The 72,089-nt window shown below is 34.5% G+C and overlaps 2 protein-coding genes and 1 long non-coding RNA gene across 23 annotated transcripts in view; all 3 read right to left on the bottom strand.

Moving 5' to 3' along the window:
* baz2bb (bromodomain adjacent to zinc finger domain, 2Bb) overlaps nt 1-9,539 on the bottom strand; it is a 129,454-nt gene extending 119,915 nt beyond the window's left edge. For all 19 annotated transcript variants that reach the window (XM_087268425.1, XM_087268429.1, XM_087268438.1 and 16 more), the window contains exon 1: nt 9,384-9,539. The gene's annotated coding sequence lies outside the window, so the exon portion shown is untranslated. The remainder of the gene's footprint in view (nt 1-9,383) is intronic.
* Nucleotides 9,540-33,030: 23,491 nt separating this feature from the next.
* On the bottom strand, nt 33,031-37,312 carry LOC147842456 (uncharacterized). Its single transcript, XR_015500129.1, has 3 exons — nt 36,512-37,312; nt 34,705-36,458; nt 33,031-34,616 (listed from the first exon to the last, which is right to left on the bottom strand). It is a non-coding gene; the product is annotated as an uncharacterized LOC147842456 (long non-coding RNA).
* Nucleotides 37,313-37,799: 487 nt separating this feature from the next.
* Nucleotides 37,800-60,901, bottom strand: cd302 (CD302 molecule). Of its 3 annotated transcripts, XM_087268625.1 has the most exons (7): nt 60,793-60,901; nt 54,373-54,498; nt 53,966-54,076; nt 48,035-48,217; nt 44,089-44,112; nt 40,994-41,212; nt 40,130-40,655 (listed from the first exon to the last, which is right to left on the bottom strand). In XM_087268625.1, exons 1-6 carry the CDS (start codon nt 60,899-60,901, stop codon nt 41,010-41,012), a joined length of 756 nt encoding a protein of 251 aa, XP_087124751.1. In that variant the 3' UTR covers nt 40,130-40,655; nt 40,994-41,009. The 3 variants fall into 3 exon arrangements, 2 of the variants coding, with proteins under 2 accessions (XP_087124750.1, XP_087124751.1); XM_087268624.1 differs by having other exon boundaries at nt 37,800-41,212; XR_015500022.1 differs by lacking the exons at nt 40,130-40,655; nt 40,994-41,212; nt 44,089-44,112 and adding an exon at nt 46,050-47,526 and having other exon boundaries at nt 47,605-48,217.
* Between the last annotated feature and the right edge of the window lie 11,188 nt (nt 60,902-72,089).

Here is a 72,089-nt window from a genome sequence, read left to right as displayed (position 1 = left end):
GTATGCATGTATGGTTGTGTGTGTGTGTGTGTGTGTGTGTGTGTGTGTGTGTGTGTGTGTGTGTGTGTGTGTGTATATATATACACCCCGCCCCCGTTGCAAATCCATTTACAAAAAATACACACTCAGGCCCCGTTTACACTAACAGGTCTTAGTTTTTAAATGGCATTTTAGAACGAAAACAATCCACATCCAATTTGGCGTTTCACCTAGCATTTTTAATCAGCCCTCCTTCCTTCCACAATACCGCTGAAAACGCACATCACGTGACCACAAACACACACACACACGCACGCACGCATGGGCGCGCATGCACACACGCACAGGCACTGTCATGCGCTCAAGACAGTGGTTCCAGGCAGTCAGCAGGTCAGTAGACTGGTTCAATCTTTCACTTTTACGCTTGTACTTCATTTTAGTGTAAACCTCAGATAGATACTGTTGGTTGTGCACCTTTTATACCAACCAAGTTTGTCGGCACCACTTTAATGACACGGATCACTCCACCTATTCACGAGTTCCGTGGAAAAAGTGATTGACAGGTGGCAATTATGAGTGTAACTTATCTCTATTCATTTATGATTTGGTCATGGGTAAAACAAGGACCATGCAGGTCCGGTAGTTAAAACGATAGGCAACAAATAATTAATTAATTATGAATTTTAATCATAATTATTTATTATTAATAATTATTCATAATTAATTCACCGCCGCCTATGATGTGACGATGTTATCGTCTATCATGATGTTTCATATTAGACATCGTACCCTATTATAAAATATATATTTAAAATATTTATGTTATATTATTCTGCGTGTGTGTGTGTGTATAAATGTAAATATATAAATAAATAAATAAATAAGAAAATAAATAAATATATATATATATATATATATATATATATATATATATTTATATATATATATGGGCGAGGCAGTGGCGCAGTTCTCCCTGCTTTCGCGTGGGTTTCCTCTGGGTGCTCCGGTTTCCCCCACAGTCCAAAGACATTCGGTACAGGTGAATTGGGTAGGCTAACCCAATCCGCTGCATAAAAACTTGCTGGATAAGTTGTCGGTTCATTCCGCTGTGGTGACCCCATATTAATAAAGGGACTAAGCTGACAAGAAAATGAATGAATGATTGAATATATATATATTTACACACAAACACACACACACAGTTGAAGTCAGAATTATTAGCCCCCCTTTGAATTTTTTTCTTATTTAAATATTTCCCAAATGATGTTTAACAAAGCAAAGAAATGTTCACAGTATGTCTGATAATATTTTTTACGTTCAAGACTCATTTTTGAACATGACATTTTTGAATATGAGTTCACTGACCAAAAAATGGCCTCCACAGTAACCAGATCTCAATCCAATAGAGCACCTTTGGGATGTGGTGGAACGGGAGACTCGCATCATGGATGTGCTGCCGACAAATCAGCAGCAACTGCGTGATGCTATCTTGTCAATATGGAGCAAAATCTCAGAGGAATATTATCAGGATCTTGTTGAATCTGTGCCATGGAGGATTAAGGCAGTTCTGAGGGCTAAAGGGGGTCCAACTCGGTACTAGTAAGGTGTACCTAATAAAGTGGCCTGTGAGTGTATGCCAATCTGATTACACAAAGTAGGACATGTTCCTGGATTATCTATGTTGATCCTGGAACACCATTTCAATCAGTCAATCAAAATTATGGGATTGGTTTACAGTATACTGTATGTTAAGTTTAGGCTTACGGTTAGGTTTATGCACCTACATGATTGTTATCCCACTATAACTCCCCTCTGATCTTGGCAATAATTTACAGTTATGCTTGAGTTTAGGAGCAAGGAATATAGGTATGAATTACATTTCTTTTCTCATATGTAGTTGTCAATATTTATTTAGTAAGTAAGGCAATTCCTTGTCAACATTTGACTGGACTAAACTGTTTTGAAGTTAAAAGACAATGCAAGTAAAATGTCATCCACCTCCTAAACCCAGATTATTCAAATGAATTTTTATGTTTGCAGCTGCTGAAAATAAAAGTGTAAACCTTGCCTGAAGTTAATTTGACTATATTATACATTTATATATACACAGTACACAACAACCAACTCCAGGGTTTCTTTCTCATGGTCGATTCTGACTGAGAAACGCCTCCAATCTGGTTTCAGCCAAGGGAATGAGAATCCTCACCACCAAAGGCTTTGTCTGTGAATCCGTGTTTCCCTTTCAAGTGACAAAATAAAGGTACGACCACAAAACAAGTCCTGACAGCTGTAGATTCTTCCTGCAGCCGAGATGCAACAAGTACATCACGGGCCGCTTTTGTGTTCAACTGCTGCGCTACAAAAAGCAACAATAGACATTTGTTTGCTCTACAAAAACCGGAGTTTTGAGAGAATGTATTAGTATAATCCATGTCTCCGAGAAGGGGGAGGGAAAAAAAGGAGGGTCTTCCATGTCATTTTTTTCTCCCTCAATTCATTTTCACTAATGGCTTCCAAGCATCTCCACACAATCAGGCAGCTGCTGCGTGGTCGATGCATCAGCGAGGACGAGAAGAGATGCACATTCCCAGTAGAGATCCGAAAAAACAGCAGACACTCAGCAATACAGCTGCTCCCCTGCATTAGCTCAAAGAAACAGCACACGGGCCTTTAAAGCACTTACCAATAATAACAACTAAGCTGAGCACTGCTCTGATGCAGAGTGCGGAGTAACTAACTACAAGAAGCACCACCACTAACTTAAACATATTTCATTCATTCAGTCATTCATAAATTCAGTCATTCATTCATTCAATCATTCATTGATTCACTCAATTCGCTCACTCATCCATTAATTTAATTCATTCATTACTTCATTAACACACATTCATTCATTCACTCACTCATTCAATAATTTGCTCACTCACTAAAATATTGATTCACTTATTATTAATTCACTCAATCAATTGCTTGCTCACTCGCTAATTCATTAATTCACTCATTCAATAATTCGCTCACTCACAAATTCATTAATTCAATAATTCCCTCATTCAATAGTTCTCTCACTCACTAATTCACTCATTTAATAATTCTACAATTCACTCATTCAATAATTCTACAATTCACTCATTCAATAGTTCCCTCACTCGCTAATTCACTCATTCAATAATTCTATAATTCACTCATTCAATAGTTCCCTCACTCACTAATTCACTCATTCAATAATTCTATAATTCTCTCATTCAATAGTTCCCTCACTCGCTAATTCACTCATTCAATAATTCTATAATTCACTCATTCAATAGTTCCCTCACTCACTAATTCACTCATTCAATAATTTTATAATTTACTCATTCAATAGTTCCCTCACTCACTAATTCACTCATTCAATAATTTTATAATTCACTCATTCAATAGTTCGCTCACTAACTAATTCACTCATTCAATAATTCTCTCACTCAGTAATTCAATAATTCACTAATTCATTAATTCACTCATTCAATAATTTGCTCACTCACTGATTCATTAATTCACTCATTCAATAATTTGCTCACTCACAAATTAATTTATTTACTCATTCAATAATTTGCTCACTTACTAATTCATTAATTCACTCTCAATTCACTCGTTCAATAATTCGCTAACTCACTAATTCATTAATTCACTCATTTATTAATTCACTTACTCTGGTTCATTAATTTACACTTGCTCATTAACTCACTCTCTCATTAATTTACTCAATTACTAGTTCACTCAATAATTCATTAATATACTCACTCGTTTATTCACTCATTCATTATTTCACTCACTCAATTCACTCACTCATCAATTCATTAATTTAATCATTAATTCACTCTCATTAATTCACTCACTCATTAATTTACTCATTAATTCACTGACTTATTAATTCACTCATTTACTAATTCGTTAATTAACTTACTCAATTCACTCTCTCATTAATTCACTCAATCACTAGTTAACTAAATAATTCTTTAATATACTCACTCCTTTATTCACTCATTCAATAATTCACTCACTCAATTCCCTCACTCACTCACTCATTAATTCACTCACTCAATTCCCTCACTCACTCACTCACTCATTAATTCACTCACTCATTAATTTACTCATTAATTCACTTACTCAATTCACTCATTAATTTACTCAATTAACTCACTCATTATTCATTAATTTACTCATTAATTCACTCCCTCACTAATTCATTAATTCACTCATTTATTAATTCACTTACTCTGATTCATTAATTTACTCTTGCTCATTAACTCACTCTCTCATTAATTCACTCAATCACTAGTTTACTCAATAATTCATTAATATACTCACTCTTTTATTCACTCATTCATTATTTCACTCACTCATTAATTCATTAATCCACTCTCATTAATTCACTTACTCATTAATTTACTCATTAATTCACTGACTTATTAATTCACTCATTTACTAATTCGTTAATTCACTTACTCAATTCACTAACTCATTAATTCACTCTCTCATTAATTCACTCAATCACTAGTTAACTAAATAATTCTTTAATACACTCACTCCTTTATATTCACTCATTCAATAATTCACTCACTCAATTCCCTCACTCACTCACTCATTAATTCACTCACTCATTAATTTACTCACTCATTAATTTACTCATTAATTCACTTACTCAATTCACTCATTAATTTACTCAATTAACTCACTCATTATTCATTAATTTACTCATTAATTCACTCCCTCACTAATTCATTAATTCACTCATTTATTAATTCACTTACTCTGATTCATTAATTTACTCTTGCTCATTAACTCACTCTCTCATTAATTCACTCAATCACTAGTTTACTCAATAATTCATTAATATACTCACTCTTTTATTCACTCATTCATTATTTCACTCACTCATTAATTCATTAATTCACTCTCATTAATTCACTCACTCATTAATTAACTCATTAATTTACTGACTTATTAATTCACTCATTTACTAATTCGTTAATTCACTTACTCAATTCACTAACTCATTAATTCACTCTCTCATTAATTCACTCAATCACTAGTTAACTAAATAATTCTTTAATACACTCACTCCTTTATATTCACTCATTCAATAATTCACTCACTCAATTCCCTCACTCACTCACTCATTAATTCACTCACTCATTAATTTACTCATTAATTCACTTACTCAATTCACTCATTAATTTACTCAATTAACTCACTCATTATTCATTAATTTACTCATTAATTCACTCCCTCACTAATTCATTAATTCACTCATTTATTAATTCACTTACTCAATTCACTCTCTCATTAATTCACTCAATCACTAGTTCACTTACTCACTAATTCATTAATCTACTCACTCATTTATTCCCTCATTCGTTAATTCACCCAATCACTCAACTCACTCATTAATTCACTCACTCATTAATCCACTTACTCATTCTTCGTTTATTTATAAACTCTCTGCTTACAAATATTTAGCTTCAATATAAATTGCCCATGTCTTGGAGTAATTCATTGTGATGCGATTTACCTCTTTACTTCTGTGTGCGATATGATTGGACAGGAATCACAGGAATATTTTTTTCCTGGTCTATGGAGATTAGAAAAATCAAAGTACTGCAGGTACTGCAGGTGAGTGAGTGTGATGGCAGGTTGAAGCAAAGCAGTGGAGTAAATGTACCAATACTGCACTAAAAATGTACTCAAGGGAAAGTAAAAGTACAAATGTTTAAAACTACTTAGTAAAGTACAATTCCTGAGAAAAACTATTTAACTACAGTCATTTGAGTATTTGTAATTTGCTACTTTACACCACTCAATTTAATACCTGAAAGTGTAAATTAGGCTATTTTTCAAATATATTTAATAATTAATTATTACAAAGCAGGGACTACGCTGAAGGACAGGGAAAGTGAAAGTGATGAACTCTTTTTAGCTCTCTTTTTCCTTGGGCTCTCGTCTTCCTTCTTTTATGTCCTCAGCTGATCACATGCCTGAAGTAGTTTATACAAACAGCAAACGTCATATTTTTGTTCTTCCTCAACACCACAAAACCTCCAGTATGATATGACTATTTTGAGAATTCACACACTCAAATAATATATAGCACTGCCCAATTGTGGATTCATTCTGGAGAATCAGTTTGCTCAGAACCAATTCAAAAATGAATCGATTCCTAATGCATTTTAGATTATTTGAGCTCTTCTGTGTTGAAACTGGTCTTACACAGCAGTGTGTTCGGTGTCGAGACTACATTCACAGCTGGTATATTGAGAGCTCAAATGCGGAGAGATTTAAGCTCATTTCACGGATCTCTTGTGGCTTACAGCACAATGTCATGCTGTTAGGAAGACGCTCGCATCTCTGGCGTCTTGCATTGAAAAAGGGAAAGAGGTAAAAAATGGAGCAGACAAATAGAGAAGGAGAGAATTACATTGGATATATCAGACAAACTCAATCTGAAAATCTAGAAGAAAAATAAAAATGCTGAGGAAAAATGACCACATTTTGGTAACCATAAAAGGTAATTCCTATTATTGTCAATGGCTCATTTAAAATAGTTTATCGTTTAATTTTAAGCCAGTGACAACTGTCTCACTCACAAAATTGAATCTAAATTATATTCAAAATTATAAGACTTAATGTCACTTAACGCAAGTAAACATGACTATAAAGATAATTTCAAGAGTTTAAATAGAGAGCAGTTACATATCAAAAGTCAAATAAATCTAGGTAATATGAACAAGATAATAAGGTAACTTTTCCAAAAACTTATCCAAAAAGATTTTTAAAAGTAAATACTTCAATTTACTTTACTACACATACAAGCGGAGATATTAGCAATGTTATTTTACTGGTAGACGTGCAAAAAATAAGTACTTAATGCTTTAAATTCCTTAATTTATTTTGACAACTAATAGGTGCAAACATGTTCCTCTCAACTAATCAGCAACAGAAACATTTAATCGTGTATGAGAACAGTAACCTTCTGATCCACAAACCATAACATCACAGACAAAAAATATATATTTTTAGAAGGCCCACATGGAATCTGCGCCCGCATCAATTTACCCCATAATTGTTTATTTACTTCTGTAAATGTGTGTAAATTCATATTTATTCAGTTTTTGAATTAATGTCAGTAATATTATTGACCAATATGAAAATATTAATATGATTTATTTACAATACAGTTTGTAGAGTAATATTTTCTGTCTTTTAGTAGAGATATTACATGAGAGACTTGCTTTGTTTACCAAATAAAGTGAATGTAATTACATTAAACATTAAATACAAGTTTAAAAGGTAGTACTTTTTATTTCATATATTAAGGTTGTAGTTACGATACTCCCAAAAAATGTTTCGCATAAATCTTAAGATTTTTTTACAAAATTCTCACAATTTTGTGCAGAAATAGCCAAAAAATGTCCGCAGATTCTGTCTGGCCCTAATTTTTTGTCTTGTTTTTAAGCATCAAAACTATGCATTTTAATAGACACATCAGTAACCCTTTTGACATCAGAAAACAGCCCATTTCCTTTACAGAATCAACGACTTTGTCTAACAACAATAAATAAAAAGGACACATAAATGAGCAGTCGTATATTGTGGGCAAGACTCATGAATTCTGTAACATCATATAACAGGAACAACATCAATATTTCAACCATATTTTCTCATTTCCACAGTTATAACTGGTGACATATTGTACAAATTAAACATGACTGAGTTAATTTGATTAATAAATCAGACTGAATATCCAAAACACACATTAACTCCAGTACAAAACACCTTTTAAAGGTGGTAAAGTTGGTTTTATAGTCACACATTCGCATTTTCTCCTTTATAATATAATTTCAGAATTCGTTTGTTTGCAAATTCTGAAAAGTGATTCATATTAGCAGCCTAAATATTGCTAATGTTGTTTTAAAGTCATACTTGCATGTGATTTGAGACCATATAATCAAAGTACCATGGTAAACACTATCCGGAGCATGTTACAAGTTGTTTCACAACAAAGGTGCGAATGTAAAACCAACATACCTCAATACAAACATGAATTTACAGTGCATGACTTCCTCTCCACTGCTGTTAACTTCAAAAAGGTAAAGTTGGTTTTATATTCCGATATATAGACATTCTCCTTAATAATATAATTTCATAAAAGTATTCTTGGCAAATTCTAAATAGAGAAAACATATAGGCAGCAAATGACTATCAAACTACAACATTGTTCACGGGGAATTAGATAGTGTTAATGTTGTTCAGAAGTCATACTTGCATGCTAATATTCAAAGTAACATGGTAAACAATACAGAGACTGCTAAATGAACGAATGTGCGAATATAAAACCAACTTACTGAGGTAAAGTTGGTTTTATATTCGCACGATTGTTCATTTTTGAACAGTGACAATTTGTGAATGTTCCTATATTATACTTTGAATATTCTGTCTGAAATTGCGTGTATGACTTTAAAACAACATTAGCACTATTAAATTGACTGAACACTGTTGTACTTTGATAGTCATTGGCTGCTAATATGATTTATTGTGGCAAAGTTGGTATTATATTCACAAATTCGTTTAGTGACAACTTGTGACATATATTGTTTACCTTGGTACTTTGATTATTCAGACTGAAAATCCGTGTAAATATGGCTTCAACACTATCTTCAAAACAACATTAGCACCACTGAACGTGTTGTACTTTGATAGCCATTGGCTGTTAGTATGATTTCACTCTTTAGGATTGGCAAATAATTCTTTTCTGAAATACTATTATTGAGATGTAAGTCTGAATGTGCGAAAATAAAACCAACTTTGCCTCAATAACCAACTTTACCTCTGTTAACTTCAGCTGACACCAACAACGATTAAATAATGATCCAAATTTATCTTAACCGTTAACGTTACTATTTTTAAAGGGGTTATTTATAAATGAAGATATATTTATAGCTAAAATCGTACAACAGGAACACATAAAATGAACTAGCGAAAACAAATCGATAAACAGCGAACATGTACCCTACCAAAAACACAAGTTTGCTTTAAATTTCAACATAAAAACTGATACAAAACACAAAAGCCTCACTGACATATAAACTGCTCATTAACCTGGTGATGCTAGTGTACACAAAGAGTACTTGACGTCCCTGTCATACGACTTTACGCGCGATTATTAAACAGAAAAGCCACTTTTAAGAATAAAATCACTACCCTTTTTAAATGTAAGATCTCCAACAACAACTTTTACGTCAGAAAACGATTAAAACCGCATCTTTCTGTGAGTTTGAAACTGTTATTCTCAACCTGCCTCAAATAGCAAACACAGACGAGCACGCGCGCGTGAAGGACTGAAGGTCAGATTAATGAAATAACTCACTCACCTTTTGTTTTCACTTCTGATAAATCCTCCTGCGACCCTCACAGGTAATTTCCGAGCGGTTTCTTACGTATCCTGGAGAGGAATGAAGCGGTGCTGTGTGTTTGACTTCTGCTCTGAGAGAGAGTGTGTGTGTGAGTGTGTGAGAATCTTCAACGGCGGAGTGAAGCTTTACGTTCGGCTGCACTTGAAGAAAACGGCGTGACGTCACAAAAGCATTTGCTCAAAACATCAGCGCATCCTCCGTGTCTTTTTTGTGTCATTATGAATAAATTTAAGGCCCTGCAGGTACAAAAAGACTACTAGTACTGATAAATAATCTATCTATCTATTTATCTATCTATCTATCTATCTATCTATCTATCTATCTATCTATCTATCTATCTATCTATCTATCTATCTATCTATCTATCTATCTGTTCATCTGTCCGTCCATCCATCTATCTATCCATCCATCCATCCATCCATCCATCCATCCATCCATCCATCTATCTATCTATCTATCTACCTATCTATCTATCTATCTGTTCATCCGTCCGTCCGTCCATCCATCCATCCATCCATCCATCCATCCATCTATCTATCTATCTATCTATCTATCTATCTATCTATCTATCTATCTATCTATCTATCTATCTATCTATCTATCTATCTATCTATCTATCTATCTATCTATATTTATCCATCCATCCATCGATGGATGGATGGATGGATGGATGGATGGATGGATGGATGGATGGATGGATGGATGGATGGATGGATGGATGGATAGATGGATAGATAGATAGATAGATAGATAGATAGATAGATAGATAGATAGATAGATAGATAGATAGATAGATAGATAGATAGATAGATAGATAGATAGATAGATAGATAGATAGAGCTCATCAGCATAAATGAGTTCATTCATCCACTTCTGAAAATGAATATCTTTATTGATTTCTCAGGGAATAATCTAATAATTTATACATTTAAACAAAGCTTTATTAAACAGTTATATTAATTAAAAATTTAAAGTAGATTTTGGTCACCCAAAGTCTTTAGTAATAGAAAGATTATTCTAAATTTTATAATTTTTATTTAGATTTTTCCTGTTTATTAAAATGGTATTATTTATTTATGTATTTATCAACATATTAAATTGGGTGTACGCATTTTTGGACTATGATCTTAAGTGTTTTTTTGTTAGATTAGTTCCAGTTTTAGTATCTAATGCATATGTGCAAATAAAGCGTCCTATATAAAATATTAATTTTAAAGAGAGATCCACAAGGGGGTTACTCATTTATACTCTTTTTTTTTTTTGTATTACATGCTTTGTAAAATTCTTGTATATGCAAGTCAGGAACAATTTATTTAAATATGCTCTAATTGCATGGTACCACTTTACAATAAGGTTCATTACTTAATGCATTTACTAACATGAGCTTATCATGACCAACACTTGTACAGCATTTATTAATCATAAATGAACATTTACTAATGCATTATTAACATTTAAACTCATGCTTATTACCAATAGTTAATGCACCATGAGTTAACATGAACTCACAATGAACAACTGTATTTTCATTAACTAATGTTAACTAAGATGAATAAATACTGTAGTAGATGTATTGTTCATTGTTTGTTCATGTTAGTAAATGCATTAAGTAACATTAACTAATAAACCTTATTGTAAAGTGTGACCAAGTTACATTATATATTTCTTGTCACAAGTGCAATCTGAGCTGCATCCAATGCTTTTTAATGCGCTCATCTAACCCCACCATTAACCCCACCCATCACAGTGATGTCACTCACTCCATTGAGTGCATTGTGTCTGACATTGCATCGCTGCGTGATGCAATCTCAGCTTGCATCATAAAGGCTGCATCCAGATACTATTGAGGCCAAAAGAAGTTCTACAGATTCTGTCATCTACTTTTGAACACTATAATAAAATATATTATATAAGTGGAAAACTTTTAGACCATTGTAATCCAATAACCTACCCTAAATATCCTAAAACAAATCCCTTATATTCCATTAACAGAAAGGTTTTGTTAATTTGCAATGTCCCTGTTAGAGGCAGCATGATGGCTCAGTGGTTAACACTGTCACCTCACAGCAAGAAGGTCCCTGGTTCGAACCTCAGCTCGGTCAGTTGGCATTTCTGTGTGGAGTTTGCTTGTTCTCCCCACATTGGCATGGGTTTCCTCCCGGTGCTCTGGTTTCCCCCACAAGTTCAAAAGGTATTTTTGATTAGAGTTGAAGCTAAACTATGCAGGACACCGGCCCTCCAGGATCGAGTTTTCCCCATTCCTGGTTTATATTTACCTGCAACACCTTAAGCTTAATTGTAAAATAATTAATCCAGTAATTTTGTAACGGGCTCATGAAGAATGACTGAAATACACTGTGATGCATAACATCTGTCACATTTGTCAAATTGTACCAAGGGCGGTGCAGTGGGTTGCAGAAAGGTCCCTGGTTTGAGTGCCGGCTGGGTCAGTTGGCATTTATGTGTGGAGTTTGCATGTTCTCCCCGTGTTGGTGTAGGTTTGGGTGCGCCGGTTTTCCCCACAGTCCAAACACATAGTAGGTGATTTAAACTAAATTGGCCGTATGTGTGTGAATGAGTGTGTTTGGGTGTTTCCCAGTACTGGGTTGCAGCTGGTAGGGCATCCTCTGTGTAAAACATATGCTGGAATAGTTGGCGGTTCATTCCGCTCTGGCGACCTCTGATGAATAAAGGGACTAAGCTGAAGAAAAATGATTGAATGAACTAATATTGTTTAGAAATGTGTTGACGAAATCTCACCGTTAAACATAAAAGGGGCAAAAATATACAGGGGGGGTAGTAATTCTGACTTTACCTCAATGTTTATGAGAAGGTGAAAATGACAGAGTGTACGGTTAAAATGTTGATGTGGTGTTTTTATCCGCCATTTCACACCTCGCTCCTGTTAACAGTAAGAGCCCAATTTACTGACAAAGTCACTCCTGAATTAAAGATGTGAAAAAAAAAAATCCTTATTCAGCGTGCAGAATTTAAAACAGCTCTCCTGTGAGCTCATTGATTTTGCTTTTGTGTTTGGCAGCGGGTGAAGCTGCAATTTTAATTGTGTTGGGGAATCTGGATTGGAAAAAGCAGAGGGTGGAGAGAGATATTATTATATCACAATATATCATATTGTATGCTTATCAAACTTTTCTGATAAGAACTTTTTATATTTGTTCCTCATCACATTGCTACATTTTTTCTATATTTAAATTATTTTATTTAATGAGAAAAAAATTTACTAATTATTTTCATTCATTTTCTTTTCGGCTTAGTCCCTTTATTAATCTGGGGTCACCACAGCGGAATGAACCACCAACTTATCCAGCATATGTTTTATGCAGCGGATGCATTTCAGCTGCAACCCAGTACTGGAAAACACCCACACACTCTCATTCCCACGCATACACTACAGCCAATTGCATGTGTTTGGACTGTGGGGGAAACCGGAGCACATGGAGGAAACCCAATTATATACTATTATATTCTATTATATTACATTACATTTTTATTATAATTTATTATATTATATTATAATTTATTCTATTCTATTATAATTTATTATATTTCATTATATAAAAATTATATTATAATTTATTATAATATTAGCATTAGTTATATGAATTTTGTTTATATTATTTTAATTATAATGTAATTTATTATTGCTAATTATATTGTATTATAATAAATTATATTATAATTAGTATTTATTAGATTAAATTATTTTATATTATATGATGTATTATATTATTGCTAATAATTAGATAATTTTATTATATTTTATCATATTATATTATATTAATTATTTTATATTATTAGCATTAGTTATATTAAATTTTTATACTATATTAATTATAATGCAATTTATTATTGCTAATTATATTATATTAATTATATTATAATAACACTTATTATATTATGTTATATTATATTATATTATATTAATGGAAAAATCTTATATTGTATTTAATATTACATTATGATATATTTTATTATTATATTATTATATTTAATTATATGATATAAAATCACTTTATATAATAGGAATTACTATATGATTTTACAGCATAATATATTTTATTATTGTTATTATATTATATTATAATATATTATATTATAATATATTATATTATATTATTAGCATTAGTTATATTATTTTATATTATATTAATTATAATGCAATTTATTATTGCCAATTATATTATATTAATTATATTATAATTAGTATTCATTATATTAAATAATTTTATTATAATGTATTATATTATTGCTAATAATTATGTTATATTATATTATATAATTTATTATAATTCATTATAATTTATTATATTATATATTATAAATCTTGTATTTTATTTAATATTATGTAATATGTTTTATTATATTGATATTAATTCTATCACATGAAATCATTTTATATTATAGAAATTACAATGATTTTACAGCATAATATATTTTATCATTGTTATTATATTATATTATGATACATTATATTATTATACTGTTAACAATGTAAATTTTTAAGTAATTATATAATTTCATTTCATCTAAACATCTTTATTCAGCATTGAGTTTGTGTTTGCAGTGTCGTAGTGTAGCGACTTTCCTGTTTGATCAGATGCATTTGTCACCCGCAGCAGAGCAGAGAGATGCTGTGATTTTAATTGTATTGGGGAATCTTGATTGGGAAAAGCAGAGGGGGAAGCGAGAGCTCAAAGCAAATTCATTACCGCGCTTTTCTGCATGCGGTGAAAATGTCAGCCTCACCTCGGTCATTTGTAAAGTAATAAGCAGAAGCACAATGATGACGAGGGGGGAAGGGGAAAAAAAATCTGCCCGGCGCCTTAAAAAGGGATTTTTTTTTTAAAAGAGTCTTGATTAGAAAGTATAATGAGAGGAGCGCCGCACACTGTCTCTCCTGAGGATGATGGAAAACAAATTAATGGAGATATTTTTGTTTTAATTCCTCCTTCTCCAGCAAGAGTCCTGAGCGGCTGTCATTATTGTCCACCAGAGTCAGAGCAGTTATTGATTTACTGTGCAGACACGACAAGAGAAATGCTGAAAATCATCTTTTGTTTCAAGAGAAAAAACCAAGAACAATCTGGTTTAAAGACGAGAAGGGAGACAAAAGGAAATCTAAATCATTTCACAAAGATTTTTTCACATATGATGAAGATTTTCACATTTATTTTTATTCCTGAACAGATAAATTCACTTAAAAAATGTATATTTACTCACCCTCAAGCGGTTCATTCTTCTGTTGAAAAGAAGATATTTTGAAGAATGTAAGAAACCGGTAATTATTGACTTACATAAAAGAAAAAAACAAATACTACGGAAGTCAATGGTTACAGGTTTTCAACATTTTTCTAAACATCTTCTTTTGTGTTCAACAGGAGAAAGAAACTGAAAAATGTTGAAAACCGGTGACCATTGCCTTCCATAGTAGGAAAAACAAATACTATGTATGTCAATGGTTACAGGTTTCCAACATTTTTCTAAATAACTTATTTTGTGTTCGACAGAAAAAAGGAACTGAAAAAATCTGGAAACCGGTAACCCTTGACCTCCATTGTAAGAAAAACAAATAATACGGAAGTCAATGGTTACAGGTTTCCAACATTTTTATAAATATCTTCTTTAGTGTTCAACAGAAGAATGAAACTGAAAAATCTTGGAAACTGGTAACCATTGGCTTACACAGTAGGATGAACCAATAATATGGATGTCAATGGTTACAGGTTTCCAACATTTTTCAAAATATCTTTCTTTTGTGTTCAACACAATGTTGGAAACCGGTAACCATTGACTTGCATAGTAGAAAAAAAACAAATACTATGTAAGTTAATGGTTACAGATTTCCAACATTTTTCAAAACATCTTCTTTTGTGTTCAACAGTAGAAAGAAACTGAAAAATGTTAAAAACCGGTGACCATTGCCTTCCATAGTAGGAAAAACAAATACCATGTATGTCAATGGTTACAGGTTTCCAACATTTTTCTAAATAACTTATTTTGTGTTCGACAGAAAAAAGGAACTGAAAAAAATCTGGAAACCGGTAACCATTGACCTCCATTGTAAGAAAAACAAATACTACGGAAGTCAATGGTTACAGGTTTCCAACATTTTTATAAATATCTTCTTTCGTGTTCAACAGAAGAATAAAACTGAAAAATCTTGGAAACTGGTAACCATTGGCTTACATAGTAGGATGAACCAATAATATGGATGTCAATGGTTACAGGTTTCCAACATTTTTCAAAATATCTTTCTTTTGTGTTCAACACAATGTTGGAGACCAGTAACCATTGACTTGCATAGTAGAAAAAAAACAAATACTATGTAAGTTAATGGTTACAGATTTCCAACATTTTTCAAAACATCTTCTTTTGTGTTCAACAGAAGAAAGAAACTGAAAAATGTTGAAAACCGGTGACCATTGCCTTCCATAGTAGGAAAAACAAATACTATGTATGTCAATGGTTACAGGTTTCCAACATTTTTCTAAATAACTTATTTTGTGTTCGACAGAAAAAAGGAACAGAAAAAAATCTGGAAACCGGCTAACCATTGACCTCCATTGTAAGAAAAACAAATACTACCGAAGTCAATGGTTACAGGTTTTCAACATTTTTATAAATATCTTCTTTCGTGTTCAACAGAAGAATGAAACTGAAAAATCTTGGAAACTGGTAACCATTGGCTTACATAGTAGGATGAACCAATAATATGGATTTCAATGGTTACAGGTTTCCAACATTTTTCAAAATATCTTTCTTTTGTGTTCAACACAATGTTGGAAACTGGTAACCATTGACTTGCATAGTAGAAAAAAAACAAATACTATGTAAGTTAATGGTTACAGATTTCCAACATTTTTCAAAACATCTTCTTTTGTGTTCAACAGAAGAAAGAAACTGAAAAATGTTAAAAACCGGTGACCATTGCCTTCCATAGTAGGAAAAACAAATACTATGTATGTCAATGGTTACAGGTTTCCAACATTTTTCTAAATATCTTCTTTCGTGTTCAACAGAAGAATGAAACTGAAAAATCTTGGAAACTGGTAACCATTGGCTTACATAGTAGGATGAACCAATAATATGGATGTCAATGGTTACAGATTTCCAACATTTTTCAAAACATCTTCTTTTGTGTTCAACAGAAGAAAGAAACTGAAAAATGTTAAAAACCGGTGACCATTGCCTTCCATAGTAGGAAAAACAAATACTATGGATGTCAATGGTTACAGGTTTCCAACATTTTTCTAAATAACTTATTTTGTGTTCGACAGAAAAAAGGAACTGAAAAAAATCTGGAAACCGGTAACCATTGACCTCCATTGTAAGAAAAACAAATACTACGGAAGTCAATGGTTACAGGTTTCCAACATTTTTATAAATATCTTCTTTCGTGTTCAACAGAAGAATGAAACTGAAAAATCTTGAAAACTGGTAACCATTGGCTTACATAGTAGGAAAAACAAATACTATGGATGTCAATGGTCACAGGTTCCCAACATTTTTCAAAATTATCTTTCTTTTTTGTTTAAAAAGAAAGAAACAAAAATGTTGGAAACCGGTAACCATTGACTTCCATAATAGGAAAAACAAATAATATGTAAGTTAATGGTTACAGATTTCCAACATTTTTCAAAATGTCTTCTTTTGTGTTCAACAGAAGAAAGAAACTGAAAAATGTTGCAAACCGGTGACCATTGCCTTCCATAGTAGGAAAAACAAATACTATGGATGTCAATGGTTACAGGTTTCCAACATTTTTCTAAATAACTTATTTTGTGTTCGACAGAAAAGAAAAAAGGAACTGAAAAAAATCTGGAAACCGGTAACCATTGACCTCCATTGTAAGAAAAACAAATACTATGTAAGTTAATGGTTACAGATTTCCAACATTTTTCAAAATGTCTTCTTTTGTGTTCAACAGAAGAAAGAAACTAAAAAATGTTGAAAACTGGTGACCATTGCCTTCCATAGTAGGATAAACAAACACTATGGATGTCAATGGTTACAGGTTTCCAACATTTTTCTAAATATCTTCTTTCGTGTGAAACAGAAAAAGAAACTCATAAAAGTTTGAAAGAAGTGAAGGGGATGCTGAAAATCACCTTTTGTTTCAGATTTTTTAAAAATCTAATTTTAAAGAGGAAAGAGACTAAAGGGAAACAAAAGGTTTTTTTTTTATTTGACATTTGTTTTTATTATTGAAGTGATAATTTACTCTAAAAATAAAATTAAAAAGTCATTATGAAGTAAAAAAAATAAATAAATTAGCAAAGTTATCAGGAACAGTTTTAAATTATATTAATTGCACTGCCAAAATAAATAAAAACTACAGTCTCTGGTATTCAATAAAAAGCACTGATTAAAATATAGATATTTAAACAAACATAACCGTTTTAAAAACAATATAGCAAAAGCAAAGAATAGTAGATCTGAAAGTATTAGGAACTCATTACAGGCCTCATAAGAAACAGTGACCAAAGACTTAACAGTGAACTAGATTTGTTTAAACTGTGCGCTAACTGAAGAAACCCACAATCACAGCAGTTGTTTGCTATTGTGTTATTAACCTGCATTAAACTGAATGCACACTTAATTGTGGCTTTGTTTCTGCAGTAAATGTTCTCTTAAATAGAGTAATTGCTCTATTATTGCAGAAGAATCTGACAGCGGCAGGAATTAATTACTGTCAGATTGTACAGTGCGTATCGTTTAGACGGGCGTCTATTCGGCTGCTTGCTGACATGGAAAATGTATTCAAATATTCCAACGATATATCTCAGTGGTGGCTTTGAGTTTGTATTTATAAATAAAAAATGCCCTTTTTTTCACTGCACAATTTACATATGCGTATTAATTATTCATGCATTTGAAAGTGAATGAAAGCAGTAGATTGAATTTTCCTGTTGCTGACAGGTGGCTGAACATTTAACGTATCATATGCTCTGTACAGTGTAAAGTGTGTTCCTTGGTTGTTCAACAATAAAAAAAGGTGAATTTTAATAAACAGAAAGCGAGTAGATTCTGATTGAGAAACAAAGCAGAACAAGCATTAAAGAAATTATTTGATAAGAAACATTTACCAATATTTACATGTATTTTTTTAAAGATTAAAATCACCAAATAATATTTTATTATATATATATATATATATATATATATATATATATATATATATATATATATATATATATATATATATATATATAAAACAAAATTTTTACCTCTCAAAAAAAAAAAAAAAAAATAATATATATATATATATATATATATATATATATATATATATATATATATATATATATATATATATGTACGTATATGTATGTATGTATATATATATATATATATATATATATATATATATATACGTATATGTATGTATGTATATATATATATATATATATATATATATATATATATATATATACATACATACATACATACATATACGTACATATATATATATATATATATATATATATATATATATATATATATATATATATATATTATTTTTATTTATTTATTTTTTTGAGAGGTAAAAATTTTGTTATATGTATGTAGTTATTATTATTGTTATTATTAATAATAATTCACTAATTAATATTATTATCTAATTTTCCATCATTTGATTTATGATTGAATATTATATATTTTTTATATTTTATTAAAACATGCCTGCAGGTATACAAAACTAAGTAATGACATAATATAAACTTTAAAGTTCAAACAGGCTGCAAAAATCAACAACAACAACAAAAAACATTTGCAATACTTCCTAAATTAGTGCTTTATAATAAATATTTTAAGGTTTACCTTTAAAAGGTTGTTTGGAACTTTAGCTGACCATAAATCTCTAATGATATATTATCTTTAATATCCATGCCTCTAATGTCCAAAATTGTGGTCTTCTGACTTACAGAGGGCATCCTTATTTTTATTTTTTATTTATTGATTTATTTATTTGCATCAAATATATTGTCTTATGAAAGCCAGCACCAATATTATGGTTAACATTCATAAAAAAGTTTCAATATTCTGATTTTGCTAGAGCCACTCTGAGTCCCAGTTTAGCACCGGCGTCATTGTTTTTGAACAGCAGCAAACCGAAAGGAATACTTCACATTATCAACTAGAAAAAACGAAACGCAAAGAGGCGTTTTCCCGCGTCATAGCTCAAATTAATTCTTCAGCCAATCAAGGGCCCCCTTCTTCTGTGGGTCCTGGGGCTTCAGTCCCACCTAGCCCTTATTATAATCCAGCCCTTGGTTGGATATATATGTATATTTGTGTCTTAAATGTTGGTTATTTGACATTATTATTTAAGACATCAACAGTCAAGTTCCTTCATATTTTTTGTACATTAAACTTTAACTTGAGCTCATTGAAGGCCAGGAACACAATATTTTCAAATCCAGGATATTTTTTATTTAACTTTGTCCAAATATAGTTAATAAATCTGTCAAAAACCACGCCAAAATGCAAATATAACATTGTCAAACATCTTAAATTGGTTTAAAAAAACAATACATCATAAATATGAGGAATAATATAAACAAACAAACAAATATTGATTAATAATAGCAAGATTCTGAGTTAGATTTGGCCAGAATGTACACAACATAACATAACTTTAACTTATTTTTTAAAGTTTTAACAGAACTTTTTCTTATTATAATTATATTTTTTTGCAAAATGCTGTATCCACCATAGGCTATATTCTACTACAGTAATACCATTAAGAAAAGTGAGTGAATCAATGTTTTGTCTGATAAGATTAATCAGAGGAGTAAGATAAATCAGAGAAGCCTGATAGAAAATGCTCATTTACAAGAAAAAAGGTCTGTTGAATTTACAGGGTTTTGCAATCTGAACTGAACTCTTCATGTGTACTTTACTATGCCGACTGTTCCAAACTTCGTAAAAACTACTCCTGTTGTTAAAGCATTTAAGCTAATTTAAACTTTCAGACAAAGCTTTCTCAAGCCACCATAAAGTTTGTCTATGAACTTGTTTTACTCTTGTAGTTTTGATAAGTGCACAACTGTTGTGTGTGGCGTTCACTCCTGCCCTTTAATTATTACTTTCAATTGATCTTGATTTTGTTTTTTTTATTTGCAAAAAAACAGTTGACAAGTTTGTAGCAATATTTGTTTACAATACAGAATATAAATTACATTGTCAATGAAAAAGAGACACGAAAGAGAAAGACAAAATAAAAAAAAAGAATAAAGAACATGATATAAACTTGAGGGGAAAACATTTAAGAATCAGGAACAGTACATAAATTAAAGTCATTCCAAAATGAAATAGTTATGTTTGCTTTCTTATTTTTAGATAATGAGATTAATTGTACATAATGACTAAATTTTTGCAAAAATACATGAAAATATGGTTTAGTCAGGGGTGGACTGGCCATCTGGCAATTCTGGCAAATGGCAGAAGGGCCGGACCAATTTTTAAATGTGGGCCGGTCAGTTGTTATTTATTTATTTTTTTAATATGTATTGTTTTTAAGTGCAGACAGCTTTTATCTCTTGCTAGATGCTATTATGTTGATGACAATAATAATAATAATTAATGTTAAGCTTTAGGCCCAATCGGCAATTGCCGCCTGGTTTCAAGATGGGCCGACCCAATCCGAGGTTACCTGGACGTAATCAAAATCTGGCAAGAATGTCATATTATTTCATCATCTGTACACCAAAATTAATAGTGAATGTGCGTGTCTATGGGTGGGGCTGTGTCGGTGTGGTAATTTGAGTGGCTACAGTGCCAGGGCTGAATTTTTGTCCCAGTCCGCCCCTGGGTTTAGTATTAGTAAATTTGCATTTGTGGATATGGAATTTACAAAAAAATAATAAATTAAATTCATAACAAAACAAGCATTTCTCTTAGTAGGGGCAGATTCATAATAACCAAAAATAATTTCTTTAAAAGTAACAGAAACATCTTGTTGTATATTATAATTAATAAATACTCCAATATGTTGTACAGCATAATTACACTCCCAAAATAAATGAAAAACAGTTTCAGTATGAATTGATCTTGTTTGTCTTTTTTCCCTTTTCCTTTCGGTGGCGTCAGGCCTTTAAAACAGACGGAAGCTAACTTCTTGCGACCCCTCATTCCTCCACGTCACCACAGTTTTTGACTGCTTTATTGTTGTGTTCTCCTTTATGCTTTCCTTTTGATGTTTGTTTGGAGTGGGGAGCTCCAACCGGCTTTAGGTTTGTTTGGTTGTTATTTATTATGTTGTTGGGCTCCACATCTCTTTTTCGTCAGTTTGGACTGTTTTGCTGGTTATGTTAATAAATAATTTAGCTGGAGCACTTTGGCCGTTGTTTATTCATGTTACGTTGTCTTTGGGTCACGAGTCGTATTTAAATTAAGGACCGTAACATAATTGGGGGCTCGTCCGCTTCTCTTTATAATTTGTTTAGCTTTGTTCTCTTTTGATACCAAACTTGTTTGACTTTACTGAACGATAGAACCATCATGCATGCGTGTGACTTTTGCATGGCCAAGACTGTTTTCCTCAGAATAATCTAGATTAATCATGCAAATCTGTCTGTGTGCAAACAGCATATTCTCTCTTAACAAAGGATGAAAAACAGCGGCACATGTCTGCTGGTGCGTCTGTGGTATGCACATTTCCATGCCAACTGTCGCTTCGTGTCTTGTCATATTAACGATGTCCCTTTTAATTAGCAGTGTCAGGTCAACGTTAACCTTTTCTTCCTCCATGCATCAGCGTTAGAGAGCCAGAAACATGCAAATGAAATGCGTTTCAGAGTTATTTAATCAAAACCAGGCAAATTACAGCTGTAATCATAACTCTAAAACAGTTAAAGTCTATTTTCAGTTACTGGTATTCAGCTTAAAGTGGCATTTAAACGCTTAACTAGGTTAAGTTAGGGTAATTAGGCAAGTCTTTATAACAGTGGTTTATTCTGTAGACAATCAATACCACATATTGCTTAAGGGGGCTAATAATATTAACCTTAAAATGATTTTTTTTAAAATTAAGAACTGCTTTTATTCTAGCCGAAATAAAACAAATAAGACGTTCTCCAGAAGAAAAAATATTATAGGAAACACTGTGAAAATTTCCTGAATCTGTTAAACATCATTTGGGAAATATCTGAAAAAGAAACGTCAAAGGAGGGCGAATAATTCTATGTGCTCCTCAGAAATCATTCATCTTCTGGACAACAGATGGAGGGGGGAAAATAAAGCGGGAGACGGAAGACAAAAGCAAAGGTCTGTTTGAGGAATCAAGCACAGCGTGAGGCCGGGGAAATTAAAGTGGAAGCTGGTGGCATCATTTCTTAAGGACTCTGACTCAATTAATCATGTAAATCTGAGAATGCATGCAAAAGGCGCATAATTCATTCATTTCCAATGCAGCAATCCTAGCAGGAGAAATTGTTATTTATTATGTTATCTATTTTTTATTATGGTAATTATTATTGTATTTATTATGTATTTTTATTAGTTATTGGTTAATTTATTATGCTATTTTTTTATTATTTTTTGTTGTTTTATGTACTATGTTTGTTTGTTTTTTATTGTTAAGTTATTTATGTTTTTATTTTTTATGTTCTATAATATGCTATTTATTTCTATTCATTATGTTATTTATTATGTTATTTTATTTATGTTGAACAGTTTTTAGTTATTATGCTATTTATCTTTTTATTTATATTGTTATTTAGTATGTTATTTATTACTTAGTTTATTATGTAATTTTATTTATTATGCTATATATTTTTTATTTATGTTGTTATTGTTATTTATTTATAATGGTATTTATTATGTAATTTTTATTTATTATGTTATTATGCTATGTTATTTATGTATTTAATATGTTATTTATTGTTATTTTACTATGTAATTTTATTTATTATGTTATTTATTGGTTAATATATTATGCTATTTATTTTATTTTATGTGTTGTTTATGTACTATGCTGTTATGTTATTTATTATGTTATTACTTGTTATTGTCTTATATTATGCTGTTTTTTTATTTAATATTTTAATTTATTTGTTATTCATTTTACTTATTATGCAATTTATCTTTTTATTTATATTGTTATTTAGTAAGTTATTTATTTTGCATTTATGTCATTTATTAAATAATTTATTATGTTATTTTATTCATTATGTTATATATTTTAATGCTATTTTTTATTTATGTTGTTATTGTTATTTATTATGTTATTTATGATATAATTTTCATTTATTATGTTATTTTATTTTTTATGTTATTTTATTTATTATGTTATCTACTTTTTATTATGTTATTTATTTATTGTTTTACTTATGTAGTTTCATTTATTATGTTATTTATTATGTAATTTTTATTTATTATGTTATTTATTATGTTATTTTTAATTGTGTTATTTATTATGTCATTTTATTTATTATTTTATTTATGTATTATGTTTTTTATTATTTTATTTATTATGTTATTGTTTATTGTGTTATTTATTATGTCATTTTATTTATTATTTTATTTATATATTATGTTATTTATTATTTTATTTATTATGTTATTTTTTATTGTGTTATTTATTATGTCATTTTATTTATTATGTTATTTATATATAATGTTATTTATTATTTTACTCATGTTATTTTTGTTATTTATTATGTTATTTATTTATTTTGTATTTATTATGTTATTTTATTTATTATGTTATTTTATTTATTATTTTATTATGTTATTTTATTAATTATGTTATTTATTTATTATGTTCTTTATTTTGTTATTTTATTTATTGTGTTATTTTATTTAATATATTATTTATTATATTATTTTATTTATTATGTTATTTATTTATTATGTTATTTGTCATGTCATTTTATTTGTTATGTTATTTATTAGAGCTTATTTTCTCCTTTTTAAAGAAAAATTAATCATGCAAATCATTTTATTTATTGTATTATTTATTTTTATATTTATTATATTATGGTTTTCATTATTTTATTTATTGTTTTTAATTATTATTTTAAATTTTTTATTTAGTTATTTATTTTGCTATTTATTTTTATTTGTTGTGTTACTTATGTTATTTACTATGCTATTTTAGAGCTCAAACAATCATGTAAATCATCATGCAATTCAAGAAATGCAATGCAAAAGTTGCATAATTCATTCATTTCCAATGCAATGAGGTTTTCAGCAGCAGGAGGGATTGTTATTTATTGCTATATTTATTATGTTGTTTTATTTAATGCTTTATGTATTATGCTGTTACTTTATTTATTATGTTATTAGGCTGGCTTGTCAAAGCCAGACTACTGATATGCTATATAAACTTATTATGTTGGCTTGAGAAAGCCAACATACTGTAATGCTACTTAAACTTATTCTTATTATTATTATTCCGGCTTCTGACCAAAAAAAAGCAATCGCTTCTCCTCCCAGGGCTTAGATGCTACAAGCCCCAAATTTGGTCAAAAGCTGTCTTTTGCTCAGGAGATGGTTGCTGTATGTCCTCATGCCGACAAGATTTGTAGTTTTTGAATTAAAAAATTTTTTATTAAAAAATTGTATCAAGTATTTGGGGCATATAAAAAAGTATACAATCCTCAAATTTGGCCAAAAGATGTGTTTTAAATTGCAGATAATTATCATATTTATTTGGTGTAATTATAAATAACAGTTTTCCTATAAATATTTTTTTTATATTAAATTTGTAAAATTCAGACTTAAAGCGTGTCAGAGTGTCCACGAGATGGCGCCAGAAGACTATTTTTGAGCCCTTTGTAATTTAGTAATGGCCCTTTAAGAGGCACTTTCCCTTTAAAAGGCGGGAATATCCGTGCTGACTCCTCTACTTGTGATAATGAAAATGAAAGCCATGCGAACATTCACGTATATTATACAATAAACATATTGAATATAAAATCATTCTAACTTTATTTTTCATCTGTATTTAACCCTCTAAAACAGCTATGTCCTTGCCACAAAACTAATAATCCATCTTCAAAACCTACAATTTCTTTCCATTCGGTCCGGTCGGACCTGAACGTCTTTATACCGTTGGAATCACGTGTAAATTCTAACAAAGACAATGTTTGCACTTTTTAAATCACATTTTATTTATTGTGCAAAAATAAAACATCCAAACAGCATCATAACCAATAAAAACACACAGCAAAGAAAATGTATTTTAAAATAGTGAATATATATATATATATACATACAATGTATGAAGATTTTTTATATCCCCTTAATATGTTCTGCTGTTGCTGCATCAATTTCTTTCTGTAACATCTGGATTGCAATTTACACTGCAATGTTCACAATTTATTATTATGGGGGAAAATCCAAACAGTATTATAATGTTTTAAAGCAAAAATGTTAAGAACAATTATTTACAAACAGTGAAAATAAAGTGTGTGTATATACATATATATACATACAGTTGAAGTCAGAATTATTAGCTCCTCTGTTTATTTTTTCCCCAATTTCTGTTTAATGGAGGGAAGATTGTTTCAGCACATTTATAAGCATAATAGTGTTAATAACTCATTTCTAATAACTTCTTTATTTTATCTTTGCCATGATGACAGTAAATAATGTTTGACTTGATATTTTTCAAGACACTTCTATACAGCTTAAAGTGACATTTAAAGCCTTAACTAGGTTAATAAGGTGAACTAGGCAGGTTAGGGTAATTAGGCAAGTTATTGTATAACGATGGTTTGTTCTGTAGACTATCAAAAAAAATTGCTTAAAGGGGCAAATAATTGTGTCCCAAAAATAGTTTTTAAATAATTAATAACTGCTTTTATTCTAGCCGAAATAAAACAAATAAGACTTTCTCAAGAAGAAAAAATATTATCAGACATACAGTGAAAATTTCCTTGCTCTGTTAAACATAATTTGGGAAATGTTTAAAAAAGGGAAAAAAAATCAAAAGGGGGTTAATAATTCTGACTTCAACTGTATATATGTATGTATATATATATACATACATATATACATATATAACACATACACACATTTATGGTTAAGGTTATAAGGATTATTTCTTAATCCCCCTTTTATGTTGGCAAAAACATAAGTTTACTTCAGATATTTCTTTCAAAACAATATTCTGTGCCGCAAAAAAGCCTTCTGCTCACTTGTGATAATGACAATGAAAGCCAAGCTTTTGGCCTATGCTGTACCAAAAAAAAAATAAAATCACCCAGGTGATGACAATTAAATATTACGATTATAACATTGTGTTAGTGGCCAGTGGAGTGGAACAACGTCATTGGTCAGAATTAACCACGTGATGAAGACGTCCTATAATATTGTATTTAATGCGATTTTCTTCCTGTAAACTGTATATAACTATATAACTATAACGATATATATAATGCTGCAAATTACTGTAAATTGACTGTACTCTATATTAACTGCAAAACTGATAAGACTGATTAAATAAAAGACAAATTAACTAAATGCATGTGCTATTGTTTCATTAGTATTTTAATTTAATATTTTTCTTTATATGATATTTATTATAATGTAATTTTGTTTAGATTATAATATATACTATAAATACTAACTATACTATAGTGATCTGCATTAAACAACCTGAACAAATCAGTCCCCTCTCTCTCTCTCTCGATTTGATTAAAAATGTAAATGAGGCCTTCCGATTAACAGTCCAGTGGACCCTAGCAACAGCCTAGAAACCACTCAGAACACCCTAGCAACTACCTAGGAATGCCTTAGCAACATCTTAGCAACCGCCTAGCAACCACTTCTCAACCGCTGTGCTTCCTGCCAACTGCCTTTGAGTCCCCGGCGCAGTCACGTTGGCTTTCTCAAGCCAACATCAAAGTTTGTCTACGAACTTTAGGTTCTAGTTATTCTTCTTCTTCTGAGACTAAAAAACAAAACGCATCTCCTCCTAGAGCTTTCAAGCTATTACCACCAAACTCACACCAGACCTCCGAACTATTCTGACTCGGGTTGCTATATCTCCTCAGACTGATCCGACTTTCGGTTTTCCGAAAAACGTCCCGGGACTGTCGGAAAAATCCCATAGACTTAACATTGGACCAAACTTTGTGACCTCGTAACTCTGCGTCAGACTGTCGCACAGACTTCTAACTGGGCTCATTTAACTCAGACTATCAAACTGCCAATGACTGATCACCTTTAAACTTTCTAGCCACGCCCTAGCAACCACTTTTGGACCCTAGAAACTGTCCCATAGACTTCCATTCAAAAGACTCTCATTGACTTAACATGGGATCAAACTTTGTGAGCTCATAACTCTGAATCAGACTGTCCTACAGACTAATGGCTGAGGTCATTTAACTCAGACTACCAAACTACCAATAACTGATGATCTTTAAACTTTCTAGCCACACCCCTAACTACCACATACTGCACCCTAGCAACTGTCCCATAGACTTCTATTACAAAGACTCTCATTGACTTTACATGGGATCAAACTTTGTGAGCTCATAACTCTCCATCAGACTGTCTTACAGACTAATGGCTGAGCTCATTTAACTCAGTCTAGCCAGCAGCCAATCACTGATGGCCTTTTAACTTTCTAGCCACACCCCTAACTACCACATACTGCACCCTAGCAACTGTCCCATAGACTTCTATTCAAAAAACTCTTATTGACTTAACATGGGATCAATCTTTGTGAGCTCATAACTCTGCATCAGACTGTCCTACAGACTAATGGCTGAGCTCATTTAACTCAGGCTACCAAACTGCCAATAACTGATGAGCTTTTAACTTTCTAGCCACACCCCTAACTACCACATACTGCACCCTAGCAGCTGTCCCGTAGACTTCCATTACAAAAGACTCTCATTGACTTAACATGGGATCAAACTTTGTGAGCTCATAACTCTGCATCAGACTGTCCTACAGACTACTGGCTGAGCTCATTTAACTCAGTCTAGCCAGCAGCCAATCACTGATGGCCTTTTAACTTTCTAGCCACACCCCTAACTACCACATACTGCACCCTAGCAACTGGCCTATAGACTGTAATTAGCTGTGCTATAAAATGCTTATAATTCTAACATACTAATGACATGCCAATCATGCTAGCAACATGCTACTCATATGCTAATCATGCTAATGACATGCTAACTCATACTGGAAACATGCTAATGACATGCTAATTTGTATAAGAATCATGCTAGTAACATGCTATTCATATTCATCATATTCATATCTTTGCTTAGCAGTGTCCTATTGACTTGGGGGATGGCTCATCTGACTCAGACAACCAATGAGCATCTCAATATGATAATGAAGCTCACAAGCCACGCCCCCAAATTGATTCCATAGACTTCCATTAAAATAGGCCAAGATGCATATCTTTGCATAGCAGTGTCATAGAGACATGGGGGTTGGTTCATTTGACTTAGACAGCCAACCACATTCAAGTGCACTCTGTAACCTCGCCCATAGCAACAAAACAGAGTACCCTAGCAACCATTCATCAACAGCTATATCTCAGCATCAGAACATCGTAGAGACTTGGAGATTGGCTCGTTTGACTCATGCTAGCCAACGGAACTTCCTAAATGCTACACATGCTAGCAGTGATTAGCTACATGCTAATGTTGACTAGCCAAGTACTGTAACTTGCTAGAAATGCTTACTAAGTATAAATGTTTTATCAAGCATGTATGTGAGGTTTGCCTAGTAACCAACCAGGGTACCCTAGCAACTGCCTAGCAACCACCCAAATTACCCTAGCAACCGCCTAGCAACCACCTAGCAACGGCCTAGTAATGCCTTAGTAAGGGCCTAGCGACCACTCAGGACACCCTAGCAACCGCCTAGCAACGCCTTAGCAACCACTCAGAATACCTGAGCAACCACCTAGCAACACCTTAGCAACCACCCAGCAACCACTTGGGACACCTTAGCAACCGTCTAGCAACACCTTAGCAACCACCTAGCAACCACACATAACACCCTAGCAACTGCCTAGCAACGCCTTAGCAACCACCTAGCAACCACTCAGGACACCCTAGCAACCACCTAGCAACATCTTAGCAACCACCTAGCAACCACTCAGAACACCCTAGCAACCATCTAGCAACGCCTTAGCAACCACTCAGAACACCCTAGCAACCATCTAGCAACCACTTAGGATACCTTAGCAACCACCTAGCAACACCTAAGCAACCACCTAGCAACCACTCAAAACACCCTAGCAACCGTCTAGCAACACCTTAGCAACCACCTAGCAACACCTTAGCACATGCTAATTCATGCTAGAATCATGCTAACAACATGCTAACTTCATGCTAGAATAATGCTAATTCATGCTAAAATCGTGCTAGTAACATGCTAATTCATGCTAGAATCATGCTAGTAACATGCTAATTCATACTGGAATCATGCTAGTAACATGCTAATTCATGCTAGAATCATGCTAATAACATGCTAATTCATACTGGAATCATGCTAGTAACATGCTAATTTATGGTAGAATCATGCTAGTAACATGCTAATTTATGGTAGAATCATGCTAGTAACATGCTAACTCATGCTAGAATCATGCTAATAACATGCTAACTCATACTAGAATCATGCTAATAACATGCTAATTCATACTAGAATCATGCTAGTAACATGCTAGTTCATGTTAGAATCATGCTAGTAACATGCTTATTCATGCTAGAATCATGCTAATAACATGCTAATTTATACTAGAATCATGCTAGTAACATGCTAATTCATACTAGACTCATGCTAGTGACATGCTAATTCATACAAGAATCATGCTAATAACATGCTACTTCATGCTAAAAAAACACTAGTAACATGCTAATTTTACTACAATCATGCTTATAACACAGTAATTCATGCTAGAATTATGCTAGTAACATGCTAAATCATGCTAGAATCATGCTAATAACATGCTAATCCATGCTAGAATCGTACTAAAAAGATGCAAATTCATGCTAATAACTTGCTAATCTATGCTAGAATCATGCTAATAACATGCTACTTATACTTTTTCAAGCTGTTTTTAAACTAAATAAACTATTACCAACAGGCTTTGTCAAGCCAGCCTCAAAGTTTGTCTCGACGAACTTTACTGTCTAGTTTAATTTATTATGGTATTTATTTTTGTATTTATTTAAATACAATACTACGGCATAGAAATAATGTGCATCATTAAAATATATACTGTTATTTCACATTACAGAAATGAGAATTTGATTGTTGTGCATTAAGGTAATGAAAATCATTGTGTGTGTGTGTGTGTGTGTGTGAATGGGGATGGGACTGCTTTATTGCTATAAAAATAATTAATAGCTGACTGATATTTTTTTTAATCCCTTAATGTCTATACAGAGAGCAGGATGGCAGATGACCTTACAATTAGGGTGAGAATTACAGGGGTGTTTGGAGGGGATTCATTCATTTTCTTTTCAGCTTAATCCCTTTATTAATCAGGGGTCGCCACAGTGGAATGAACCGCCAACCTATTCAGCATATGTTTTACACAATGGATGCCATTCCAGCTGCAACCCATCTCTGGGAAACACCCATACACACTAATTCACACACATACACAACGGACAATTTAGCCTACCTAATTCACCTGTTCCACTTGTCTTTGGACTTGTGGGGGAAACCGGAGCACCTCGAGGAAACCCATGCAAACTTGAGGAGAACATGCAAACTCCACACAGAAATGCCAACTGACCCAGCCGAGACTCAAACCAGCGACCTTCTTGCAGTGTGGCAATTGTGCTACCCACTGCTTCCAATTGTGCTTCCACCCCCAGAATCTTAAACAAAAAAGGCAGTCATTCAATGGAAATCCTATGGCTTGCCTATTGTTTCATTACTATTATTATCAGACTTGTCTTTCTTTCTCTCTCTCTCTCACTCTCACTCACACACACACACACACACACACACACACACACACACACACACACACACACACACACACACACACACCACTGCCCCTTCCTTTGACAGCAGCTATTGTGTCCGTCTCTAATAAATTAGGCTTTGTTGACCTGGCTTTTGTCATGTCCTAAGAGCTCCAGACAGCAAGCTGAACCCTGGGAAAGTGCTGAGAGACCAGCAGAAATCACTGAAAAAAATACTCGAGTGTGTCTGCTCTGCAACACAGCACACAACCCTAGCAACTGCATAGAAACACATAAACAACCACTCAATAGTAACCAAGGGACATCGGCCTGGCAATCAACCATAATACCCTAGCAACCAAATGAATAAATGCACAGAAAACACGTTAGCAACTGCGTAGAAACAAACAACCACTGGGCACAGATGCCTTGTTGATGTCAGAGGTCAGAGGAGAATGGCCAGACTGGTTCCAGCTGATAGAAAGGCAACAGTAACTCAAATAACCACTATTTACGTCCGAGGTGTGCAGAAGAGCATCTCTGAACACACAACACGTCCAACCTTGAGGCGGATGGGCTACAGCAGCAGAAGACAACACCAAGTGCCGCTCCTGTCAGCTAAGAACAGGAAACTGAGGCTACAATTCACACAGACTCACCAAAACTGGACAATAGAAGATTGGAGAAATGTTGCCTGCTCTGATGAGTCTCCATTTCTGCTGCCACATTCAGATGGTATGATCAGAATTTTTTCGTCAACAACATGAAAGCATGGATCCATCCTGCCTTGTATCAACAGTTCGGGCTGGTGGTGTAATGGTGTGGGGGAGATTTTCTTGGCACACTTTGGGCTCATTAGTACAAATTGAGCATCATGTCAACGCCACAGCCTACCTGAGTATTGTTGTGACGTCACTCGCTCCATTTGAGTGCATTGTGTCTGACGTTGCATCGCTGAGTGATGCAATCTCAGCTTGCATCATAAAGGCTGCATCCAGATACTATTGATAGGGTGAGGACAATGCACAACTAAGAACACCGGACAACGACTAAACCAAACTGAAGCTACGGTCACACTAGGGTTTATGTGTGCGAAATTCTGTCGTGTGGCGCTGCGAAAAGGGGCGGGATTAAACAAGCTTATTAGACATTAAAAGCGAGCGATTGCTCCATGTTTTAAATTTATGTCCAGAGAGGTCATTTTTTGATCCTCGATTGGTCTCACGTAGTCAAGTGATGCGATTTCGAAGGTCAGAGTTCTCCAAGCTTGAACTTTGCACCGCAGCGTCCTGCGAAACTTAACGCATGACCCAGCGTTTCCGGTCTGACGCATTCGCGTGTGTATATGAATGGAAGTGTATGGGAGGAAAAGCCCAGTGTGGCCACAGCTAAAGGGGTATAAATACACAGGACATGATGACTATAATGACACACAGGGGATGAACACAGGTGAAACAGATGAACATAATGATAATGGCGGGAAACAGAACAAAGGAGCACATGGGGAAGGTCACATGATAAAAAAACAGAGACAAGACAGTATAACAATAATTAATATTCATAAAGTACTATGAGGGTTGGGTTTAGGTGTTTGTAAAATACAATAAAAGGGAAAATTAATGAGTAATATAAATAATTCTCATTAACTTCAGGCCGCAATCATATCCAATCTAGCAACAACCCATCTTCTGGTGGCTACTTCCAGCAGGATAACATGCCATGTCTTAATGATCAATCATCTCAGACTAGTTTCTTGCACATGACAATGAGTTTCCTGACCTCAAATGGCCTCCAAAGTCACCTGAGCTCAATCCAATAGAGTACTATTGGCATATGGTGGAACGGGAGATTCGCATCATTGATGTGCAGCTGACAAATCTGCAGCAACTGCGTGATGCTATCATGTAAATATGGAGCAAAATCTCTGAGGAATATCTCCAGTGCCTTGTTGAATCTGTGCCACGAAGGATTAAGGCAGTTCTGAAGGCAAAAGAGGGTCCAACCCAGTACTAGTAAGGTGTACCTAATAAAGTGGCCGGTGAGTGTATAATATATAGTCATATATTTAGACAATCTTTTTTATTAGTCTACATCATAAGACAGTTTTTGGATTAATGAAATGCGCTATGTGTATTTGGATCCACTTTGTTTTCTGTTGAGATCTAGCAAGCAACCAATAAATCAATAAAACAATAAACACCAAATTTTGCAGTCTAAATATGGACTGGGCCTGGCGTGTGAGCATATACTAAAACATTTATAATCTTTCAACGTATCTTTTTAAACTGTTTGAGTGTAGTGAATGAATTATGACTCTGTGAACTTGAATGGTTTAATCATGAGTCACAGCGACCTCTAGTGGTCACTTACTAAATCTCCAATACAGGGGTCAGATCAGGGTCACTCACCAACATAGGCTTATATTAGTCAACCTGAGAGGGAAATTCTGCCTAAAGCTGATGGCAAGTTGAAATGACTATTGCTAATAGATACTGCATATAAGAATTTAACAAGCAATTAATTAATTATATTAGATCAAGCATTTCTATAGAGCAGGGGTGTCAAACTGATTTTAGCCGAGGGGCCACATGGAGAACAATCTATTCCCAAGTGGGCCAGATTGGTAAAATCATGATGCATTTAACTTAAAAAGAATAACTTAAGACTGTTTTCTTTGTTTTAATCCGACCAACATAAACATAAAGCTGGAGCCTGAGGAAAACACGATCTCACGCTAATTGAGAGTGATTTACTTATCCACCAATGACGGTTGGGTTGAGGCGTGTGGTTGGATGTCATGCTTCTTTTTTAACATTATACATTTTCGTATGACTGACCTTGTAAAAATTAGCCACTAGTTTAGTTACTGACAACATGTAAAATAGTTACGTTTTCTCATGAGAACACTTCAGTGTGGTGTGGCAGGGCATAGATGTGGTCTTTCTCTCTGAAAAGACTGTCAAACTGATGCTGGACTTGTCAGTAACCTGGGTAAAGCGTTTCCGATGAACTGAATACCATTAGAAAATCAGCACGTTTAAGGTCTGCTTTCTTTAAAAATCAGGTGATCTCTGTCATGTGTAATGGAAATGTCAAAGTCAACTTTGATGTGTACTGCGCATGCATGCAGACGAGGGGAGTTCTGGGAATTGCTGTGAAACAACAATCTACCGGCTAGTGTGTTTGTGCTGGTGTTCAATAAAAGAGCTGTTCGCTGTTAAACCAGATTATAACGACTTGCGTAGTTAATTGGTGACCAACGCTACACTCTCCACTGTTTGAGTTATTCGATATAAAGTAGGTCTTAAATTGTACAAGAAGCACTGCATTAAATTACATTATCCCCACCATGTCGGCGCTACCCAGCCAATTCTGACGGGCGCATGCGAGTAAAGGCTTTTGCCTCGTTTTACGCTTGAGCAACTAAATGAATGCCAAAGTCTATTTAATTGATTGTATTTTAATTCTATTACAACATTGATGCTGTAAAAGGATTCGCATAAAATGGAAAAAAAAAAAAAGTCACAGGCTCCGTCCAAAACCGCATACTATACAGTACGCTAAAATCAGTATGCGAGCCGAGTAGTATGTCCAAATTCATAGAATTCGAAAATCAATATACGAGAAGTACCCGGATGACTTACTACTTCCGGCGAGATTCTGGAGTGTGCATCCCATGCACGCTGCGCTATCCCATAATGCCCCGATAGAGAATTCATGAATGGGAGTAAAGTGACGCAACTAACGTAGGTATGTCACGTGACTTTGAAAATTGGCCGATGTTGTACGTCCGAATTCCATTTTTAAGCTGCGTCCCAAATCGCATACTTATGCACTATTCTACGCCATTTTGTAGTATAAATAGTGTAAGTAGTGTGTTCACACTGAAAACTCTAAAATTAATAAGTGCACTTTAATTACCCGGATGATGCACTCATTCAGCCGCTAAAATGAAGTGTGTAATGATGGACACTTCACGCACTCAATGACCGCAGGTTTGCTTACGTGGCGGAAGGGGCGGAGCTATCGGACGCACATGTTGATTAACTTTATTTATTTTGGATGTTGAACGCAAAATTCTCCTACGAGAGTGCGTATAGCGCCTACCGATGGTGAATGCGGCAATACTCACGGCCGGTATTATTTGATAATTCGGTCGTTTATTTCACTGATTTGGCAACCGTCAAACGTCATCAGGGAAACTTTGAATTTCCGCTTAGTAAAAAACATTGATGTGCCATTTGGGACGCCACTACATACATATACGATCCTGTTGAGTGTGTAAGTGCATAAGTACATAGTGCATGAGTGCATAGTGTATAGTGTGCCATTTAGGACGCAGCTCCAGAATTCGAAAATCAGTATGCGAGAAGTACCCGGATGACTTATTACTTCTGGCGAGATTCTGGAGTGCACATCCCATGCACGCTGCGCTATCCCATGATGCCCCGTGAGCGAATTTATGAATGGGAATAAAGCGACGCAAATGACGCAGGTACGTCACGTGACTATGTCAAAATGGCCGATGTTGTACGTTCGAATGTCATTCATACTTTTCACATTCATACTGTATAGAACGTACTTGACTAACGGCCGAGTAGTACGTTTACATTCAAATGCAGTACCTACTGAGTAGTAGGCGGTTTCGGACGCAGCCACATTAACCTTTCACCGGAATTTTAAAGTATGGGAAGAAACACTAGCTCCACATACACTATTTAAGCTTCTGGTTCGGATGAAATTAACAGTTTGCAATTGCGCTATTGCATCCAGTGGACACAACTGGAACTGCAGTTTCTTTTACTGAAAAATTGCAGGTCATTCTATACTTAACAAAATCATCTTGCGTGTGCAAATGAACTACCGCACAGATTTAAACACTTCTATGATTATAGTATAAGAAATGCAAAAGCAGTGATATTGATGAGCATACATGCCGAGGTGAATCAGAAGCAGAAACAGAGGAAAGTGACACTTTGAGGCTGAAAGAGTGACAGTGATGTAGAAAAGCCCAGAGGGAGATTCACTGGCCTCAATAAACTGGCCCACTTTATCCAGAGCATTGCTCCTATCTCACTCACACACACAAAAACACACACACACACACACACACACACTCACACACACACACAAACACACACACGCACACGCACGGACATGCACACACACGCACGCGCGCGCACAGACATTCATGTTTTTTAACTAAACAACAAACTAAGATTTAGAAAATCTCTATTTACGTTGGAAAAAATCATGTAATGTAAAACAGAAAAGGAATATTAGTTATTATTATAAATGTTGTGGCTGTTTTGAGTGTTTTTTATGATTCCTGTAATCAAGTCAACTGAAAACAGACTACTAATAAAAAACAAAACTCATACACACAGTTTCACTTTCTTTTTCAATTTTTTAACTAAAAAACTAACGAAGATTTATAAAATCTTATAAATCTATAAAATGCCAAGGGTTTAGTCCGGGTGCTCCGGTTTCCCCCACAGTCCAAACACATGCGCTATAGGGGAATTGGATGAACTAAATTGGCCTGTGTGTGTGTGTGTGTGTGTGTGTGTGTGTATGGATGTTTCCCAGAAATGAGTTGCAGCTGAAGGGGCATCCAATGTTTAAAACGTGGCGGAATAGTTGGCGGTTCATTCTGCTGTGGCGAACCCTAATAAAAAAAAAGACTAAGACAAAGGAAATTACACAGAAAACAAACAATCATGTAATGTAAAATAGAAAAGGCATATCAGTTATAATTATTAATTTAGCGGCTGTTTTGAGAGTTATTTTTTTATGTATTCTCTAATCAAGTCAACTGAAAACATAATAATAATAATAATAATAATAAAAATTCACACAAACAATTTTACTTTCTCTTTTAATTTTTGAACTAAAAAAAACTAACTAAGATTTATAAAATCTACATTAACATTACAGAAACATTATCAACTGACAAATGCTGTGGGTTTCCTCCAGGTGTTCTGATTTCCCCCACAGTCTGAACACATGCACTATAGGGGAATTGGATGAACTAAATTGGCCATAGTGTATAAGTGTGTGTGTGTGTGCGCGTGTTCGTATGTGTATAATAAATGTAAAATATTTTATATAATATAAAACACAAGTTAGTGGTTCTGCTGTGGCGGCCCCTGATGAAATAAAGGGACTAAGCCGAAGGAAAATGAATGAATAAATATTACTGAACATTTCAAAATGGAAAAACAAAGATAGAAACAAGTTAAATAGGAATAAAAACATACAGAAGATAATAGTTCCTCATGGCTATTAAATAGAGTGCGTTTTGCTAACATGTTTTGAGAGATTTTCAGGATTTCAGTGAAGGCAGCACTAAAATCGGAGCTATTAAAAGCATCAGGGGAGTGTATTTGTGCAGTTTCGGCATGTCTGAGAAAAATAAATAAATCAGATTACACACTAAAAGCAAAAAACAAACCAAAACGTTTGACGAATCTTTATTTGTATTGAAAGAGCAACACGATTAGTTTCTCTCAGAGAAATGGCTTGTTCATGAATGGATAAATAAAGCCTTAATCAATGTTTATACAGTTTAATTCATAACAATATAGATACAGATAACTGTTAGTGGCAAAGACGAATCAGAAAATCACCAACAACAACATAAAACATTTAAAAACATCAGGATCACAATCAGGACATGTGCATATCTAACAAACTAACTAAAGAAAAATGACCTTTTCAGCAGAGAAAGGCAGAAAAGAAACACTGGTCCTCATAATCTGTTAGTGGTAAAATATCTCACAGCAGAAGCGGACGCAAAATTTGGCACTCAATAAGCTCTGATTGATTGCACAGAAAGATTAAACTAAATATGACCTTAAGGCGCTTTTAAAATATATAGTGCACAAAATATATGGCATTTTGCCCTCTTCAGCGCTTGTTAGTGGTGTCTGTAGTTTAATTATAACTATACATAAAAATATAATTATCATTAATACATTTCATATATAAGATCTGTATTTGTATTATTTATACAAATTTATATAAATTTATATAAATGATACATTTGATCCATCACACACACACACGGAAAAAATATTTCAGTTTCTCAGGATTGTTTGGATTTAATGTGTTTGAATGAAATGAACCTGTTTTTATTTATAAACCAAAGTTTTAATTGTTTGTGATTGAAAATTAGGACTATTTCATTTGTTTTTAAATGCTTCGATCATTATTATTATGTATAAAAACATAGCTGAAAACAAGGCACGCATTTCTTTTTACCAACTACAAGCTTATGATATAGATCAGGGGCTTTCAACCTTTATAGGACACACACTCCCCAAGTTCATCTAATGTCTCTCGCACCCCCCTCCCCCCCAACCCCCCGGTCTGTAGTTAGCATATAAATATATTATTTATTATATTGTTAACACTTTAGTATAAATTGTGAGAAATAAAACCGCTGTCTTTTTTTTTTCAATAGCCACATGCACGTGAACACACATGCACGATTTGTTTTCCCATCTTAGTGATGACATTACATAGACTGCTATTGTTTTTTTTTATCAGGTCACTGATACTGTCTGTCTATGGCTTAACCGAAAACCCAACTCACATAGAAACAAGTGCAGATCATTAGATGGATGACCAATGATACTGATAAAACACATCATAGATGCAATGCTTTTACTAGGTGTGATACTTCTAAAAACATCTGAACAATTTATAAGCATTAATAATTATGTCCTCATAGTGGATCACTTGTATATTTACTATTTAAGTGGGGATAATGAAGCCCTCACAGGTATAGCATAGCTAGACCAGTTCACACACACACACACAATTTATAATGTATACATTTTTCAAAATCTGGCCAATATTAAACCCAACACAATAAAGCTAAACCTCACAAAAGTGACACACTGCAGCTAAAAAGAAAAATATTAGTAATGCAAACAATACGTCACTATCTGTGTTTCCATCCACAGATGTGAATTAGATTCATGCGCAACACTGGAATATGCCATAAAATGTTTGCAAATAAAGAAGCGTTTCCATAAAATGAGTCAAACGAGTCACTTCCTGATAAACTGGCACCAAATATCAGACAGAAAAATTCAGTTTTCTGTGTTTTTTTTTCTTCTATAATAAATGAGTTTTGCCTCAGAGGATGAATTGTAATGAATGCAATTGATTTTGAAGATGTGAGATGCTCTTTGTAGGAATAATAATAATTAATAATACTGAACCACTGTGATGACAGACTTTAGCTGAGGAATTTTAGACCAAAACAACATTTCAGATGTTTTTGTTTTGGCTTGTCTATTAACGCCGTCACATTGTGCCAATTTTCATCATCACATAATCTGCTAAAACAAAAATCACATGACTTTTTTGATGCACATGCTGGACATAACTCAGTAGAAAATGTTTTCATCACCTTTTTCCACATGAGCACAGCGTTAGCAGCGCATGTTTTTTCAGCATTTATGTTAACAAATTAATACCGTACATAGAAGCATCACGTGAGTGTGGTGCTGCGATCATTTCAGCGCTGGGTTTAATTTTGCTGCACTCTTCATGCTCATTTAAAGTGACAGTGCATTAATAATGACCAAACGCATATTGAATGACAAAAAAATAACAGTTTTACCCATTAAATGCATCAATAATATCCACTGATATATATATATATATATATATATATATATATATATATATATATATAGTCAATTAAATGAACGATTAAATAACACAGCAAATATTTAGTATTATTAAAATGTCGAATTTTAATATTAGTTTTGCTTAAGTTGCACACTAGTTTGATCATGTATAAACATCCTTATAACTATGTTGTATAAATATTATTAGAACTACATGTATAAATATTATTAGAACTACATAGGCCTACATCATCCTGACAATCAAAAACAGAACTACGTGATAACACAGGTGATTGTCTTCTGTGTGCACCTGAAAACACATGACTGACACTCCTCATAGAGGGTGAGAAGCAGACAGTTCTTTAGGATCTATATCATTTGTATGAAAAAAAAAAAGACTTGCAGGTTAAGGAAACAGCATGGGAGGAAGTTGCCGTGGCCCTTGGTGCAGATGAAAAGTAAAATAAAGTGTATTTATTTATATAGATAGGTAGCTAGACAGAACAGACAGAAATAGAATAATCTGTGCAACAGCCGGTGATCTGGTGTGAAAGGCAAACGCCTGCACGCTGCTGCTGCTCTCCCCATGCGCTGCTTCAGCTCTGCTTGCACGTGCGGTGTGAAACGGACATTATCTTAAGAAATGTCTTGAAAAAAAAATCTTCTCTCTGATGGGAAAAATATATATAAAATTATTAAAATTTAACAGGAGGGCTAAAAATTCTAACTTAAACTGTATAAGCTTTTTATGTAATTTTGCATTAGCAATATTCCAAAATGTGCATGAAAATAGCTGGATGAAATCATAGCTAATAACAAAAAGACAATCAATGTGCTCGATTTTCCTGCATAGTAAAAGCCCAGCGACTGTAGTATGTTTATTTCACATTCAGACAGATCATATTTTCCATCCAGCCCTTTGTTCTGAGAAAGAGATGCTTCGAGTCTGGCTTTAGTAAAGTGGAGTTGTAAATCTCCCATGAGCCCCCCTGTGGTTCATTCTGACCTGTGAGCGGAGAGCTTCATGGCATATCGTTGATTTCCTCAGCCTCCACCAGACAGGTCTGATCGGCGGACGGGGATCTGAAGGGCGGATGATACTCGATCAGGTTGAGGATGGAGGATCCAGGGTTGTGTCTTTGTTGGACGAACCAAATGACAGCAGAAACGGCCAGAATGAGCACCACGCTGATGATGACCAGAGCCGACATCAGAGGTTTGCTCTCTGTAGAACACACAGAAAAAACATGATAGGATCAATATTTACTTTCATTTATGATGCATGCACACTCATTTAAAAATAAATAATAAGCATGAATTTAGGATATTACGCATCTCGTTAATTGCAACTAACTATACGACTGTCACAATCACCTGCGGAGGTCGCTGAAAAACATTGGCTGTTTCTCAATATGCGTTCTTCAGCGGTCTTGCGTCCTCGTGTTCTCGTGAAACGTCATCATCAGCTGCCGAAGTTCAGTTCCAATACTCAAGACCGCAAGTACGGAGGACGCGTGAAACTTCCCGGATGTGATCTTGATATCGAGGATGCACCGATGCAGACTTGAGCACCGAACTCGCTCTGGAAGTCCCAGAAGTCATTGCGACTGAAGGTGGGAAGCGCTGCATTTTATTTAGATTTATTATTAAAGTTCATAGATATGAATTATTTACCTCAGGAGTTTCCCTAAATGAAACGGTGAAAGTAAACATTAACATGAATATCTTAATAAATGAATAAACACATTAAGGGTGTTTGTTTGCTGAAATTCGTATTAAAATCTGTTTTATTCATATTGTGCAGAGTATATTTAAAATGTTTTTATGCAAAGTATATATTTTGAAAAACAATAAATCTTTGGATGAAGGCTGTAATGTTTATATAATTTACCATTTAAAACGCGTGAAGGTCATGTGACCATCAGGAAGAACGCAGCATCCCATTTCTCACATGACGCGTTCTCTGCCCTCGCGGTCTCCTGAGTTCGTTCTTCCGACGACACCTGGCAAGACCGGTCTCCACAAGAACACAAGTCCGTTCTCTGCGTTCTTGGAATTGAGAAACAGCCAAGATCTCTTATTCTAACTACAAATCCGCCAGTTTATGGACTACAACTGCATACATGCATTTCACCCAGACACACATTCTTCCTCATCTAGACTGATTACACTCACACCACCTGAGGATTGTCAGAGACTGACTGAACACACTATTTAAGCCACACACTCACTAAGTTACAATAACTATATGTAATTTAAAAAGTATGGAACATTTTTCAGTTTTCTGGATTTATGACTTTTTGTGTAATGTATTTTTTTTTTAAATCAAGACAATACTAATGTTTTAACTTCAGAAAAATTAATATTCCATAGAATAACCATAATGTTCACTCTTTTAGAAACCTTGATTTTTGTTTAATCTCAAGAAACAAAATTATATTTGAGAAAATGTAATTTTTTTATTTAGATATATACTATACATGTATATGATAAAATTATATATACACACACACACACACACACACACACACATTTAAATATCTATGCTAACAAAGTTTGTAGTTTTGTTTTTATGCATGTGTGTGTATTACTTAAACATAGTACACACACATATCTTGTCAAAACAAACTTTTACTTTAAATACGATTAATCTTTGCCCAGCATTATTATATTACTGGCCACTTTATTAGGTACATCGTACTAGAACCGGGTTGGACCCACTTTTGCCTTCAAAACTGCCTTAATCCTCCACGGCATAGATTCAACAAGGTACTAGAAAATTCCTCACAGGTTTAAGTCCATTTTGACATGATAGCATCACGCAGTTGCTGCAGATTTGTCTGCTGCACATCTATGATGCGAATCTCCTGTTCCACCACATCCCAAAGATGCTCTATTGGATTGAGTTCTGGTGAATACTCAGGTAAGCTGTGGCGTTGACTACTAATTGTTAATAATGGGCCCAAAGGGTGTCAAGAAAATACCCTCCACACCATTTCACCATCACCACCAGCCTGAACCATTGATACAAGGCAGAATGGATCCATGCTTTCATGTTGTTGATGCCAAATTCTGACCCGACCATCCGAATGTTGCAGCAGAAATGGAGACTCATCAGAGCAGGCAACGTTTCTCCAATCTTCTAATTGTCCAATTTTGGTGAGTCTGTGTGAATTGTAGCCTCATTTTCCTGTTCTTAGCTGACAGGAGTTGCACCCGGTGTGGTCTTTTGCTGCTATCTGGCCATTCTCCTCTGACCTCTGGCATCAACAAGGCATTTGCGCCCACAGAACTGCCGCTCACTGGATATTTTCTCTTTTTCAGACCATTCTCTGTAAACCCTAGAGATGGTTGTGCATGAAAATCCCGGTAGATCAGCAGTTTCTGAAATACTCAAACCAGCCCATCTGGCTGCAACAACCATGCCACGTTCAAAGTCACTTAAACCAGCTTTCTTCTCCATTCTGATGCTCGGTTTGAACTGCAGCAGATCGTCTTGTCCATGTCTACATGCCTAAATGCATTGAGTTGCTGCCATGTGATTGGCTGATTAGAAAAATTGTTAATGAGCCTTAGCACAGTGGACCTAATAAAGTGGCCAATGAGTGTATATACACTTTGTTTTCGAGACTTTAGACTGAAATAACAAATACTAACACTTTACTCAAACCCCTACTTAATACTCCCAGAGAAATTACATATACAGTAAATATATACATTATTTACAGTATTTACAATAATCAAGTCAATTGTATTTATGCTAGTTGTCAAAACATTTCTGATTTTAATTTAGTTAATAAATAGTTAATTTAAAAAATATTACAACCATACAAACATATTTGTGACAACTAATAAAAACAGCACAATCACACAACCAAATTAGTTTGAATATTTTGACCAATTCTGATTTAAATTTTAACACACAAAAAAAATATATATAAAAAACACCTTATTAAAATTATCTTTAAAACTCTGAGTATATTCACTCCTCACTGCTGATTGGCTACAGGAGCTCAGTCCAATCAGTTTCTCTGCAACGTTTTTCAAATATTGCTTACTGTAGCTTTAAATGTACATGTATAATAAGAAGATTATACTTACGATTTGACCTTATGACGACTGCTTCTGTAAAACAAAATGACAAAGATTGAGCATCAATTTACATTCTAACATTGTATAGCCACTGACTGTTAAAAGTACATTTATGTTAGTGGTTTAATAGATCACAAATCTCACAGTTTGGATCACACTGCGGTTTTTGAGTCACGGAATTGACCATTTTTCAGATCCGCAAAAAAAGTGATGAGACAAATGTCATTTGCCTTTTATTTATGCAGAAATATTACTGCAAAAACCATTGGTTTAACAAACAGAACTTAGAAGCTGTAATTTTAATAAAAATAAAAATCAAAAAAAGACCTAGGTGAAAAAAAAGGAGAATATTCAATACAAAAATGATCTTTGCTCCTGTTGCTGATAATGCTAAATATAGATCTTGTAGAACAGATCATATTTATTTTCATTTAATAATTCAACAATTCACACAAAAATCTTCATGTTTCATTATAGGTGGATCATTTTTGAAAATCTATTCGGTGACAATTTTGATGGTTGTTTGTCGCCACCTATTGGTTACTCAATGTAATTGCTACAACATTCACCAGCGTCAGGTTCCATTAAACTGTGATTTTAATCTTTACCATAAACATCAGTGTTTATATCTGAACTTTAAACTGTTCTCCCAGTACTTCTGTGTTATTTGACTGTTTGTAACACTGAAAAGGTGTAAAACTGAATCTCTTTTGATCATACCCAGATTTGAATCCAGCACTTCGAAAGATAAATAAACACATGTAAATCATTATCATTTATCATACATGTTGCGCGGGTTTGAATTGAGATCCAATCTTTTAATGTTTAATTGTGCAGCTTTACACTGAATGCATTAATATAGGCAAAACATATATGGAACATATATATATATATATATATATATATATATATATATATATATATATATATATATATATATATGGACACAGCCATATCACCCTGCAGCCCAAGACCGGTTACTCACTGAAGCTAAACAGGGCTGAGCCTGGTCAGTACCTAGATGGGAGACCACATGGGAAAACAAGGTTGCTGTTGGAATTGGTGTTAGGGAGGCCCACAGGGGCCCTCATCCTGTAGTGTGTGTGAGTCCTAATGCCCCAGTATAGTGAAGGGGACACTATACTGTCAGTGGGTGCCGTCTTTCGGATAAGAAATTAAACCGAGGTCCTGACTCTGTGGTCATCCCATGGCAATTCTCGTAAAGAGTAGGGGTGTAACCCCGGTGTCCTGGCCAAAGTCCCTCATTCGGCCCTTACAATCATGGCCTTCCAATCATCCCCATCCACTAAACTGGCTCTATCGCCGTCTCATCACTCCACCAATAGCTGGTGTGTGTGGTGAGCGCACTTTGAAAACACTGCAAATGATGAAAGAAGAATTCAACATGTCTCAATCAAGATTAAGTTTGGAGTGCATAAGAATTAAAATGCACACCTATAAATCTAATACTCCTTTACTAAAAGGAAAGAGGTCTATAAACTACTGTTTATTGCAATGAGTGTATTACAGGAATTTATATTATTAAACATTCATGCTAAAAATAAAGTTTTATATATCTAATAACTCCAGCCAGCTTATAGTGAACTTGCAATATTGTCAACACACAGAACTTTCAGTTGTTATATAAGTAAAAAGGCCTAATTACATGCAAGACCCTTCAAATATTTTGCTGGTCTCCAACTAATGACAGCAGATCACTCGGAGATAGAGGGATTTGCACTTGCGGTATCTTTACTGCTCTATTCATTTACCCGAAGAAATGTAATGCTTAGAACAGCGGTTCTCAAACTGTGGTACATGTACCACCAGTGGTACGCAGGCTTCCTTCTAGTGGTACGCAGAGGAATCACTGAAAAATCAAAGTAAAAAAATGAACACACTTTTAACCCTTTGACGCATACCGATGTGATCGGTTAAATTGATTTAATAGGCTGTTATTGTATTTGTAATTTTTTTAATGTTTGTTATGTATTCTATCATTTGAAGCTAGTTTCCTTCCCATATTTGTAACGGATCTTGTATCACAGGTAATAATGTTCACAGGTATTGCTTTTCTGACACACAAAGCCTACTCTTACATGAAGCAAGCAGATCTAATTTCAATATGTAAATCCAAATCATATATTTAAAACACAAGTTAATGTTTAGGTTTTAAAAATATACAAATCATATATAGATGCAACACATATTTAAAAATTTATCAAAAACAGTTCATATATGAATATGATTACATCTAGACTATTTCTATGAGGTTCAAGGAACAGTTCCAGGTTTTGATGAACAGGCTACTTTATGATAATACTTCACATTTAAGTACAGCAGTTTTCTATTCACCTTTTAGGACAGTGCCACTTTTAATTTACTTTTAAAAGCACATTTTAATTTAAATGTTATTCTTTTTTACCTGTGAGTTCAGTACAGTGTTAATGTTCAAACTATTTATAATGTTTAAAATGGCTGACAATAATAAATAATAAGAAGAATTAATCTGCCTCGTTTTTTAACTGTGCAGTGCTGTAGCTGCTTAATTAGGCCTACTTTGTCATTCAATACTGGTTGTTTTGGTGGTAATAATTTTTTCTGAGGTGGTACTTGGTGAAAAATGTTTGAGAATCAATGGCTTTGAACATTGCAGTGCCTCGCTATCTGTTGTCTTGATCATTCACTCTCGTCACAATGACTTACGAGTGTTTTAAATTATTTTGGGATCACAGGGCCAGTATAAATTTAGGGAAACTCGCAGATATGTAATCATGCGACCATGTAGAGACAGAAATCACATGCCGTAGTGTAAATAAGATATTACATACGGCTATTTACCTTGTTCATTAAAAGATGTTGTGATCTGGTGCTATTTATAAAATACAATTAATATGACTTCAAGGGGGGAGGGGAAAGCTGTTGGGGGGCGGGGTGCCCCCCTAAGATAATGGTGGGGGAAACACTGAATGTATATACAAAACTACTGTATATATAAAGCAATTAAATGCCACTATAATAATTAACACAGGCAAACTGTAAATATGTGCCCCGGCCTATGTTTTGCAAACATAAACTATGTTTCTTCGGGTAAATATGGTGCACGTTTCTGGTGACAAATACATGAGGGCACTGTCTTGTTATTATGTTTCTTAGTGTACATTTTGTTTTACATTTCAGATACACGTCCTTCTTGTACATGTCTATATCAACTAGCGAACCACTGAGCTAAATCTAAATATTTGTTTTTTTATTAGTTTTTCATACTGTCGCAACTTTTTTTGATTTGGGGTTGAAGGTAGGTGATGCAAAACTTATTCGTTACAAATCATACGCAGCGTTAATTTCATTCATTTTCTTTTCAGCTTAAACTCTTTATTAATCTGGGGTCACCGCAGCGGAATGAACCACCAACTTATCTAGCATATGTTTTATGCAGCGGATGCCCTTCCAGCTGTAACACAGTACTGGGAAACACTCAGACACACTCATTCACACTCAAACATTAAGGACAATTTAGCCTACCCAATTCACCTATACTGCATGTCTTTGGACGGTGGGGGAAACCGGAGCACCTGGAGGAAACCCACGCCAACACAGAAACGCCAACTGATCCAGCCGGGCCTCGAACCAGCAACCTTCTTGCTGTGAGGCGATTGTGCTACCCACTGCGCCACCCTGCTGCCCCCAGCATTAATTTGTTTAGTGATATTTATTTATTCTTGTGCAAAGAACTACATGAAAATAATGCTTTATTCAGCAATAAAATGTCCCTGAAAATATCATTCATGTGAAAAGAAACAAAAGTTGTTGTCATCATACTGCCCCCTGGTGTTCAATATACCAATAAACTGCAGTCAAACTAGTTGAAGTACATTTTTGCAGTAAAAATGTAGGCTAAAGTATGCATTCCCAATGAGACGGTGTTGAAAATATCACAATATGGTTTACTTACTGGTCTGACACACTACTCCGTTCTCAGGCTCGTCTGTGCAGCTGATGTTTTCCCATTTGCCGGTGTTGGAGTGAAGAGCGACACACGTGTCCATCAGAGGCAGATCAGTTTCATCATCACCACCGTCCTCCCAGTTACTAAAGCCCAAAACACTGTCGTCCTCGTGCCACCTGAACACATCCCCTGAACAGTCAAACACACACAACATTGGCTTAATGCAGGTAGTTTAGTTTATTAAATGTATAAAGCACGTTCAAAACAGCTACATAAAATGCAAATAACAACAAGAGGTGAAGTAAATATAAATAACTGCTTAACGAACAAGTTAAGAAATATTACCAGCAGATTAATACTGGTTAAATGCTAAAGAGAATAAGTGAGTTAAAAAGAGATTTTAAAAAGGGTGGCCATTCTGAGTTGTACAGGCAAACCTTTTCATAAACGAAGACCCACCACCGAAAAAGCTCGGTCCCCTTGTGTATCAGCCTTGAGGTAGGGATTTTAAATAAAGTAAGATAGCTAGATCTTAAACTTCCTGGATGGTTATGGGGATGCAGGATATCTAAGAGATACTTAGGAGCCAAATTTTTTAGGCAATTGAACACAAACAGAAGAATTTTAAACTTGATCCTGAAATGGATGAGAGGGAGCCTAGGCTGGGAGTGATATGGTCATATCTGCAACTATTTTTCAGAAATTTTGCGGCAGAATTTGACCAATTGAAGTTGAGCAACCTGGAATTTAGAGCTCAGATCTTTACTGTGAAACTGCAGTTTTGACAGTTTGGTACAGTCTTGTGAATGAACAATCCGTAGGTTAGTATATGCTACATTTAGCCAGTTTGGTTTCTGTCAGCTTTGCATTTTAGGGGGTTTTCACACCTGTGAATCAATTAATTTGTTCTGAAACAGGGATTAAAATTGATACAATGTTGCTCTTTGTTCTTGGTGCTGTTTTCTTTCACACTGCAAAGTTTCTTAACGAACCAAAAGAGCTTAAATGAGTCACGTGTGAGTAAACTCTCCTCCATTGGTCAGTTTCATGGTTTATTTTGCAGAGTCCCACTCAGCTGTCAGTGGGTGGTGGTTTGGTGGTGACGAGGTGTGCGCAATGTAACTCCAGAGTTTGTTTCAATCGAGCCGAGACCAACTCATTCAAGCGATCTCCGAGCGATTGTTTAGATGCGGATCCGGGCGTGATTGGGTTTACATATGCCAAACGAACCGCGCTAACTTGGCAAACGAGACAGGTTCCGAAACAAAAGTCTAGGTGTGAAAGCACCCTTAAACTGTTTGGCACCATCTTGTGAATGAATAATGTGCAGGTTAGTGTATCTCCCATCAGCTGTTTTCATTTCTGTCAGCTTTGTGTTTTTAACTGTTTGGCGCCATCTTGTCTGAATAATGTGCAGGTTAGCGTATACTCCATTCAGCTGTTTTCGTTCATGCACGCTTTGCGTTTAATTAACGTATTAATAAATTATTATAGCTCAGAACAATGATCTGTGTCTAAATTTTATGTTTTGTGGGAAGCAGCCATGTAATAAGCAGGATAAAGTACATCCAGTATGGTTATTTTTGCAGAATAAAGCCCCTCAGTCTTATAGAACAGCGCTCTGGTTTTTGTCAGTCCTCCATTAAACCTGTCTGGCTTTATACCGAGATAACAACCTCTTGGATGTGCTTTATACCTAACTCAACCACCTGTGATCATAGTGGTGGTGTCGAGTCACTGGCATTGTTATTTTGGGTCTTGTGGGCTGAAATTATTGGGAACCTTAACACACAATTAAATGTTTGGGTTTGACGCTCATAAAAAACCCTTTATAAACCATGACAGAGCCACAGAGACCTGAATGTTGGTCATTCTCACTGAGCCATGAACAGAAGATCAAAGTTTACATTGTCCTCTACTTCATTGTTCAATAAGTAAGTGAAGCCTAAACAGCAAACATGTGGCGTCAGGAATCTGTTTCTATAGTTTTCATCTCGACTCAGGGTGTGGATGATGTATTCTTTGAATCCGCCAACACCCCGATCAGACCCCCAAATAACAGGATTTCCTAGTGTTGTGAGACGACACGTGTGAAAATCACACCAGAGGAAAACAACTCGCAAAAACGATGGATAGAAAAGGATGGAGGCTTGTTTTTGCCATAAAAAACTCAATTTTAACTTTTTATTTTCTAAAATTTTGTGTTTACAGCAAACATTAAAGTCCAAGCAAAGCCTGTTGGGCAAATGGTGTTGAAAATAAACCAAATTGATGTTAAAAAATGGTTTAAATATGCCAATTAAACAACAAAAAACTAAATCTTTGCAATTGTAAGAAACAAAGTCGCAATTCTGAGAAAACAGTCAAATTGCACAAAAAAAAACTGAGAAAGGTGAACCACATTATAGCGAGGGACTACTGTGTATATATATATATATATATATATATATTATACTAAATTTAGTTCAACTTTGTTCAAATGTTCTTCAATAGCGATGACTGAGTGGAAAAAGCTTTCAGCAATTGTAAGAAACAAAGTCGCAATTCTGAGAAAATAGTCAGAAACACATGATGTAAAGTAATAATTATCTAATACTGTACAAACTCAATTGCAGGAAGAGTCTGAATTGTGGAGTTAAACATTGCAATCAATGGCACAACCAGGCTAACAATTTAACCGTTAGATATTGAGCAATGCTGAGTCTGGTTCACAGAAATAGTCATCATTAACTCCTTAAAGCCATATTATTTATTAATAATGTCAAACCAGAGCAGCACAAACGTTGACTGAGCAATTCAGAATGATTTAGACTTTTCTTTTGCAAAAACAAACCATTTAAAACATAAGAAACTACTCATGATTCACTCAATTAGAAGTTATACAAACTGTCTGCAAGAGCTGACGCATATTCCTCAAAAGGAACTAAACAGACTGGTCAAGATTTTCCAAAGCACTTCTCCTTTAAATGTCCAAACTTAAATCTCTGACTAGGCAACAGTTTAATAAACAACTCTGTGCCAAGGGTTTGAGCAGATTAGTCAAGTTCAGCTGCATTCCAGTGTAGAGACGCTGGAGCACATCCAATAATCTGCTTAAACACGCTCAACATGCACTAAGTGTTTATTAGGGGAAAATGTATAACTCGAGTTAAGCACAAACTCCATATTGAACCAAATAGTATTACTAAAGAATTAATTGAGATTTTGCATAGTGAAAACAATGATGGTTCACTATAAATAAAGGTCACACAATTCTAGGTACCATTTAATTTGTCTTTTAAAACTTTGAAAAGATTATATTTTATTGCGATACATAGAAATTCCGGTCACACTTTACAATAAGGTTTCATTAATTACTGTATTTACTAACATGAACTAATTATGAACAATGATTGTACTGCATTTATAAACCAAAGTGAATAAACATTTACACATTTATGCATTATAAACAACTAAATTCATGCTAGATAACATTAGTTAATGCATCGGGAGTTATCATGAACTAACAATAAACAACTGTATTTTCATTAAGTAATGTAAGCAAACATGAATGAGTACTATAATAAATGTTTTGTTATCAATACAATAACTAACATTAACTAATACAACCGTATCGGAAAGAGTTACCCAAATTCTGAAAGAGAATTTATAAATGCATACAAAAACTATTTGTACTTCTCATAGTTGGAAAAAAAAAAAACATTTTGTCAGCACCAGTGGTGTAGTGCGTCCACACAAAAGGGTACGGTGTACGACAGAAAGTTTCAGTCGACGTCATTCTCACTTGAGGAAATGTCAAAGTTAAAGCTGTACGGGTCGTTCACATCATATGAGAAGCACTTCTCACAAAACAGATGCTTTCTACACTTAAATACTTGTGTATAAATGTTCATTACTAACCTTTCTATGAACACAATTTGATTATAACTGCAGATCAATGATTGCGAAATAGCCTACTGTCAGTGTTGGGCAGTAGTGTCGCTACAAATAGTGACACTACTAGTTTAACTACATTGCTCTGTAGCATGTCAGTAGCGTCGAAACTTTCTAAATCAAATACCTTTTTAAGTAGAGAAGCTATTTTATTAGTCAAGTCTAGTGCAGTAGCGTCCACACAAGCTACATTTACAGATCGTGGATCAATAAGTGACCACACACACTTGCTGGTTTACGGTGTTCGACATCAAAGTTTTGGTGTGTTACTGCCACCTCTGGTGAAACTTGCTTGATGGAAAGATGACTGAGGGAGAGAAGTTATTTCTCAAGCAAGATCCCTTATGATCATACCTCATCACAGTACATGTTAAGATGCAATAACTTAAATTCTAATGCTGTGCTCAATAAAATTAAAAATACTTTAGTGTGTATGTGTGTGTGTGTGTGTATTCACACTCACACACACACACACACACACACATACAATAATGCTCTCCATGCTTTGCTGTCAATAATCTCTACTGTCCTAGCCATTAAAGATAAAATCCCCGAAAAAATTATTCTAAAAAAAAAAAAAAACATCTTAACAAACAAACACTAATGATGCATTTAAATGGGATTTTTAAAGAAGAAAACATAAGACAGAACTTTGTTCAGGAAACTGATTGGCTCCGGAAAAGTTGGTGTTACTTTCCTTAATAAGTCCTTATGTTTTGAGGGAAGTAGTTTGTCAACAAAATTTAACTTTATGTTAAACAACTTTTAATAATCCCACAAGCAGCAATTAAGATGTTGAGCCAACACAACCAAGCATGATTCATAACATATTCCACAGAAACAATAAATAATTTAATACAAAACAAAAAGACTTGCTAATGATTGCTAAAAACAAGCCTCTGCAGCAGAAGTTAATGTATATGTAATACAGGGCTCAACAATAAGGACTGCCCGGTGGCCCAGGGCCAGTGTGAGAGACGCTTGGGACAGTAGACAGGATAATTACTGGCCCGATTGGGACAGTGCTGCCTTGTCACTAACATTTAATTGGTCTGAGACTATTTGTCAATTGCGTGCATTTTAAGTTTAGTCTTTAAACACTACCTTCTCTGTGATGTCGTAAACACCATATTGCTTTCTGGTTCCTCTTGTCTGATTTGATGTTTTGAGCTTGCAATTTTTTCCCGTAACCTGATAACAGCCAGTACAGCGAAGAAACGGCAACATGGCGGCAAGATCAAATTATAAGGCTAAAAGAAATTGTCTGTTTCTAACGTCTTGGAAGCAGACATTTATGTGTGAACAATGCGACAAACAAAAGTGATTAAAAATAAAATGAAAAAAAGTGATGTTTTGCACGGTTTGCCATCAGTTTGACAAGTCGGCCACCTTTTGTTAAATAATTTCGAACCACAATAAAATACCTCCACATTTTCCCCTGCTCTTTTTATTTGGAAAACACTTTTATTAACATGTTTTTAAGTATTGAAATTCTAGATTTACTTTTTTTTTTGACACATTATTTAAAATATGTGGCAAAAAATAGCTATTAACTTCCCTTTTTTTTGGTGGGGCCAGTGAAAATTTGGTAGGGCAAGTAAAATCTGAACCACTGGCCCAATTGGGTAAATATTTTAGCTCCCTTAAGCAATTTTTTTCAACCTACAGAAAAAAACATCGTTTGACAATGACTTGCCTGATAACCGAACTTTAGCCTAATTGAGCCTTTAAATGTCACTTTAAGCTGAATACTAGTATCTTGAAAAATATCCCGTAAAATATAAATATTATGTGCTGTCATCATGGCAAAGACAAAATAAATCAGTTATTAAAAATGAGTTACTACAACTATTATGTTTAGAAATGTGTTGAAAAAAAATCTGCTCTCCGTTAAACAGAAATTGGGCAAAAATAAACAGGGGGGCTAATAATTCTGACTTCAACTGTACATTTCTTCAACTGTTGTTGAGAAACAGGCATGTTTTTGAAGGAAGCCAAACTTACTGTCGCTGTCGTAGTACAATCCAAGCCAGACGTTCATTTTGCCTTTCCACACTGAAGGGCTGTAGTTAACAACGAAGTTATTCTCGTCAGCACTTTTTACCGTCAGAAGCTCTAAAAATGTAATGGAAATGTTGTGTTTTATTTAGTGATAAATCAGCACCCAATTTTAGACATGGTTTAGAACAGTGATCACCAAACTTGTTCCGAGAGGGCGGGTGTCCTGCAGATTTCAGCTCCAACCCTAATCAAACACACCTGAACAAGCTAATCAAGGTCTTACTAGGTATACTTGAAACATCCAGGTAGGTGTGTTGAGGCAAAATGGAGCTTAACCCTGTAGGTATACCGGCCCTCCAGAACCAAGATTGGTGACCCCTGGTTTAGAGTTTGCAAAAGGTAAAAACTACCATATCCTCTGCACATGTCTTTAGCATCTTGAAGAGAGTAGCTTTTAGCGACATCTTCCGCTCCATGGATGAAGTGATAGCAGTTGCGTCCGAATGGCAGCCACGTGCGTCCATCTGCAGGGCAGTCTGTATAGACAGGACATTTTCTTATTAAACATTTCAAAGTTTCTCCTTCCTATAAATAATGTTGCTATTAATATAAAATTGTTTCTTAAAATGAAATATATTGTGTTTAATGGGAAAAATAATTGTTAGTTTTTTTCACCTAGATATATAAAAAGAACATTTTAGTGTAGTGACAAAACCATAATATGAAGCAATACTATAATACTTTTATCCAAGGTTATCATATAGCAATAGAATCTTATACTGGCCATTGCCTAAACTAAACCTGCTCAAACCTGCTTTTGTTTGTTTGTTTGTTTGTATTTAACGCCATACCATCTCCTATGGTAATTTTCATGGTGGGAAAAAATATATAAATGTTTACAGTGTCAGTATAACTACTCTAGCCTATATAATGTTGATTTCACCAGTAAATTAAATAGTCTAATAATGTTGTCAGTGACAGATTGCAAGTATAGGCCTTTATCTCAGACATAGGCTGCGGCCCAAATGGCACACTATACACTATGCACTATGTACTTATGCACTTACACACTCAACAGGATAGAATATGTATGTAGTGTCGTCCCAAATGGCACACCAATGTTTTTTACTAAGCGGAAATTCAAACCGTTTCCCTGATGACGTTTGACGGTTGCCAAATCAGTGAAATAAACGACCGAATTATCAAATAATATCTGCCATTAGTATTGCCGCATTCACCACCGGGAGGTGCTATAATCACTCTCGTAGGAGAATTTTGCATTCAACATCCAAAATAAATAAAGTTATCCAACATGTGCGTCCGATAGCTCCGCCCCTTCCGCTACGTAAGCAAACCTGCGGTCGTTGAGTGCGTGAAGTGTCCATCATTACACACTTCATTTTAGCGGCTGAATGAGTGCATCATCCGGGTAATTAAAGTGCACTTATTATTTTTTGAGTTTTCAGTGTGAACACACTACTTACAGTATTTATACTACAAAATGGCGTAGAATAGTGCATAAGTGTGCGATTTGGGACGCAGCTTTGGACTCAGACTCAGCTTTATTATCCCGTTAGGGAAACTAAAATTGCAACTAGGTACCATAACACATTAATAAAATATTACCACACAACATCGATACATCAGTATGTAGATACATCCCCCTCCCCCCTGGACTCATTTAATTATCTCAAACATAATTCAACATCAGAATTCAACATCTGGACTCATTTAATTATCTCAAACATAATTCAACATCAGAATTATTATAAGTAGAATAGAATTATTTATAGAAACCAGTAGACCTACACATAATGGTTTTATTGTTTAACTACATGTTTGAGAAAAAAATATTTAATTGCAGACTCATATTAAGCTTTATTTTACATCTACAGAATCGTGAGAAAATCGTGATCTTTATTTTAAGCAAATAAATTGTGATTCTCATTTTAGTCAGAATCGTGCAACTCTAGGTGCAACTTAATACATTTATAATCCGTATATCCTGCATTTTGCATTCAGAAGCACTGTGAACAGATGAGACACACGGCTGCCTATTTCACTGTGAAAAAAAAAGGTGATTAAACTTTAAATTTTAAGGATACAAACTTCAGGACATTTTTGATTTGACGCAACTTCCAACCCAAGTACTCCACTTGACTCGATTTAAGTTGAGTAAACTCAGAAATATCCTAAAGTTTGTTGCTTTAAAATTAAGTTGAGTCAACTTTTTTTTTTTTACAATGTTCACAGCAAGCTTATTTGCTCGTCCTGCTTCTCTCATTTTCAAAATAAGAATCACATATACACTATGCTTACACACAAGCATTGATAAGTGTATGAATATAGACAATTGTTCTAAACGTTATGGCCAATTAAATGCACAGTAAATGTTAATGATCTTGTGTGCAACATTATGTAATGTAATCTACATAATGGTCTGCTTTTTACTGGCAATTTACACTCAAAGGATTTACATGAGCACAAGGAAACAATGAGAGCAAGCAAACATTTCTATGAGCTAAACTCTTACTATTTAGCTATGCCTAGAAGGTATTTTCTTCTATGGCACCCTTAAATATACTGAGATTGTAGAAGGCAGACTCAAGATAAATGAAATTTACAGTACAGCATTATGGGTAATTTTCTGCACTGATTCTACTATTAAACAATTATCAGTTCAAATAGAAGTTGAAATCAATGCAAAAAATACAGCAAAATACAAAAAACGTAAAACCTCAGAGCTCTTTGTTTTAAAATCAATACGAGCTTTTGCAATTTATAGGTTTGATTCCAATAACATGTCAATAATAGTTTGGTAACGAAACATAACATTAACATTATTTGTATCTTGGTTTCAGAAGACTCGTAGTGCAGCTGAAAGCATTTATATTAAACATTGACAACTTGTTGATAAAGTAGAAATAAACAAGCATTTCAATAGCTTAAGATATGAAAAGAAATATTAATGTTATGTTTTGTTTCCAAATTATTGTTGACATACAGCAAGATGTTATTGGCATCAATCCTATAAAGTGCAAAAGCTGGGCTCCTGGAGTAAAATCTTTTTTTTTTAAACTAATATTATTTGTATGTATCGTTGTTTCAGGAGACTCTGAACTGCTCAAAGCTTCATTAATGACAACGTCTTGTTCATAAAGTGGTAAAATAAAAAGTAAAGTAGAATAAATATGCATTTCAATCGCTTAAGATATTAAAAGAAATATTAATGTCATGTTTTGTTTGTTCCCAAACTATTATTGACATGCAGTAAGATGTTATTGGCATCAATAGAAAAAAACCAAAGCTGGGCCCCTGGATTAAAATTCTTTTTTTTAATTAATATTATTTGTAAGTATTGTGGTTTCAGAAGACTCGTTGAGCAGCTCAAAGCTTCAAGTCAAGGTTTTAAAACCGTAAAAATGTCCTATTATATTGTTCCTAAGATATTTGCAAGTTTCTTTTTATTGAGTTTTTTAGGGCAACAGTAGAAAATAACCCTCCACATGGTGGTTAACATTATAATCATTATACTTTAACCACTTAAACTCTGCTGCTATTTGGGGATTTCCGCCTGGATTTTGCCAACCCAAATTTAAAAGCTTCCCAAATCCACATGCAGAGGTGTAAATGCAAAAATTTGGTATAATTTTAAAGAAAACCCTTTGAATTTTCATAAAACACCTTTGAAAGTGTTTAAAATAACTGTAAATGTCGTCTGTGTTATAATAAACACCTAAAAAAAGAGGCGCTTTTTGTATTTATTTTATAAACTCAAATTTGAATTTTAGGTTCTGTGTGGTCTAGTGTGCTGTAATTAATTTTGGTGGCTCCTGCACATGTCTGTAATCATAGGAAAAAAGAAAAATGTCTCCACCATAATCTATGCAAAAGTTATTGTATTCCAACTGATGAGAGGTGCTGTACAAGCCACAGAGCCCGATCCTTGTTTTCATATTTCACTATTCTTTTGTTTGATTAAACATAATTCACTGTGTTTGGACCACATCAGACATATAAAAGGATTACTTATGCACATCACCTCAAAAACAGAGGAGAATGACCCTGAAGCGCACAGCATAAGGTAAGAGATGACAGCTGTCTGTGCTATCTGGGGCTGCTTATTGATCATCAATGTATTGCTTTTTGAATACATGAATGTATTCAATACTTTCAATGTATTGAATGTATCTAACCCTAACCCGGTACCGGGTCCGCAGAGTTTAAGTGGTTAAGAAACATATAGGTATTCGAAAACAAATACCTACAAAAAAACAAATACACTGGTCAGTCCATGATTCTGGAAACATCTAAAAAAAATCTCTAATAAACCAACATCCATCATGCTGTAGAGCTGAACAGTGCAGTGACTTACTTTATATACAAAGAAAGAAAGATATCCAAAGATGCCTTTTCAAGGTGAAAAGAAATCTGTGTTTTTGAAACTAATTAAGACAGCAGAAGTTAATCATTTATTTGAACTACTTAGCCTGACATTTATTGTTTCAAAATATTTTGAATGTCAAAAAATAAATACCATGTTTAATGGGGAAAACTTTGTTGATTTTTACCCAGACAATGAAAAAGTACATATTTTAGAGCAGTAATTACTATACCGTGGAACTGTCATATTTTTACCCAAGGTTATCATACCGTCAGATTTTTATACCGGCCCATGCCTACTATCGACAACTTCTTGATAAAGTGGTAAAGTAGAAAGTAAAGTAGAAATTAATATGCATTTCGATTGCTTAAGATATTAAAAAAATATCAAAGTTATGTTTTGTTACCAAACTGCAGTAAAATGTTATTGGCATCAATCCTATAAAGTGCAAAAGCTGGGCTCCTGGAGTAAAATCCATTTTCAGAAGACTCGTAGCGCAACTCAAAGCTTCATTAATAAAAACTTCTTGTTGATAATGAGGTAAAGCAGAAAGTAAAGTGGAAATTTACATGCATTTTAATAGCTTGAGATATGAAAATAAATATTAATGTTATGTTTTGTTACCAAACTAAAATTGACATGCAGTAAGATGTTATTGGCATCAATCCTATAAAGTGCAAAAGCTGGGCTCGGAGTAAAATCCTTTTTTTTATTAATATTATTTGCATGTATCTTGGTTTCAGAAGACTCATAGATCAGCTCAAAGCTTCATTAATGACAACTTCTTTTTGATAAACTGGTAATGTGAAAAGCAGAAAAAAATATGCATTTCAATCGCTTAAGATATTGAATGAAATATTAATGTCAGGTTTTCATATCTAACTACTATTGACATATAGTAAGATGTTATTGGCATCAAACCTACAAAGTGAAGCTAGGCTCCTGGAGTCAAATCTTTTTTTTTTAAATTAACATTATTTGTATGTAACTGTTTCAGAAATCTCGTAGTGCAGCTCAAAGCAATGAGATATATGCACAGCTAGTGTTTTTCAGCCAATGATTAACTTCCGGTGAAAGGTTTATGTGACTATTTTAAAATTCACAAGGTTTCTTTTACAGCATCGATGTTGTAATGTAATCCAAACATAATCAGTTAAATAATTTATTTGGCTGTTAAAGCGTAAATAGACAAAAGACTGTTTAAACGCAGGCATTAGCTGTCATTAGCAACATGCTAGTGCAAAAACTATAGAAAATACTGAGGTAAAATTTATTTCCATATTTTAAAGACATGGCGCGGAAAAAAATGAATTTAATGCAGTGCTTCTTCTTTTGTCTGATACCCACTTTATATTGTATTTCAGCCAGGCAGTGAAGATAGCTGTTGTTTTCTTAAGAAATCAAATCGTAAACGCTGCGATTTTGTATAGGACAACAATTCACCGGAAGCCCTGGGGCTGGCTGACTAAAATTAATAGTCTGTGTGCATACACAGTACCCCGTTGAATTCCTTAATGACAACTTCTTGTTGATTAAGTGGTAAAGTAAAAAGTAGAGTAGAAATAAATATGCATTTCAATCACTTAAAATTTGTCATGTTTTATTGACATACAGTAAGATGTTATTGGCATCATTGAAGTACAAAAGCTGAGCTCCTAAAGTAAAATCCTTTTTTTATTAATATTTTGTGTATGTATCATAGTTTCAGAAGACGACTTCTTGTTGATAAAGTGGTAAAATAAAAAGTAGAGTAGGATAAATATGCATTTCAATCACTTACGATATGAAAATAAACATTATCCAATGTTTCTAGAAGGTTCTGTCAAAAGATGGGAGCATTACAGAAAACTTCAGAAAGCTCATTTCAAGAATTCACTCGACAATTCCTTAATTTTACAGTATAGATCACTCTAACTGTATGATAACCAGTAAAACAACATACTGTACAATATTTACAGTATATAATTGAGGTGCTTGATGATTTTATATTCACACATTCGGACTTTCTCCTTAATATTATATTTTCAGAAAAATGTTCTTTGCCAATTCTAAATAGTGATTCACATTAGTGACTCTCAAAGTAAACACTGTTCACAGTCAATTAAATAGTGCTTATGTTGTTTTCAAGATACTTACATGTGATTTGAGACCATATATTCAAAGTATCATGGTAAACATAAGGAGCGTGTCACAAGTTGTTACAGAACGAATGTGCGAATATAAAACCAACTTTACCCTTAATCATTAAATGTGTGAATCGTTCTCTTTAAATCTCTCTCACACTATAAACACTATAATAAAGAAGCAGTGAGTGTTTCTCGAGTGAAGAAGTTTCCTCCTGTTGTTTGAACATCGCCATTTAACGTTAAAAACTAACGTAAACAGTCACGCGCGTTGCGTTAAACACACATCAGGGCAAACAATCGACAAATAACAATATACTTACCATTATCGTCCTCTCCTCTCGCCGAATAACCAGTGAGGATGATTAAAGCGATGTAAAACAGAGTAACATGTCGAGCGCTGGACTCCATGTTTTGAAGTGCAGAAATCATGGCTGCAAAACGCGTCACACACACACATACACAAACGTCCACGCGCACGCACACAGCGTCAGCAATAAAGTTTTATTTTCATCATTACTACAATTTGACAGCATCGCCAAAGCAAATAAACGAGTTAAAGTACAGAAACAGACAATACAGAAGATAAATTAGGAGTCATAAATAAAATAAGCAAAAGTATAGACAGTATAACAAAATGCATAAATAAACAGATAACAACGCGTGGATCCTCATGTAGCACATGCAAATCAATTTCACTGTAAAAATACAATACAACCCTGCTGAAAAATCCAGCTTCAACCAGCCTGGTCTGGTCGGCTGGTTTTAGCTGGTTGACCAGTCTGGTTTTAGAGGGGTTTTGGCCATTTTCAGGCTGGTTTCCAACCATCTAAAATTTTCTTCTACAATTAACATTGGTTAAATTAACAATTTGGTAAGATAAAATTGTCCGTAGTGTATGTGTGTAATTGAGTGTGTGTGGGTGTTTCCCAGTGATCGGTTGCAGCTGGAAGGGCATCCTCTGCCCACAGACTAAAAAAAGAAAATCCATACACACAATTTCACTTTCTTTTTCATTTTTTGAACTAACTAAAAACTAAGTAAGATTTATAAAATTTACTTTAAAATTACAGAAACATTATCAATTGACAAATGCCGTGGGTTTCCTCAGGGTGTGAATGAGACTGTATGAGTGTTTCCCCATGATGGGTTGCAGCTGAAAGGGCATCCGCTGCGTAAAACATATGCTGGATAAGTTGGCGGTTCATTCCGCTGTGGCGACCCCAGATTAATAAAGGGACTAAGCCGAAAAGAAAATGAATGAATGAATTAATCTATTTTGCACTGGTAATTTTTTATAAGTGGCGAGGCAGTGGCGCAGTAGGTAGTGCTGTCACCTCACAGCAAAAGAAGGTCGCTGGTTCGAACCTCGGCTCAGTTGGCGTTTCTGTGTGGAGTTTGCATGTTCTCCCTGCCTTCGTGTGGGTTTCCTCCGGGTGCTCCGGTTTCCCCCACAGTCCAAAGACAAGCGGTACAGGTGAATTGGGTAGGCTAAATTGTCCGTAGTGTATGAGTGTGTGTGTGAATGTGTGTGTGTGGATGTTTCCCAGAGATGGGTTGCGGCTGGAAAGGCCATCCGCTGCGTAAAAACTTGCTGGATAAGTTGGTGGTTCATTCTGCTGTGGCGACCCCGGATTAATAAAGGGACTAAGCCGACAAGAAAATGAATGAATGAAGTTTTATAAGTGACACTATTTAAATTCAATATCAACTCAATTTTACTGTAAGAAAGTTATATGGTATGTTAATGTATTTTAAAGTTGCATTGTGAAAAACACTGTATATTTTGCAGTGAAAATTTACAATACTGTAAATAAAAATACAGTGTTCCAATAACTGTTGAGGTGTAAAAACAGTTTTATAGCTGCACTGTTAATAATTTCCAGTAGAATGTACAGTAACTCACTGTAACTTACTGTAAATCAAGTACAGCAAAATACTGTATTTCCACTATATACAGCAGCATTTATCTCTACGTGATGCTATCATGCTTTAAAAAAAGGGTCCAACCCGATACTAGTAAGGTGTACCTAATATATATATATATATATATATATATATATATATATATATATATATATATATATATATATATGTATATATATATATATATATATATATATATATATATATATATATGTATATATATATATATATATATATATATATATGTATATATATATATATATGTATATATATATATATGTGTGTATATATATATATATATGTGTGTATATATATATATATATATATATATATATATATATATATATATATATGTATGTATATATATATGTATGTATATATATATATGTATATATATATGTATATATATATATATATATATATATATATATATATATATATATATATATATATATGTATATATATGTATATATATATATGTATATATATATATATATATGTATATATATATATATATATATATATATATATATATATATATATATATATATATATATATATATATATATATAAAATTAATAATTTATTATAATTTATAAAAACAATCCTTCAAAGAAAAAAGGACCCTGACAGCAATAGAAAAACACACAACCAGATCTCAAAATACTCCTCATATCAGAATAAAGAAAAATAAACAAACATATTTCTTCAAATATAAAGAATATTAAAAGACAAAATATTAGTGTTAAAAAATAACACACTCAAGCCATTTTGAGCTGTACATATTAAAATAAAATAAAAATTGATCAAATTGTGATTCTATTATGTGTGTCATCAAATGATTCTCATTTGATAATCTCATTTGATAATCATTTACTTGTTTTGTTAAATGATATTTTAGTAAAGGCCTTCTGGAAATCATGACAAATATAAATTATAGCATATCATATATTATAATGATATCTACGATATGAGTTTTTCTATTTTATTGTTGTTTTTTTTGCTCAGAAAAAAGTAATCAGTCCAAGTTGAATATTTGTTGTGTGTCTCAAACAGGTCCTGTAGATGTCGCCATTGCCGCATTTATGAATTCAGCGCTTGTCAAACTGTAGTCTACATTTACTGAATGTTCCTCATCAAACAGCACATTATAGAGGCTGAGAGAGATCAAAGATTCCATCACAGTTATTCACGATTATTATTCAAACTCATATTTCCCAGCAGGACTCATTAAAGGCACAGTTCACAGCAGTATTGCTCTTTATAGACATTAGCGTCTCTTGTACTGACCATAGCAGGAAGACTTGCATTATATCAAGGACGAAGCCAAAATAAATCAATAAATAAATATCTCATTATTAAGAATTTGTTAGCAATAAGGACAAAAATGCAGGCAACAAAAACAGAAGACAAATATAAAAATAAAACAAACAAATAAACTACAAAAGTAAAAAAATAATGAAAATAAATAAACAAATAATAATAATAAAAGACATTCACAAGATGTCAAATACAGATCTGCAATACTTAAATATTTATAAGATTTGTAGCTTTACATTTTTCATTAAAACAACAGGGGTTTTGGGGTAAACCTCGATATAAGGACATCGTTTCTTTCACGTTCAGTGTTATGATTAGATGAATTTTTGTAAAATAGTTAAATCAATTTCTCTTATCTGCCGAATGATTAATATGTTTTTCATTAGACTCATCTTCTGCCTTAGGACACTTAATAACTCTTAATATATTCTCACCATTATTTAGGAAGTGCTCATTCTTTTGATTTTATAATAAGTCTAGTATCTGCACATTAAATGAACACATCTTAGCACGATAGCTTTGATAGTGTCTAGGGAATGTTGTGTGTGTGTGTGTGTGTGTACAGTAGACACTTACCGGCCACTTTATTAGGTACACCTTACTAGTGGTTGGACCCAGTTTTGCCTTCAGAACTGCCTTAATCCTTCATGGCACAGATTCAACAAGATATTGGAAATATTCCTCAGAGATTTTGCTCCATATTGGCATGATAGCATCACACAGTTGCTGCAGATTTGTCGGCTGCACATCCATGATGTCAATCTCCTGTTCCACCACATCCCAAAGATGCTTTATAGGATTAAAGTCTGGTGACTGTTGAGGCCATTTGAGTACAGTGAACTCATTGTCATGTTCAAGAAACCAGTGTGAGATGATTCACGCTTTATGTCATGAAGTGTTATCCTGCTGGAAGTAGCCATCAGAAGATGAGTACACTGTGGTCATAAAGGGATGGACATGGTCAGCAACAATACTCAGGTAGGCTGTGGCGTTGACATGATGCTCAATTGTTACTAATGGACCCAAAGTGTGCCAAGAAAATCTCCTCCACACCATTACACCACCAGCACCAGCCTGAACAGTTGATACAAGGCAGGATGGATCCATGCTTTCATGTTGTTGACACCAACTTCTAACCCGACCATCTGAATGTGGCAGCAGAAATGGAGACTCATCAGAGCAGGCAACGTTTCTCCAATCTTCTATTGTCCAGTTTTGGTGAGTCTGTGTGAATTGTAGCCTCAGTTTCCTGTTCTTAGCTGACAGGAGTGGCACCCGGTGTGGTCTTCTGCTGCAGTAGCCCATCCGCCTCAAGGTTGGACGTGTTGTGTGTTCAGAGATGCTCTTCTGCAGACCTCGGTTGTAACGAGTGCTTATTTGAGTTGCTGTTGCTTTTCTATCAGCTGGAACCAGTCTGGCCATTCTCTGGCATCAACAAGGCATTTGCGCTCACAGATCTGCCGCTCACTGGATATTTTCTCTTTTTCAGATCATTCTCTGTAAACCCTAGAGATGCGTGAAAATCTCAGTAGATCAGCAGTTTCTGAAATACTTAGACCAGGTCATCTAGCACCAACAACCATGCAAAGTCACTTAAATCCTCTTTCTTCTCCATTCTGATGCTCGGTTTGAACTGCAGCAGATCGTCTTGACCATGTCTCCATGCCTAAATGCATTGAGTTGCTGCCATGTGATTGTTGCACAAGTGTACCTAATAAAATGGCCGGTGAGTTTATATAATAAAAGCATTTCAGCTGAGACACTGACACCTGCTGGTGGAGATTAAGAAAAATAACATCTGACCGTGTTCTCAGAAATAAAAGGATTGACATTTCTGTGGTTCTGTGGAAAATAATTGTCATCATCTCGTTTTGCCAAAAAGCTTACAAAAATATCATTATAATGTGTCTGAGGCCATATAAAAATATTCATGCAGATGAGAATACAGCCAGATGTTTTATCTCTTTATATTTAATATCTCTTGTTTAAATTCAATATGGACAGCATCTACACGCTAATTATTTTGCACTGAACCACAGAAAACAGGCGCAGTAGGTAGTGCTGTCGCCTCACAGCAAGAAGGTCACTGGGTCGAACCTTGGCTCAGTTGGCGTTTCTGTGTGGAGTTTGCATGTTGTCCCTGCTTTCGCGTGGGTTTCCTCCGAGTGCTTCAGTTTCCCCCACAGTCCAAAGACATGCGGTACAGGTGAATTGGGTAGGCTAAATTGTCCGTAGTGTATGAGTGTGTGTGTGTGGATGTTTCCCAGAGATGGGTTGCACCTGGAAGGTCATCCGCTGCGTAAAAACTTGCTGGATAAGTTGGCAGTTCATTCCGCTGTGGCATCCCCGGATTAATAAAGGGACTAAGCCGACAAGAAAATAAATGAATGAATGAATGAACCACAGAAATGTCCATGTTTTTATTTCTTTCCATCATCTCGCTTTGCCAAAAAGCTTAAAAAAACATCATTATAACGTGTTTGAGACCATATTAAAAATATGGGATGTAATTTTTAAAAATGATATAATATGTAGAAAAAAAAACAACAAAACAATAACAAAGAAATATGATATTTAATTTTTGTAACCCTAAAAATATGTCAGTTTTATTGACCTTATTCTTCAAGTACGAGCAGGTGCAGCCATTTGATTATCTTTAGCTCGGGACGTCCGGTCTCTTTCACTTTCATTCACTTTTAGATGTTAAAAACAGCCCGTTCGGCTGCTTGATGTTGCAAACTGATATTTTCTTAGTATATTATTCTTCTTTCTCTGTATACTCATGCAAACACTTGTTTGTGGAGTGAGTAGTTTGACCGTTTCTGCTGTTAATTATTCCTAGTCATTTCTCCCACAGGACTATCGTAAAAACGTGCGCACTTCTGCATGGCAGAATAAGGGCGCACTCACACTATGCTATCGTTTGAGAAGTGTGAGTGCGCTGAATCAGGCTCAGGCGCGGTTCCCTTGGGCTTTGGCGCGGTACGCTTGTGTGTGAGTGCAAAATGCGCCTAAGCCTGAAACTGAAAGCAAGACGTGACTTTTCAGGGACTGTTTGATATGGATTTATTAATCATTCTTACTGTTCAGTGAACGCAAACTGCCGTAGTTTATTAAAGACGCAAACCCCTCACTGCACCACAGCTGCACCTTCAGCAAACCTCCTAACTCCTGCAGCACGAGGGTTTTATGATTGTTTATGAGCGTCAAAAGTGGCTGATTTGTTTGGCGAAATATCTGACTGCGTGTCACCTCATCCCTAACGACTAAAGCGATATAACTCAAGAAATCTCCACTGAGCTGAGAGAGTGCTTCTCTACAGAATGCTGAACAGCGCAGCATTGAGGGCGTAAGTGTGCCCAGGCCCAAATGTAATGTGAGTGCAGGCCGTGGGGGAGATGGGAGAGGGAAAAGCGTGTTTTGGCCCAGTTCAAAGCAACTGTACATAGTGTGAGTACACCCTGAGGTCAATACTATCTAGGTCACTAATGAGAATAAATCAGCTCAAAAAGCTCTTTGGATCTTATGGAAAAATGATAATCAGGTTTTAAACACTAAATATCTACTGACATATCTTTTTAAAACTCAAACAAGTTAGTCTATTAACATCATTTTTAATGCAAAACATGGCATGAAATGATAAAAGAATGCAAATGAGAATACGGTCAGATGTTTTATCTCTTTATATTTAATATGTCTGGTTTAAATTCACTATTAACAGACGCTGATTATTTGCTTAATTCTTGATTTCGACCTGGGCTTACTCATTCCGAGGTCTCTAGAGATTGTTCAGTGCCGTTGATGCCATCCAAGACCTGTGAAGAGATGATGCCAACCTTTAAGGACCTCAGGGACAACACATACAAAGAGATGATGCCGGCCAAAGAGGACTTCTAGAGGTCTCCATAATCCTGGACCGGGCCGTACCCTGAGCAGATGCTGTGGTGGTCACATTTTGTTGGGAAATAAAAATCAGGTTGACATCAGTCAATGTCCAACGTCCAACCTGTAATCAATTGGATTTTGGTTGCCATACCTGATGAATAAATGTCTGTATTTGACATCAATATGACGCTGGTTTAAGATGTTGGATTTTGGTCACTTTCTAACACAACTTAAAATCAACCAAATGATATCCGCATTGGACATCAAAATAACATTGTCCTTAGACGCTGACTAGACTTGAATTTTGGCTATCTGAAGTCACGACCTAAATCGAACCTGATATTAACATCTTATGACGTTGTTTGCCTGCTGGGCACTCATATGCACTACAGAATGTTACGTTTACACACATCCACGAATGCATGTAAATGCATCAGCTTTTCACAGTGTAATACAGGCTGATTTATAGTTCTGCGTCAAGTGCACGCATATGGTACGGCGCAGCCTACGTGTTGACGCATAGCCCTACGCCGTGACCGTCGGTGAAAATGCAGAGTGGCTAGTAACGCTGTAAAACTAGTAGCCGCTGTGGCTGGTGAACAAAAAAGTCAATGTCAAGCCCTGCTCACTACTGTTTGGGAACTTTTGCAAGCTCTACATTTTACTCTTACTTTGAGTAATATTTACAACAGACACTTTTACTCTACTTGCACCAGATTTTTAAGCAAGTACTTTTACTTGAGTTTGATTTTCCAGTACTCTTTCCTAGCTGAGCGTATAAAAGTGGAGGAGACACAGTTAACACTAAGAAGGAACATGAATCTTATCTGACTGACAACCAGCAGTTAAATTTATCTGGAAAAATAAGGCTTTTACCTTCATAAACAGCGCGGATGAGAATGCATCTGAATGTTCTGATTGGCTGGAGTAGACGTCTCGCGTCAGCACTTTCTGATCGTGAACGCGCACTTACCGGCAATCTTCCATCTGCGTTCACACAGCGCAGCATATCGGGAAAGTACTGGTAATGTTATAACTTCTCTTTCCAGAAAATTGCCGGAACAAATTTACAGGTATTTTCAATACACATACAGAGCTTTCCGGAAAATTGCCGGTAATTTTCCAGAAAGGTCTGTATGTGTGAAAGGGGCTATTGGAAAAGCGCTAGAGAAATAAACATGCATTGAATTGAATCTCCGCCAGGTGAATAGAGAATAAACTAGAGCTGTGAACCTACACTGGTTTCATGATTCGGTTACGATTATCATGTCATCAATTCGGTTCGATTCGATATCTTGGTGTGTCACGATGCATTGACGATGCTTTCCATACACAGTTTTATATTTTCTTCACAGCAGAATTCTTGTATTAAAATGTATAAATATATTATCTGTAATACAATTTTGTCGTTTAATAAACAGTCAGATATATAAACTGTACCTTTAAACAACACGAGCATTTATAGCAATTAATATGGACAGGTAGGGGTGTCCCGCTCACTTTCTGATCCTGGTCTAGTTGTCTTACACTCCTTTGATTGGTCACACCCTAAACAAAAAAGGCTGCGATTGGCTCTTGCGCGCTGCGCTCTTCACAGATGAGTGACACTGATAAGCGGCATTGGCGATCGCAGTTGATCCATGATAGACACGGTGGAGAAAACTCTGCAGAAACGCGCTCGTGTCTCTATCCGAGGTTATCACTGTAAAACAGCCGAGAGGAGAAGAAAAGTCAGCAGGTCAAATGGGCCACTGTGAGATTATTCTGTTTTCTGTCATTATTTCTTATCTACTGTAATATATATATATATATTTTTGCTGGTGTTACGACTGAAGTTTATTTATTTATTTATTATTGTGGATTGTACTCTGTCTTGTTCTTTTGTCCCGCCTTCTTGTTGTTTTTCTGTTGTTTCATAGGCTCCCATACCGGCGTGATTCCCTATTCTGATTGGCTGCTGGTCGCAAAAGCACGTATAAAAAGAAGCTTCCGGCAGAGTTCGAAGAGCTAACTTCTGTGCGTTCGGTGTTTGGAGTGGAGCTCCTGGATTTCCCTCACCCCTCCGGCCGACGACCAACAACCAACCTTGTATTGATGACCATCATATGTTAAAAATATTTTTAAGAGTTTGAGCGTTTAGGGGTGACCTGCCTATTTATTTGATTACTTTTGACTTTGTTTATGTTAGGGAGTAAGGTAAGTTTTTGTTTGTATTTTCCTTTAAATAGTAACAGGTAATTTAGAGGATTTATTTTATAGATTCTTTTGTTTGTTATTTTGGCCTGCGGTCACCCTGACGAAACGCTCATAAATATTAACCCTGTTTTTCTATAATAAATATCTTCATATATACTCTCAATTTAGTGTGTGAGTTTGGTTGTCGGCCGAAGGGAATCTTTTGCTTTAAGTTTTGTTTAGTTTGGGAAATCCACCACCCCAACACATTTGTTTTTTTCCGTTTATTATGCCCTTTTTGTTTCCCCTAGACTTGGGGCGTAATAGATGGTTTTAATATATTACATATTTGAAGTAATTGGCAATATTGTGCTGAATGTCATGCCACCCTACTGGAAAAACCCGCTTAAACCAGCCTAGGCTGGTTGGCTGGTTTTTAGCTGGTTGACCAGGCTGGTTTTAGAGGGGATTTGGCCATTTCCAGGCTGGTTTCCAGCTATTTACAGCCTGGTCTTAGCTGGTTAGGCTGGGAAATGACCAGCTAAAACCTGCTTGATCAGATTTTAGCTGGTCATCTCCCAGCCTGACCAGCTAAGACTAGGCTGGAAATGGCTGGAAACCAGCCTGGAAATGGCCAAATCCCCTCTAAAACCAGCCTGGTCAACCAGCTAAAAACCAGCCAACCAGCCTAGGCTGGTTTAAGCTGGATTTTTCAGCAGGGCAATAAAGCAACTTGAACTTGAAAGAAAGAGAGAAATGGAGGACTTTCATTCTCTCAATCGCAGTGAAATAGGGGCTTCTGCTGTAAGTGTCAGTGAAAGACTGTCCAGCAAACACACACGCAGTCAAATTGTGCACAGTTTCTGAGTTTTAAGCAGTTGGAGCATTGTAAATACTCGCACTCGCCTCCCTCCCGACAGAGCGCAGATGAGATAAATAACGCCAGTACACAATAACCGGTTATGATTATTACCGAACCGATACCAAATTGTCCGCGTCTGCATCGCGGTGCACCGAAGAAACAATTCATTTTGACACCCCTAGAATAAACAACGCCACATGAATAAAACAAAAGGTGTTTTTATTCAAAAGTTCTCAAAGAAATGAACAGAAATAAAGCTTAATTAACAATCTACAGAAAAAACAAACGGGAGAAAAAAATAAGCTTTTTTTTGGCTTAAACAAACAACAAACACTCTAGAAAACAAAAGAAAACAATGACAGAGGAAGATTTCTGATGAACCGAACGTACAGGATGCCACTGGCGAGCGTGTGGCGCACCAGAAAGAAATTACAAAAGCAACTCTCATATAGATATCTCTATCAAAATCTTTTTATTGTTTTGATTTTTCTCAAACAGTCTGTACAAAACGTCTCTCTTCATAAATTATTACTTTTTTTTTCTTTCTTATAACTTAATGGCTGTCTAGTACATGATTTTTTTTATGAGCAACTTCTCTCTGCACAACAACTCTTTTCCAACTCTTTGACCCAGACACAGATTGGCACTTCGGATTCGGATGTTACTAGCAGCATGACCCACACAAGAACTCCACAGAAACGCACACTCGCGCACACACACACACACACTCTCGGCTCGGCTGTGAGCAGAGCACCACGGATTACGCTGCTAGAAGTCTGTCTGGACTCGCTCTGAAAGCAAAAGTACTGAAGTTTGGTTTTGCCATGGGATGAAAAAAGGTCATCGCAATAATTAATCTTACAATAAAAAAGTGGCAAAGAAAGAATTATCTTCAGAATTCTGCATTTTTTTATGTGGTGAAATAAACCAGTACTAGAAACATTCATACACATTCACACACACTCATACATTATGGTCAATTTAGTTTATTCAAGTTCACCTATGGCGCATGTGTGCCAGGACTTGAACCAGTTATTTTCTTGCTATGAGGTGACAGAGCTGACCACTGAGCCACCATGTCGCCCCTTGTCAAAATTAGGGGTCAAAATGATGCTTTATGTAAAATCAAAATTCTGAGAAAACCCAGTAAATGTCCATTTAGCAGATCTGAATTCTGAAAAAAGGGTAAAATTCTGAAATGGAGCCAAAACGTTGAGAATACAACCAAAACTCTCAAATGCAAGCTCAGAATTCTGAGAAGATCAGTTAAAGTTGTGACATACAAGATTAAAATTCTGGAAAAAATTAAATCTAAATACTGAGAAAAAAACTCTAACCTCTGAACAGGAAGCAGAAGTCTGAGAAAACAATCAACATTCTGTGAAAAGTCAAAATTCTGACACGCAAAATAAAAACTCTAAGCAAAAGTCATGTTTATAAACTAGAAGCAGA

This window comes from Danio rerio, chromosome 9, assembly GCF_052040795.2.
Source record: "Danio rerio strain M-AB ecotype USA chromosome 9, GRCz13ab, whole genome shotgun sequence".
In the NCBI taxonomy this organism is placed as follows: Eukaryota; Metazoa; Chordata; class Actinopteri; order Cypriniformes; family Danionidae; genus Danio; species Danio rerio.
This window is presented reverse-complemented; position numbering and strand designations above follow the sequence as displayed.

Excerpts from the sequence above, each read along its gene's own strand:
- cd302 (XM_087268624.1), bottom strand. The coding sequence starts at position 60,901 with ATGATTTCTGCACTTCAAAACATGGAGTCCAGCGCTCGACATGTTACT. Across the intron at positions 54,499-60,792 it reads GAGAGGAGAGGACGATAATG|ACTGCCCTGCAGATGGACGC; the intron begins GTAAGTATATTG and ends CTGTCTATACAG. Across the intron at positions 41,213-44,088 it reads AGTCGTCATAAGGTCAAATC|AGAGCAAACCTCTGATGTCG; the intron begins GTAAGTATAATC and ends TGTGTTCTACAG.